This window comes from Pipistrellus kuhlii, unplaced genomic scaffold (genome assembly GCF_014108245.1).
Source record: "Pipistrellus kuhlii isolate mPipKuh1 unplaced genomic scaffold, mPipKuh1.p scaffold_m20_p_19, whole genome shotgun sequence".
Classification (NCBI taxonomy): domain Eukaryota; kingdom Metazoa; phylum Chordata; class Mammalia; order Chiroptera; family Vespertilionidae; genus Pipistrellus; species Pipistrellus kuhlii.
Window position 1 is genome coordinate 21,868,733 of NW_023425504.1, and position 72,089 is coordinate 21,940,821.

Here is a 72,089-nt window from a genome sequence, read left to right on the forward strand (position 1 = left end):
AGAAAGAAGAGGCGAAAGAGGAAAATTGGCAGTTATTAATAGTATGGCGATTGCAGTCACTTCTCTAAGATAAGAAATAAATCTTTTCCTGACTAGGACTTGAAGCATGACCTCCTGGTTCGTAGGTTGACATTCAACCACTGAGCAACACCAGCCGGGCTCGGCTTGATGGTTTTGGTGGTCAAATGCCCATTGGTGAAGGTATGAAATGTAGAGAAGTGACCCTTTATCCATTGTATGCTTTCTTACTAACACCCATGGGCATTTTGAGAATTGGTTTTGCATAGGTTGCTGAAGAAGTTTTTAAAACAATGTGCCACAAAATCCATGTTACAGTTACTGCTTTGGCATATATCCATCAGGGCTCAAGGAGCCAGTATGAATGATCATCAAATTGGTCTCTTCTATCTAGGATCCCATGAAGGCACTCATATCTGTTTCTAGGAACATAAGGTAACAGAAGTTCTAGAGCTAACTAGTTGGTCTCTAGCCTGCTAAAAGCTGCTGCTCTTGGACCCTGCTGGTAAAATGCCAGTTATGTTGACTAACCCAGAAAGCCCTGAATTTTGCATGGCAGTGGTTTTATCATGAGTGGAACATGGTATCAACCCTGCCAAATGAACTCTGCGGTGCAGTGGGGTGATTGTACACATCAGAGCCATTCTGATTGATGGTGGCTTATGGAGTGGGGCTTTTGGAGCTCATTGTGTGAGTCCAAGAGCTGACTGAACCTCTAGTGCCTTCCTATCAACTTCATGGAAGGAAAAGATGAAGGGAGACTGGTGGCTCTTCTGCACTGGAGGTTAGCTTATTTTGTGATTAATAAGGGGAATGGGAGCTCTTTCTGGTATTTTCATTTCTGAGAGAAGCTCAGGTTCCTCAATGAGTTGACTTCCTGGGAGCAGACATTTCCTTTAGAATTGGCTGGGTGGTTTCAAGGAGGAAGGTATTTGCCATCATTCTCTCATCCCCGCTGTGTCTAAGAATGATCAACTACAGAACTCTTCATCAACTGATTGGCATATACACACACACTGGTTGAGGAGGACACCACTATGGCAATATTTGAAAGGGGTTGGAGACATTCTTGTGCAGGTAGGGAAAGCCATCTTTAACACGGTGAGCCTGCAGGAAGCTTTTGCATGTTCTAACATTTTGGTAGAGCCTAACCTGCTCAGCTGTCAATTCACTGGAGTGTCAACTTACGTTCTTTAAAAGAAATGTTTGTGAGTTCTATGTTGCAGCTTACATGGTTCCTAACTTATGCCACTTTGGCTTCTTGCTCAATTAGAGCTAGGGTCTGGAGGACTTTTATCTGTTTTCCATTGCTGTGCAAATTTTTTAGTGTCCTACAATAATGCAGATTATCTCTCAGTTTCCATGAGTCAAGAGTCCAGGCATGGTACAGACAAGTCCTCTTCTCAAAGTCTCACAAGCCTGAAATCAGTGTATTAGCAATAAATAAGTGCTCATCTGAGTTTCCAGGTTTTCTTCCAAACAGATTGTTGTCAGAATTCAATTTTTTGAGGTTGTAGGGTGAGGTCTAGCTGTAGTGTGAGGTGATAGCTGTCAACCAAGAGTTGCCCTCAGCTACTAGAGGCCACCTGTTATTCCTTGCCACATGGTCCTCTCTACAACCTAGCAGTTTGTTCCTTTGAGGCCTACATGAAAGTATGTACTGTAGCTTCAAATCTCTCCAACTTATATATCTGAACTCTAGACACTCTTTTAAAAGATCTCACCTGATTAGGCCAGGCCCACCCACATTCAAGGGCCAGGGATTTATAAGGCATGAACTCTGGAGGTGAGACAACAATCTTAGAAACCATCTTAGAATTTTGACTACCACAGATTTTTTTTCTAAATGAGGCCAATTGCTTTCCATTAGCGTTCTCCATTCTGGGAAGGCAGCAAAGTTGTCAAGCAATCTTCTGAATCCTTGAACCTGAACCAGATATGCTTAAAATTTTCAACACAGGTTTCTCTCTCTCTCTCTCTCTCTCTCTCTCTCTCTCTCTCTCTCTCTCTCTCTCTCTCTCTCTCTCTTTCCCTCCCTCCCTCCCTCTCTTCCTCTCTTTGTCTCTCCCCTAGAATTCTTATTGAACCTTCAAGTCAGACAATCTGAGAAGGACAAAAGCAATTCTGGGGCTTAAGCATCTGGGGTTGACTGAGAGTGAGAGAGCAAACATTTAAATAATAGCTGACAATGCAGATTTATGTATCTGCTGGGCCAGACTTTCTGATGACCCATCATTTACTGGATAAAAACCTACATTATTCCCTCTTTCCTTGCTCAGCTTGCCAGCTTTTTCATAGTACTTAATACAGAGTGATCTTTTACTGAAGTGTGTCTCAAATTGTTTTTAAAAAGGGACTAATTTTCCAACTGATCCCTATTCATCACTTCACCCCTCTTGCCCACTCCTGCATTCATCCATCTATAAAAACACCTAGCAAGCACCTTCTGTATGCCTGGTATCCACGATAGGTGCTGATGATAATCTAGATAAGCAAAATGTGGTCCCTGTTTTCAAGGTGATAATAGCTATGATAGAGACATGTGAAAAGAGCTGAAAGCATGGAGCCTGGGTGGTAACCTTTGATCTGGATCTTAAAGAATTTAAGATCTAGGATTTCAAGGCTGTGGGGATTAAGAGGTGGTATTACAGGTCAAGTGGACAGCCAAAAAGACCAAAGAATGCGAAAGAACATGGTGTATTTAGGGAATGACTGGTGATTCTGGGAGATCAGAACATGAGGGTGGGAGTGGGGGTGGACTGCTGGTAGAATGAAGGAGGGCAGGAAGCACCAGATTGCAGAGGGCCTTGAGAGTTAAGAACTTGGCTTTTATCCTGCAGGCAGTTGGTGAGCTAGTTTAAGCAAGAAAGTTCATGATCAGATTAGTATTTGGGAGAGAACATTGCAACTTTTTTTTTTTTTTTGAGATACCAGTGAGATGACAGTAACTTTGCTGAACATCATAAATAAAAGTGCAATCCAAAAGCTATTGTTAAAGAGCCATGGTACAGTTAAAAAAGCAAATTAGCTTTGAACTTTTATTAGCCACAGTGAGACACACGAAAGAAATATAGTGGTGCCTCTATGAGGAGATACTTGGGAAGCAAATTTGGTTAATAAAGGTTGTGCCAGTGATAGTGGCTGTAAGTAAGAATCAGGGTGTTTGTTCCTGAAACCTCCATAAAGGTCAGGGCCTAGCCCACCAGAGTGGGGTTCCATACCAAGGGGGTCTCGTGGCTAGGACACCTGAGAATGGACTCTATGCAACAAGGACAAGAGAGGCCCAAGAGTACTTGGTTCTGCACAGGTGAATAAGCTTGGGGCAGGGCCCACCTTGCTGGGAGAGAAGGCAGGTCCTGCTAAGTTAGGAGACAAGGAGGTTCCTCTCCCAGGACAAGTCTTCCTCTGCCTGCCATAGCATGCCTCTACTTCTAAGAAATTGCTGACCACAAAGATGGCTTTTATATTACTTCCTCTTCCTTTATTGAATTTGAGCATTCATTCAATAAATATTTATTAACTGCTTGCTATATGCCAAGTACCATTCTAGGTGCTAGGAGATCCAGTGATGAACAAAATACACAAGGTCCCTGCTTTTATAGAGTTTACATTCTGGTAGAGGAGACAAGAAACCAGTAATGAAATTAGTAAAGAACATAATTTTAGGTAGTGGTGAGTGCTGTGATGACGTTAATAAAGGATGATGTGATGAGAGAGACTGGGAGGGGGCTTGAACTAGGATGGTCATGGAGGTCCTCTCTGGGAAGTAACATTTGAACTGAATGAATGTTACAAAAGAGTCAGCTGGCAGCTAATTTGGGGAAGAACTCTCCAGGCAGAGAAAACAACAAATGCAAAGACCCTGGGATTGAAAGGGACGGATGTGCTGGGAGTTAGTAAGAAGGTCAGTAAGGGCAGAAAGTAGGAGGGTAGCAGGATCAGTGGGCAGTGAGGCATTGGCATTGGGTTCAAGGAAAGGAGCTGGGATTTACTCTGAACATGATGGTAAACCACTGCCCCCGGGGGAGGGGAGGGAGTGTGGTGAGCAGGGGGCTGACATGACTGATGTGGGTGCTGTGTGTAGAATAGGGAGGCAAAGATGGATGCAGTGAGACCCATTATTGCAGTAACCCAGCAAGATAACAGCAGTTCAAACATGGCAAAAAATAGTTGCATTTCTGAAATATAACAAAGGAAGAGTCATAGGATTTACTGTTGGATTAAATGTAGCATGGGAAGGAAATAGAGAAATCAATGACTGCTAGGCTTTAGTCTGAGGATCTGGCTAGTAGCATTTCCCGAGATGAGGAAAATGGGGAGAAGACAATGTGAGGGGAACCAAGAAGTTGATATGCAATGTGAGGTGAAGATGGTGGCTAGGCAGTTGATTATAGGAATATGGAGTTCAGGGAAGAGGTCTAGTCTCAATAGAAAGATTTTGGAGTCCAGAATGTAGGTAGTATTTAAAGCCTGAATGAGATAATATAGGATATGGTAGCCACTAGCCACATGTGTTTATAGAGCACTTGAAATGTGGCTAGCCCAAATTGAGATGTACTATATGTTTAAAATGTAACCCAGATTTCAAAAACTTAATAAGGATGTAGTAAAATATTTCACTTCTATTATTTCTATAATGATTATATGTTGAAATGACAATAATTTGGTTCTATTGAGTTAAATAAAATATTAAGAGTAACATCACCTGCTTCCTTTTGCTATTAGAAAATTTAAAATTACAAATGATGTGGCTCATAGTAACATTTTAATACAATGACATGGATCTAGGAAGTGATTGCAGATAAATTAGAGGGAAGGCTCAGGTCAGAACCCTCTGGTGCTACAACATTTTAAATTTAGTGGAGGAGAAAGAACCAGCAAAGGAGATTAAGAAAGAACAGCCAATGAGGAAAATTAGAGGAGTGCTGTTCACGATAAAGGTAAGTGATACAATTATTCAAAAGGAGGGAGTGTCCTGCTGCTGGGATGTCAAATAAGTGTCCATTGAATTTAACAAGGACAGTTTTGGTGAGGTGGTTTGGAAATCATTCGGTTTGGAAGCCTGATTGGAGAGAGCACATGAGAATAAGTGAAGACATAAATATAGTAAGTACAGATAATTATTTAAAGAGATGCAGAGAAATGGAACGGTAACAGTAAAAGGATTTCCCATCGAGGTGAGGTTTGTGTTTGGTTGTAGTTGATGGTTGGTTTGTTTAGAAGGGGAGATAGGTCAGCTGATGATGGTGCTGTCTTCGGGACCCCAGAAGTCAGTTGGGGAAATAAGGCAAGTGTGTCAAAAATTTTATTGAGAAAGTCTAAAATGAGATGATAGTTAAATTGAGTTATTCTATTAGCACTTCTAAGGATTCAGATGCTGCCAAGATGCCCCCTTTCTTTGTTCTCCCTTTAGTCTTCCATATAGGGTGGGGCAAAAGTAGGTTTTTGGTTGTATGAGAAACGGTTTATTCTTGTATAAGTAGTCATTAATTATTGCATTATTTTCCATATGAATAACAGCAAAGCTACTTTCCCCTACCCTACATAGTTTCTCTTTGGTTGTTGTTTCCCTTTCTTTTACTCCTGATAATGGTGGATCAAGGACAATGTTAGTCTGCTGTGGTCCGGTATTTAGGAAAACAAGCTCCTTTTTTCATGTACTTCTCTAAAGCTCAGAAATAGTTTATTTCCCCAGTGTCTGAAAAGTCTTCCTTAACTCTTACTATTTGCAACAGCATGGAGGGACCTGGAGAGCATTGTGCTAAGTGAAATAAGCCAGTCAGAGAAAGATAAGTACCACATGATCTCACTCATATGTGGAATCTAATGAATAAAATGAACTGATGAATTAAATAGATCCAGAGACAGAGAATCATGGAACAGATTAACAATTGTTAGAAGCAAGATGGTGGTGAAGGGTTGGGGGTGGAGAGATTAACCAGGGAATTTATATGCGTGTATGCATAACCCATAGAGACAAACAATAGTATGGTGAAGGCCTGGGAGGGGCAGGGGCGGGGTGGAGGGGGTCAATGGGAAAAAACAAGGAGGACATTTGCAATATTTTCTTTCTTTTTACATTTTTTATTAAATTATTATCTGTGTACATATTTTAACATTGCCTCCCCCTCCCATACATGCCCTCCCTCCCCAGAGTTTTGTGTCCATTGGTTGTACTTATATGCATGTATACAAGTCCTTCGGTTGATCTATTATCTCCCCCAGATCTCCCTACCCTCCCCGCTGTAATTTGACAGTCTGCTTGTTGCTTTACTGTCTCTATATCTATCTTTTGGTTCATCATCTGCATTATTTTCAACAATAAAGATAAATTTTAAAAAAATAAAAAAATAGTTCTGAAAAAATAAAAAGCCTTTCTTAGTGGCAGGGGTGGGGTGCTGCCATATTTATTAAGAAGGTCCAGAAACTCACCAGTGATGGTCCAAGCAACTTTTCTGTTCTTCTTCTGAACTTTTCTGTTCTTCTTCTGAATTACCCTACCCCTTTGCTTCTTCCAGATATCCAGATGGAATGTGTGTGTATGTGTGTGTAAACTAGTGAGCACTGTGTAGGCCTGGGGCTTAGCATCTTCAGGCAGAATTGTGATATTGGCTGATGATAGTGTTTGAGTGACTTGAACAAAGTGTCAACATCAGCCAAAGCTCACCAGGAACACACCTGTTGTTGAACAAGTTGGGTTTATTTTTCATTGCAGGGAGAAATAATGTACACCATAGGACTTTTTTCAGTGAGAGAATCTGAAGCCATCCTGACAATAGGGCCCTGCCAGCTCTCACTGACGTTTGGAAAGCCTTTGCTTTTCAACTCCAAGGCCTCAGTCACTCATGATGGGTGACCTCTCAAGTTCACCTTAACCTCAGAACCTGTGATCACCCCTCTCTACTCCCAGAGGTGTATAAGGGGCTTATGGTTATAAACAGCACAGATGGGCCTCAAGCCCATCCATGAAGCTGCAAGGATAGCCTGGGAGCAGAGAAAATCTGGAGGGGGGCGCCCCAGAACCTACTTAACTCCACTTGATGCCACTTGCCTTTCTACAGCCCTCTTGCTGTGTGTATGGATACAGCATACTTTCTCTGGGTTATGGTGTCCATCATATACCCCTGCCCAAAACTCCCATAAAAATGTCAGCATTGATTTATAAAAGTTTGAATAACAACTGTCATGCTTCCCTAGACCTATCATTCCTAGCTTTTGCTAGAAGGCTAGATTGAGTTCAGAATTCACAGTTGACTCTCAATTGATTATCTGCACTAATGGAAAAGAGCATAAGGAAAGATAATTCTCCCACAACATGGAATCAGTAGAGGTGGAATTTTTCTTTTGGTGGTCACTCTGATTGTTTCCCACTTTTGGCTGTGTAAAACAATGCTTTGATAAGTATCCTTGCATGTATATTTTTGTATACAAGTGTGAGTATATCCACAGGGTAAAGTTCTAGCAGTGATGCTACTGAATCAAAAGGTATGTGTATTATTTTTTATTTTGATGCTGTAAAATTGTTCTTTACAGAGCAATTCACATTCCATGATGTATGAGAGTGTCTATTTTTCACATTCATTCAGCAATGGAACATGGTCAAAATTAAATTTGACAACCTGAAAGGGGAAAATGTTAGCTTGATATATATTTTTTAAATATGATTTTATTGAGAGAGAGAGAGAGAGAGAGAGAGAGAGAGAGAGAGAGAGAGAGAGAGAGAAAGAAAGAAAGAAAGAAAGAAAGAAAGAAAGAAAGAAAGAAAGAAAGAAAAGAAAGAAATATTGATGTGAGAGAAAAACATCAATTGGTTGCCTCCCAATTGGAGCCAGGATTGAACCTGCAACCCAGATATGTGCCCTTGAATGGGAATAGAACCTGAGACCCTTTGGTGCACAGGTCTATGATCTAACCATTGAGCACATTGGCCAGGGCTAGATCAAGTTTTTACATTTATCTTTTTTTTTGGGGGGGGGTGGTTAATAGCTTTATTGAGATATAATTCACATACTATACAATTAATCCACTTAAGGTATAAGAATCAATGCATTTTAATATATTCAAAGATTTGTGTAACCATCATGACAACTGATTTTAGGACATTTTCACCACCACAAAAACAAACAAAAACCCAGTTTGCCCTGGCTAGGTAGCTCAGTTGTATATTACACATTTTGCTGATCTGACAAAAAATAGGTATAATTTTAATTGATTTACAACAAAATAATAATAATTATCTACCTTTTTTGCTCCAAAGTGGCTTTAAAAAATAAGGTACCTATACTTGTATATAAGGATTTCTGGTATCAAGAATTAACCAATCAGACTCAACCCTATATTTTACTTTAGTGATCCTACTATGGATGCATCACTAAGGGAAGTTTCTGCCAAACTGGAAGTTCTGGAGGCCAATGATGAGGGTAAGTAACTCAATAAAATCTTGATAACTAGAACTAGATTTGTTTACTATGTTTAACAACTCTAGAAAAGAAAATCAAATCACAAGCAAACAAATTCATATCAAATTTCTAATATTAGGCTCAGTCCATATTTACTTCTTAGTCTTTTAACCTCTGCATTTTCATTTCCAATCTGATACTCAAAAGTTTGCCTGAGGCCCTGCAGTCTTATTTGGGGATGGTTAATAGGTTCTACTTACTAAGGCAGGGGAAGTATTTCTGTTTAATCGGGGAAAAAAATCAGAGCAGCCCATGATCAGAGAGATTCAACTGAGGTTTTAATATAGTTGGTAACCCAGATTTAACCAAGTATAAATGGGGGATGGAAAGAAAAGATGCCACCATAGGCTTCTGTTAAATAGGATTCAGTTAACACTTTTATTATTGCAAAACTTACTCAGCTATTTATAATTGCCTAAATTATGGCGCAAACTATGAGTGATGGGTGTCCATGAGTGACAGAAAGGGAGGCAAAAGTCACTAAACAATGATAAGTTTTATTTTTATAAAAAAAGAAAAAGAGGAATCTAAGACATGAAATGAGATACTGAACTTAATTAACCGGGGAGTTCCCTTTTTAATTACGCAACCTGTAATGGGAGCGTACTCTTTCACTAGGACTTGTCAGTACGTCACGCCCGGAGGACGTAATTTCATATTATTATTATTTTTTATTTATACTTAATTAAAATAAATTATATATATATATATATATATATATTTATTTATTTATTTATATATAAAGCACAAAGGAAAATACAAAATTACAAAAAAATAGAAAAGAATACCAACAAAAAAATGGAAACATCGAATTAAAAAATTATAAATTTTACAATTATAAAGATTATAAAAAATATATACCGTCTCTCTCAGGGCGCAACATATATTTCCAGGACGTATTCATACGTCCTACCCGTTCCCGATATTGTTTACATTTGATGTATTTATAGGTCCCGCTCGGTTAACAGGTTAAAGACAAAACTGATTTTAACAACTCACTGAGTTGTTCTCAATTTTTGCTGCACTTTCTTAGTAGTGTATGGTGTAGAAGGCCTTGGTATGGAAGCACAGAGAGAGGGGAACCTTTTGAAGGCTTCCTGGAGGCCTGACTTCACTAATGATGTGGGGTGGAGGATACTGGGCATGGTGCATGGATCTTTGAGGAGAGAGTTTGGGTATTCATCTCTGTGTCACCATTGTTTAGTATTGGGCCTCAGAGAGAGTGATTAGACACTTAAAATATATACCAAATGAAATAAATACATGAATGATAGGCCCCCTCACCTAGGCAGCCCAAGCACTAGACCAACTGACCTATCTTTTTGTATATGAGCTAGACATAGGCCTACAAAAGAAGATGGCAATGCAATGCAGCTTGGTGAAGAATGAAGGCAAGGAAATGCCCAAGATTTTTTGTTCTTAATCCTCACCTGAGGATATCCTTCCATTGATTTTTAGAGAGAGTGGAAGGGAGAGAAACATCGATATGAGAGAAACATCGATATGAGAGAGATACATTGGTTGGTTGCTTTCTGCATGCACCCCCACCAGTGCCAGGGATTGAGTTTGCAACCGAGGTAAGTGCTCTTGACCTGATTCAAACCTGGGACCCTTCAGTCTGAGTGACTGTGCTCTATCCACTGAGAAAAACCAGCCGGGGCCCTAAGATTTTTTTTTTTTTTAAAGTCTAAACATTTGGGTACATTTTTAGTATTAGTCATTGCTAGCCAGAGTATAAGGTGGTTATTGGGAGGTTGAAGGGCAGGAAAGCTAGTTAGAAATGTTTTCTTTCCAAGCAGCAGTGCAAGAGAACAAGGTTACCATTATGTGATGCATTTTTAAAGCTAAGTTCAACTTAGATGAGCTGCCTGTGTGCATGGTGGGTAAGCAAATATACAATCTAGCAGCAATGATTCCATCATTGGATTTAATGGTGTTTTCTTCTCTAGGGGGGTAAACCTTACTGCCATGGGCCATTTTCTGGCATGTGACACACTGCAGGCCCTCATTGGATGAGGATTTTGAAAGCTACTGCCTGTTTGAGAATACATAGTCCTTAGGCTTGGATAGGGAAATGAATGGCTCAGTTATAGAAGTCCAGATATCTGTCAGCTCTCAGTTGTCAGCTCACTGACCCACCACTGCTGTACCTTATGGAGCATAAAGTACCCAGTGTATAGGTGACCTACATAAACATTGCTGGATACAAGTGTGAATTTTGACCCAAATCTGCTGTATAGGTCTATCTACCATTACACTTTTAGCAAATCTTAAAACCAACCCTCACAGGACTCAGCTGCTGGCAATTTAAAGGCATCCCTTTACAAAGAAAGCTTGAAAGACCAATTTATACACTTGAATACATGGCAACTATCTCGGATTCCATTAAGGACTCAAAAGTAACATAGCATTTGGACAGTTCCCAGCTCACACCCAGGGCTGGTCTCCATACATGGAGTCTGATGTGGTTCATGATGGGGAGGTCGCCTAATCCAGAGAAGGCTTAAGACTTGGCATCTTGCAGCTTGCCTTGCACTGTGCTACTTGTTAAAGAGATTTTAAAGAGGGCCTGCCTACCTTGATGAGGGGACAGTAGCTAAGATTTAGAACTATATCTTATTCCTTTCACATGATACCCAAAATGTACAAGTACTTGATCTTAATAAATATTTGTGGAATAGATGAATGGACTAATTAGTGTGCAGACTAGAGAACATTCAGATACAAATGCTCTTTTAGTGCTAACACTCAAGTTTTAGGTATGCAGAGAGAAATGTGAAATTGAGAGAAAAGTGAAAGCCTAGTGAGTTAGGCCCAAACACCACACAGAAGCTGGGGCCTGAGCTTCTGCACTTACCAGCAAATCAGATACTTTGTCATACCAAAAAGTTGCCAGGTCCATTCCAGGTCAGAGCACATGCCTGAGTTTCAGGCTTAATCCTCAGTAGGAAGCAGCCTATCGATGTTTCTCTCTCTCCCTCTCCCTTCCTCTCTCTAAAATCAATTAAAAAAACATATTTTTTTTTAAAAAAAGAACAAACCAGCCCTGACTGATTTGGCTCAGGGGATAGAGTGTTGGCCTCCAAACTGAAAGGTCCCAGGTTCGATTCCAGTCAAGAGCATGTACCTTGGTTGCAGGCATTCCTAGTAGGAGATGAAGGAGGCAGCTGATTGATATTTCTACTTCTCTATCCCTCTCCTTTCCTCTCTGTAAAAAATCAATAAAATATATTTTAAAATAAAAAATAAAAAACAGAACAAATCAAATGAATGGTGCTGTGGTCCCTGGTAGTAAAAGCTAAGATCTGCCAGGCACCTGGGATCATAGTCCTTCTTCATATCACGGAGACCCTATTTTCTCTCTTGCCTTCCCTTCCACCATCACACTATGTATCACTTTCATTCCTAACTTCTAGGAAAGAAGAAATCTAAATTTAAAGCCTTCAAGAATTTTTTTGGCAAGAAGAAGAGAAAAGAGCCTGAAGGTATCCAGAGAAGAAGCAGCAGCCTGAAACCAAGCTCGTCCAACAGCAGTATCAACGACTCTTCTCTGAATCTGGTTCAGGAAGTTCAACAACCTACGTTTAGGTAATCTCTGGGGGGACTGGTGTGAGGGGGTTAGAGGGGGATGGGGACAGGGTAAGGGGCAGATTGCTAGACCCAGGTCCCCCTTTGGTAGCCAATGACGGATGAGCCTTTGGTTCCAAGGACTTTTGGCCTCCATGACTGTGGAGGCTGGGTCGATGACCATTGTCAATGCAGCCATTTCCCAGTCCCCTTTCTCTGTGCTCATGTGTAGAATTGTCCTCTGGGCTGCACAGCTTAATGGGTTGGAACATGGTAAATGCAGACCCCATTCCCTAAGAGCTCTCGGTGGAGGGTGCATTGATCAAGGAAACTCTCCCCTGTCATAGCTACAAGAACTTGAGAAATGGGGTCTACCACATGAGCTGTAGGCCTTTGTTTTATAAGGTAATAATAGCCTACATTATTCAGGAAGCTTGGTCTTGTTTGCTTACCTGGCCCTCAGACTGCAGATCTGTGATTACTGGGTGAGGGGAGCTAGATCTCAGAATGCGTGAATAAAGTATCAGTGAAGCCATCTAGCTGAGTTGGGAGTATAAGTGTGAAGTCACTGTATTAATGTAAAAATGAACAAATAAATAAGCAAGCAAACAAAGAACCCAAATCCATTTCTCCCTCTATTCCAGGAGTCTAGGGGAAATGTTACAACTGTTCACAAAGGGATGGGGAAAATTGTTTCTGCCCCTGCCACCCCTATTCAAAGTTTCATCTGTGATGCCCCATTTTCCACATCATATTGTGGAAAATCTGGATACCCAGTACCACCAGCTGTTCCTAGTTCAATTGGATCCCCCTCTATGGAGTTCCACTTGGGCCTGTTCTCCTGACCTTAAACTCTAGACTTATATGAACTCTCCACAGAGCTCACCTGTGCTGCTTCTCATTCTCTTAAGGCTTTGCTTAGTGGTGATGGGACAGTTAGCAAACATGTTATACTGCCCCCTAACAGTTAGCAAATAAATGTCCTTAAGAGGACCTTAATGAGTGCAATGAATATGAAGAATTTCAGATAGCTTTGCTAATGGTAGAGATGGTTTTGGACAGGGGCTGTTTCATACCTCACAAATGATACCATTATAGACCATGGCTTTATAGCTCTAAATAAGACTAAGACAAGCCCTGCTAAAAACAGAAGGGGGTGGGGTTGGGAGGGAGATTTGGGTTGACTCTATGCTGTCTCTACAGATTGGCAAGGGCTGCCTCCACTAAAATTGTATATTTCCCACACCGAAACCAATTTGGTTCAGTGGATAGAGCGTTGGCCTGCAGATTGAAAGGTCCCAGGTTCGATTCCAGTCAAAGGCATGTACCTTGGTTGCTGGCACATCCCCAGTAGGGGGTGTGCAGGAGGCAGCTGATCGATGTTTCTAACTCTCTATCCCTCTCCCTTCCTCTCTGTAAAATTGTATATTTCCCCTTCTTACTTGCCCCTCCCCCTCCAAAATGGTCCATTTAGTCTGCCACATTCTCCACACTAAGGTGTGTGCAGGTGCATCTCTCTGAGGTGGGTGGGGAAAGGAGGGAAGGAGAAAGTAAGAATGAGAAGGAAAGGGAGTGCATATAAGTGCATGAGCGAGCTCATACATGAGTAAGGGCGCTTTTCTAAGGAACTGAGATAGATCTTTATTTTGCAAGGAGCATAAATTAATTGAGTATAACATGGGATGTCTGAGGATCACTCCTGACCCCAGTTTCTTGCTTAAATGTTATGTGAATTTTCTTCAACTATAGTCTACATATTGAAATCCAAGAGTCACTTGCTTGTAAATAATGTTGGGTGAATGATTAACATGTGATTACACAACATCTCCAGCAGTAATTAGTTCTGTTGTCACATGATGTGACTTTCTGCAGCAGTTATAATGCATGCAGATGTTCCACAGATGCTAAGCCACACCTCAGCCTTGTGCATTTGTTAATCGCAGTGACTGGTGAATGCACACATTTACTAGGCCTATTCAGTATAAATTTAAAATTACGGTAATACATATAGAAAACTTTTCTGTGAAATTAAAATTTTTATACATTCATAATTTTAATTACACAAACATGTCTACATAAGAAAAACAGGTAAACTAATTTTTCAATTTTTAACATATGCATTTGGAAAACCTAACTTTGTAATATAACAGACTTTATGCTTTAACGGACATCCCTTTGCTTGAATTAGTCCATTATATTGAGGTTTTACTGTAATTTTTATGAAATCCATTTATCTATTTTTTCTTTTGTCGTTTAATCTTTTTTGTCATACCTAAGACATTGCCAAATTCAGGTCATGAACATATATCCCTATGCTTTCTTCTAAGTGTTTAAGCTGTCATATTTAGGTTTTTGACCAATATTGAGTTAGTTTTTATATACAAGGTGTCCCAAAAATGTATATACATTTTGAATATTATAAAGTCAGTGTTTATGAACATACAGTTCATTAAAAAAATTAAAACTATCTATAGAAATGAATAAGTTCTTTTGTCAATATCTGTTTTCAAACAGATGACTGTTCTGGTCCAGGCACTACTGATAATGAAGCAATGGAATCTCAAGCATCAGGAATCATTTTGTTCAGTATTTGTGTGCACTCAATTCATTGACTGTTGCCAGTTTTATAATGCAAACTGTATTTTTTATGAATCCCTATAAAAAAAGTCTAATGGCACTTTAGGATGAATTTTCTTTGTTCAAAACTTAATATGGCTTTACCCATTATTTAAAATCAGTTAAACCTGAAAAAGAGTGAAAATTAAGTGAGTTATCAGCTGTTCAAATGTGTATACATTTTGGGAGGATACCCTATATATTGTGAGATAAGAGTCCAACTTTATTCTTTTGCACGTGGCTATCCAAGTGTCCCAACTAAGTATTATTTCCCCCACTGAATGGTCTTTACACCCTTTTTTAAAAATTAATAACCAGAGGTGAGTGAGTTTATTTATGGATTCTTAGTTCTATTCCATTGATCTGTGTCTATTCTTAGACCAGTGCTAAACTGTAGCTTTGTAGTCAGTTTTGACAGTGGTAAATGTGAGTCTCAAATTTCTTCTTTTTCAAGGTTGTTTTGGCTATTTTTGTTCTCTTGCATTTCACTGTGAATTTTAAGATCAGCTTGTTCATTTCTGCAAAAAAAAAAAAAAGTTTAAAGGTAGCTGAAATTTCATTTAATATCTCATGAACAACTTTCTGTGTTAGCATTTATGCATCTCCACACTCCTTCTGTGATGTCTTTTATAGGCCATACTAGAGGCCTGGTGCTCGAAATTCGTGCTTGGGGTAGGGGGGGTGGGGAGGGGATGTTTCTTAGCTTCACCCTCTCCAATCTGTGACCCCTCGAGGGATGTCCCTCTCACAACCCAGGACTGCTAGCCACCCAACTGCTCGCCTGTCTGCCTTCCTGATTGCCCCTAACCGTTTCTGCCTGCCAGCCTGATCACCACCTAACCACTCCCTTGCCAGCCTGATTGATGTCTAACTGCTCCCCTTACAACCTGTTTGCCCTCAACTGCCCTCCTCTGCTGGCCTGGTCACTCCTAACTGCCCTCCCCTGCAGGCTTCATTGCCCCCAACTGCCCCCCCTTGCAGGCCTTCTTGTGGTGGCCATTTTGTGTCCACATGGGGGCAGGATCTTTGACCACGTGAAGGCAGCTATCTTAATCTTGTGTGTTGAAATGATGGTCAATCTGCATATTACTCTTTTATTAGATAGGATAGAGGCCTGGTGCATGGGTGGGGACCAGCTGGTTTGCCCTGAAGGGTGTCCCGGCTCAGGGTAAGGGTTCCCTTGGGGCATGGGGCAGCCTGGGCAAGGTTCCTGTGGTGGTTTGCAGGCAAGCCATGCCTCCACCCCTGGCAACCCAAGTGGAAGCCCTGGTATTTGGGATATATTTATCTTTTAAAATTGAAATTTTGTAGCCTGCAGTGGAGGCCTAGACTAGCCAGGGCAGGTGGAAAGCTTGGCTTCCTCTGTTGCCGGGGAAACTCAAGCCTCCCTCCTGGTCTCTGTGAAGGCAGTCATCTTGGTTGGGGTTAACTTGCATACCTGCTCTGATTGGCTGGTGGGCGTGGCTGGTGGGTGTAGCAGAGTGATGGTTAATTTGCATATTACTCTTTCATTAGGTAGGATTATAGATATACATGTGTCTTTGGTTCCTATGGCCCTTGGGCTGCTTTTACAAGACTGTTTCCTTTTTTTCTAGTGTCAGGAGAAGCATGAGCAAATCCTTGTCCCATGAAAGCATCTTCATGTTGGAGTCTGAGCCTGAAAGCCCAGGACGTAAAATATACCCCTCTCCAGAGCTCCAGAGTGTCAGATCTTTGGAGGTAATACTGGACTTGAATATCAATGCCTATTTGGACTGCTCTTCCTCCATTTCTTATTCTTACCCCACCACAAAAAGGAGGGAAGAATTTGGCCCTACTTCTCCGCTGATTATACCCCCATAGGGCTCTTGTAAATATTGAATGAGAGAATGTACTTTATAGGATTTGCTTACCTAGTGCCTGGCACATAGTATTGACTAGTGTTATCATATTCACTCCTTTGACACACCCAAAAATTTAAGTATTATGACAGTGACATCTCACTGTTAATGTGCAAGTATTCCAACCTCCATGTTTTTTCTTTCTTCCACAGAGATCTGTTTCCAGAACTCTGTCTATCACTAGCAGCTTGCATAGATCTGTTTCTGGATCTCTGCTTGGAGTTATGCCCCATTACGTGCAAAGAAGAGGAATCTGGATTGGAGGCTCCAAGATCACTGAGGTAATAGAGTAGAATTGTTCAAAGTATGGCATCTGAGTCAAATAGACATACCTATACTTGAATTCTTGATCTGCTACCCATTGGCTCTGTAACCTTGGACTGATTGCTTAACTTGCATGAATCTTCCTTTCCTCGTTTACAATGGGTATAATATTAATATCTACCTCAAAGGGTTGCTTGTGAGGATTGATAAAGACTCATAGAGGTTTAAGAAATTGCTCAGGATCTCCCAGTTAGTAAGTGATAGACCTGGAAATCTGACCCAGTTATGTTGACTTAAAAACCCATAGTCTTTCCATTAGCACAGTCTCTAAGATGCTCAACTTTTTTGTACCTGTTTCAACAGAGAGAAGGTTACATAATTTAGTCTTCACAAAATGCAGCATTGGAATTCAATCCCCAGTCAGGGTACATAGAATAATCAACTAATGAATGCATAAATAAGTGGAACAACAAATCTATGTCTCTCCCTCCTTCGATCTCTGGGAAGGCCACACAGGGAAGAGACCCTTCTCCACTGGAGAGCTGATTATTCTGTATTTGGAAAAAAGTTACTTGGGTTTATTTTTTATTGATTGATTGATTTGGGACAGGGAGGGAGGGAAAGACAGAGAAAAGGCTATTGGTGTGTGAGCTAAGGCTATTGATCTTTCGTTTGAATAGGTGCTAGAAGTGAAAACAGGGAGGTAGAAGATTCTTTAGCATGTTTTTAAACTTTTGGTTCTTAGTCCTTTAACCATTAAGCAATAAGAAAACACCCATAATTCTGAGGAAAGTATCTAAATTTTAACTTTTTTCCTTTTATACTCCTCCTTAACAGATTCCACCACTGCGAGCACGCCATTCCAACATCGACCTTACACAATCTGACACAATCTCACAGGACTGTGAAGAAATCTTTTCTGATGATGAGTCACCTGAGACCCCAAGAAAGAAGGATTTTCCACCAATGTTGACAATGAAGAAGGTTAGCCCTATCCTAAGCGGCAGGTTGTGTGGGGGTAGTGGTAGGTGGAGCACAAGTCAGAGGCATAGTTTCTTCTTGAGTTTTATTTTCTCCTGCTGTAGCTCAATACTAGGAAGATTTGGGGGAACGAGAGGCCATTCTTGGTGTTTTATTTACATGATGATTTACATTTTCTATCCAATTCTAAAAGCCAAATAATTAGTCTTTAATTTATAAGCAATAGAAGGCAATATCTGAACAAAATTAGTTTCCAGATGTTATCAGTTATTTCAGGAAGAAAACAATGGAGATTTTGATGGAAGTAAAACCTCTACAGATTTAAATTCCAAAATCTTAAGGTTAGAGAATGTAGTATTATTTGAGAGACATATACCCATATGAAAAAAATTCATTTGACATATGAGAGGGCATGCATGTGTATTTCATATATCTAAGTTTGTCAATCAAATAATATTCATCAACAATTGGAATGAATAGATTGTGCCCATATCAACATTTCTATTCTCAAACTAATACATAGTTAATTTAATTTTGTTATTGAACGTGAGAGAGCATTTAAAGTGAAGTAGAATTTTAAACAATTAACATTGGAAACTAAAAAGTAAACAGAAAGGTAATTTATAATGAAGATAATTGGCCAGTCAGCAAAAAACTATGTTTTGATGTTAAAAGATTCTATAGAGAGACGTAGCCTTCAGTTAGATATGCCAACCAAACCAAACCAAACCAAACAAAATACCAATTAGGTTAGGACCAAAGGTAAAGCACAGACTGGCATGGATGCTCACTGATTCATGGATTTAGGCTATGATTATAAGTTGTTGTTTTTTTCCTGCAGAATACAGGAAATCAGATGACTTAGGACATTTAGTCTGAATTGATGGAAGGATTGAATTAGATAATTTTTTAAAAATAGATTTTATTGATATTTTACAGAGAGGAGGAAGGGAGAGAGATAGAGAGCTAGAAACGTCGATGAGAGAGAAACATCGACCAGCTGCATTTTGCACACCCCCTACCGGGGATGTGCCCACAACCAATGTACATGCCCTTGACCAGAATCGAACCTGGGACCATTCAGTCCGCAGACCAACGCTCTACCACTGAGCCAAACTGGTTTCGGCAGATAATTTTTATTGAAGTAAGATTCACATAACAATTTTTTAAAAATAAATCTTTATTGTTCATATTATTACAAATGTTCCTCTCCCCCACCCCCCGCCCCATTGCTCTCCTCCACCAGGTTTCCACCCCACCCTTTGTCCTTTCCCCACCCTCCATTGTCCTCATCCATAGGTGCACAGTTTATGTTCAGTCTCTTCCAACATCCCCCTCTCCCCTTTTCCCCAAGAATCATCAGTTCACTCCCCTTCCATACTTCTGATTCTATTATATTCACCAGTTAATATTGTTCATCAGTTTTTTTTAATTCCCTTGGTTTTTAGATTCACTTGTTGATATTTATGTATTTGTTGTTCATAATTTTTATCTTTATTTACTTTCTCTTCCGAAAGAACCCCCTTCAGCAATTCATATAATTCTGGTTTGGTGGTGATGAACTCCTTTAGTTTTTTTTTTTTTTTTTTTTTTTTTTTTTAATTAGTGAAACTCTTTATCTGGCCTTCAATTCTGAGTGATAGCTTTGCCGGGTAGATTATTTTTGGCTGTAGGTTCTTATTATTCATCACCTTGAATATTTCTTGCCATTCCCATCTGGCCTGCATGGTTTCTGTTGAGAAATCAGCTGACAATCGTATGGGTGCTCCTTTATAGGTAACTACCTGCTTTGCTCTTGCTGCTTTTAATATTCTCTCTTTGTCTTTTGCTCTTGGAATTTTAATTATGATTTGTCTTGGTGTGGTCTTCTTTGGATTCCTTTTGTTTGGAGTTCTGTGCGCTTCCTGGACTTGTAAGTCTAATTCTTTCACCAGGTGGGGGAAGTTTTCTGTCACTATTTCTTTCAATATGTTTTCGGTATCTTGCTCTCTCTCATCTTCTGGGACCCCCATATTTCTGATGTTGGTTCGCTTGAAGTTGTCCCAGAGGTTTCTTATATTATCATCAATTTTCTGGATTCTCTTGCCTTCTTGCTTCTGCGGAGAAGTGTCTTCTGGCTCTTCATGTTCCAAATCTTTGACTTGATTCTTGTGATCTTCCATTCTGTTTTTAGGACTCTGTATAATATTTTTTATTTCAGACAATGTATTCTTTATTTCTTGTTGATCCCTTATTATTTCTTGTTGATCCCTTATTATTTCTTGTTGATTCCTTATTAATTCTAGTTGATCCCTTTTCATATCCTCATAGGTCTTATTGCCCTTTTCTAGAAAATTCTTGAAAATCCTTATAAGCGTAGATTTGAACTCTATATCCAGTCGCTTTTTGTCCTCCATTTCTTTCGTTTGTGATCTGTTTCCTTGTCTCGGCATTTTTGCAGCTTCCCTGAGTTGGTAGCCTTAAAAGTCTCTGTGTTCTGCTTGGATGGTGCAGGGTTTCATGGTGGAGCCTACAGCCTTGGCTTCTGTCAGCCATGCCCTATGCAGCTCCTGAGTGTCAGTATTCCCCAGGGTCCTTTAGTACTCGCTGCAAGCACCTCTGAGAGAAAGGTGCCCTCGATTTTTGCCTGCTACCAAACAGTCTAGGCTCTCCCCTGATGAGCCCGGAATTGGGGTTCAGTTCAGTTGGAAGTGGAGTTGGAGGTGGCGTTCAGAGCAATCTGGAGCTTTTGTCTCCTTCCCGCCAGGGCAATCCAGCGGCACAGCCAACCGCCCGTTCTCTGCCCGCAATGTGAATGCCTCTGGACCTCCTTTTGCCGCTCCCTTGGGGTTCCGCCTTACAGCCCAGCTCCCTATGGATGAGCCTGGGTCCCCGGGGTCTGGCCTAGAACTGGGGTTCAGAGCAGTCGGAAATGGGGCCCAGCACAGTCTGGAGCCTTTGTCTCCTTCCCGCCAGGGCAATCTGGCAGCAGAGTCAACAATCCATCCTCTGTGAGCGATGTGCACACCTCCGGGAGCTCTGTCTTTTTCCACTCCCCTGGGATTCTGCCTCACAGCCCCGGCTCCCTCTGTTTGAGCCTGGGTCCCCAGGGTCTGGCCTAGAACTGGGGTTTAGCGCTGTCAGGTCTGGGGTTCAGCACAGTCTGGAGCTTTTATCTCCTTCCAGCTAGGGAACGCCAGCCAGGCACTCGGCCTCCCTCCTCTCTGGCTCCGTCCTCTCCGTGCGCTGCGTGTCTCCGTACCTTGGGCTTTTACAGCTCCTCCGCGCTTCCTTCTGGTTTTCTCCTTGCTTCTCGTTGTAGAATTTACAGTCAGTTGACTTTCCTGTAGTTCTGAGTAATGTCCGTTTTATATTTTAGTTGTATTTTATTGAAATTGTTGTGTGCGGCTGTAGCTAGGTGTTTACCTTTGCAGCCATATTGGATTCTCCCACATAACAATTTTTCATATTAAAGTTGTATGATCCCTTGGCTTTTTTTTTAATAAAGTGAATAGATTTTAATATATATATATATATATATATATATATATATATATATATATATTATTGATTTTTTACAGAGAAGAAGAAATAGGGATAGAGAGTCAGAAACATCGACGACAGAGAATCATCGATCAGCTGCCTCCTGCACACCCCCCACTAGGGATGTGCCCGCAATCAAGGTACATGCCCTTGACCGGAATTGAACCTGGGATCTTTCAGTCCCCAGGCCAACGCTCTATCCACTGAGCAAAACCGGTTTCGGCTGATGCCTTGGCTTTAAGTATATTCACAACATTGTGCACCTATCACCACTATCTAGTTCCAAAATAGTTTGTTTCCCCCAAAAGGAAGCCCCATACTTATTAAACAGCCACTCATCATTCTTCCCTCCTCTCTGGATGTGTCAATTTTGCATACTTCATATAAATGTAATCATACAGTATGTAGTCTTTTGTGTCTGGCTTGTTTCACTTAGCATAATGTTTTTAAGGTTCATCCATATTATAGCACACTAGAGGCCAGATGCACAAAATTCATGCATGAGGTGGGTCCTTCAGCCCAGCTTGCACCCTCTCCTAATCGGGAACCCCTCAGGGGATATCTGACTGCTGGACTGCTGGCTCCTAACTGCTCACCAGCCTGCCTGCCTGATTGCCCCTGAGCCCTCTTCCTGCCTGATCTCTCCTAACCACTCTGCCTGCCTGCCTGATCACCCCTAATTGCCTCTGCCTCGGTCCCTGTTACTGTGGCTTCTTCCGGAAGGATGTCTGGAAGGTCCTTCGGCTGTCTGGTCTAATTAGCATATTACACTTTTATTATTATTGATATGAATACTTAAGTCCTTTTTATGTCTGGGTAATATTCTACTGTATGGATGTACCATGTTTTGTTTAGCTATTCATCTATATCTGCATACTGGTTATTATAAATATTGCTGCTGTGAACATTCATGTATATGTTTTTGTTTAAACACCTGTTTTCAATTATTTTGGGTATATACCTCAGAGTGGAATTGCTGGGTCATATGGTAAGTCTATGTTCAGCTTTTTGAGGAGCCATTAAACAATTTTCCCTAGCAGCTACCCAGCAGCTATGGATGAGGGTTTCAATATATCTACTTGCTGGACAACTTTTTTCATTTCCCTTTTCTAAAAAAAAAGAAAAAAAATAGAAAAAAAAAGAAAAAAAAAGAAAAAAATAGTCATTCTACTGAGTATGAAGTGGTATCTCATTGTGGTTTGATTTACATTTCTCTAGTGACTAATAATGTTAAATGTTTCTTGATGTGCTTATTGATCATTTGTGTATCTTCTTTAGAGAAATGCCTATTCAAGTTCTTTGCCCATTTTAGATTTTGTTGTTGTTGTTGAGTTGTAAGAATTCTTTATATATTCTGGATAGTAGACTCTTACCAGATATATAATTTGCAAGTATTTCCTCCTATTCTGTGAGTTGTCTTTAAACTCTATTCAAGAGAACAAAATTGGTCAAAATTTTAAACATTTTGATAAGGTTTAATTTATTCCTTTTTTGTCTTTTGGTACTTATGCTTTTGTGTCATATCTAAGAAACCATTGCTAAATCTAATCATGAAGGTTTACCTGGATGTTTTCTTCTAAGACTTTTAGCTCTTATATTTAGGTCTCTAATCCATTTTGAGTTATTTATATATGGTGTAAAATATGGTCTACATAACTTCATTATTTTGCACATGGCTGTCCAGTTATCCCAGCACCATTTGTTGAACAGTCTATTCTTCCTTCAATTTAATGGTCTTGTTACCCTTGGCGCAAATCAATAGATGAATGGGTTTATTTCTGGGCTCTCAGTTCTGTTCCATTCCTTATGGTAGTACTATGCTGTTCTGATTACTGTAGCTTTGTAGTAGTAAGTTTTAACATTTATTTTATTTTTAATTTAAAATTTTTATTGATGAGAGAGATGGGGAGAAAAGAGAGAGAGAGAGAGAGAGAGAGAGAGAGAGAGAGAGAGAGAGAGAGAGAGAGAGAGAGAGAGAGAGAGAGAGACTTGTTGTTCCACTTATTTATGCATTTATTGGTTGATTCTTGTATGTGCTCTAACTGGGGATCAAAACCATAACTTTGTATCATGATGATGCTCTATCCAACTGAGCTATCTGGCCAGGGCCAGGTGTATTGTTGACTGAACTATATTATTTTACTGGGTCTAGAAACATGACAGAAGGAGGAAAATACTAAAATGTGTTTTATTTTTCCAAAGAGCAGCCTTATTCCAATTAACCACAAAGGAGTGTCCAGCACCCCTATCAACCAGTGCTATGGACCTCTTCCCCTAGCCTAAGGCCTAATCCTGATTCCTCCTCCAGAAAGATTCTAGGTTAGTAGGCACCAGGCTTGGCACATCTCACAGATGTTGAGGTGAAAGGACCTTATTTAACTCTAGCTATTAACCAGAAGTTGTCTGTGCCAACCTCCCTCAAAAACACAGGAGAAAGAATGAAAACATTTGACATTGGGTACATAGAAGGTGTGTTGGTTCTCAGCATGCAGGTTGGGAGGAGGTGTGGGGAAGGAAAAGTAGAGAAAGGAATTCCATTTCCTTCCCTCAGTTTTCTTTCAGAAACCTGCCAAAAAAGGATTCATTTTGATTTCCTGACTATCTCATAAAATCCTATGGTTGGCTCCTGTGGTAACTTTTCTAGGATCCTCCTAACCAATATGGCTGAGGGAAAAGGTAGGGCCTTAGAAAGAGCCCTATTTCCCAGAGGGATTTCAGATATTTCTGGTTCCTGCTTTAAGGGAACTGGTGGTTAAGCACCTGATCTTTAAAGGGGCTTCTGCTAACACAAATATCTGGAGATTCTTAGGAACAAGAGGTTCTCTGGGGGTGTATTTTTGAGGAGTGAAAAATGCTATGTCAGGAATCCCAGGGGATACTTTTTTGAAGCTCCTATAGAGAAACCCAACTGGGAGCTCCAGGATCAGATAGTTTGCAGAGGTGGAAGCCAGCCATAATGAGGACAAGGTGGCATGCTCCATATCCACACCATTGGGGGTGGGAGCACTCAGTTTCTCAGGGTGTTCCCATTAGTCTTGTATCCATGAACAGTAATATACAGTAAGTAAAGGTGGTGTGTTGTTTATGTAAACTTCGCTTACAGGCAAGCCCTCTTCCAATCTTATTTTCTTCCCTCCACTGAGCCCTCTTAAAAAAAAAAAAAAAAAAAAAAAATATATATATATATATATATATATATATATATATATATATATATATATAGTTGATTTTTTTACAGAGGGGAATTGAGAGAGATAGTTAGAAACATCAATCAGCTGCCTCCTGCACACTCCCCACTGGGGATGTGCCCGCAACCAAGGTACATGCCCTTGACCGGAATCGAACCTGGGACCTTTCAGTCCACAGGCCATGCTCTATCCACTGAGCCAAACCAGTTTCGGCATCCAATGAACCCTCTTATAGAGAAATGAATGCTGATGGGTTTTACTGACACAGATTGTGCCTTCATCCCAATCAGCCCCTCCTGTTAATAAAATAGGAGCACAGGACAAGAGAACATGCACACCCTGTCACCTTGTAAACTTCATTAAGTGGTTGGACTCCTATCCAAAGGGCAAAGAGGAGCCACTGAATACTTTCTAAACAGAGATGCAACCTGAACTTCTTGTTTCTTGTTTTCACCTACCAGGAAAAAATCAGAAATTGTGTCCCTTGCCACTAATGAGCCTATTGACCTGAAGTGTCAATATTACTGTAGTAAAAAGGGACAATTGTTTATGAAGGATTTCTGCTTTAGGAATTCTTCAGCCAGAGGGATGTCCAACTTTGGAGACCAGTGATAGCGTACAGAATTGACTCGTTTCTTTTCTTCCACTTTCTTCAGAGCTCCTTTGAGCCCCCATCTATACCCATGCGTACACAGTCCTTGACAACAATTGCCACGCTCACCTCTCCCAGCAGCCCCCAGCTATCCGTTAGTTTCAGCACCCCAGCTACCTCCCAGGGCTGTTTGGATTCTTCAGCTGCTCGACACAAGATGGCTTTAAACCCCCGAAAACAAAAGAAGTACCTTCAAGCGACTGTAAGTCCTTCAAGAGGCCTGGGAATAAACTCCTATGTGATTAAGGATGAGTTCCAAACTTTGCAAACTGCACCTAGGGAAGTGGTGTGATTTGGAGGATCCATAGCCTAAATTGGGGTAGTGAAGTCGAGGGCACTGTCCCAGGATTGACACTCCCAGAGAGGTGACCAAACTTAAATCTAGTGATTGAAATGTCCTATGCATGTGGAACTTACATAAAAGAGACTGAAGAAAATAGAAGCAATAACCTAATTTCCTAGAAACTGCTTGTATTAGCATTAGCATCAGGAATTCACTCAACCCTCTTTGTAGAGGATATTCAACCATAGCCCAAAATTATGTTTCTTTTAATTATTAATCAAGTAAGACCTATGTGTTACAAATTGCAGCACTGTTCCACTCATTGGGACAACTCCAAGCATTCAAAACTCATCTATTAACCTAAACCCCCAAAGATCTCTCAGTATCACATTGATGTCACAAATTACTGTTTTATGACTTTCAAGCAGGTAGAGCTACACTTAGTGAGCCAATTCTGTTAAAAACATAGCCACAGATCAGATTCAGAGATCTGACAGTAAGGAAAAGTATCAATTGATAGCAGAGAGGGGCCATTTAGTACAGGGATCAAGAACCTTGCCCACCTTTATAAGTCCCTCAGGGCCACACTGTATCATAATCCAATGTAATAGGTCATGTTCATTATTTGCCCAAGTCATCAAGAAAAGTTAAACCATGTTCCCTCATCTCTGTTTAGGAAGGTAGGGAAGTAATGTCTTTGGGAAAAATTTTTACTAAAAGCTAAGAATTAAAATATGGTAATGTTTATAAGGATATGCAGTTAGCTGGAAGATTGATTCACTTAGGTCAAACACCTAATTTCTCAGTGACTGTGGGATGCTGGAAACCAAATCTTATTCAGCTGGGAAAGAGATGTTGACAGGAAGCCAGGAAGGCTGGTCAACAACCTCAATTGCTTTAAACCTTTAGTTGAGATTATGTTAAGTTGAAGCAGCTGTTAAGCCTCAATAAAAGGGGATGGCAGGGCCAGAGCAGTCGTAGTTCTCCCACTAGAGTTGGACTACCGCCTGGCCCCCCAAGTCGCCAAATTAAATTTCTTTAAGTCTCTTCATTTGTGTGCGGCCCTTCTCCAGAAGCTGAACCCTGAATTGGAACTCTTTCTACGCCGGCTAGGAAAGAGAGTCCTATATCTGGCGCCCAACGCGGGCCGTGAAAGAGACTCCAATAGTGGGCTATAAGTAAAGGGCTGTAAATCAAAGCTGAAAGAGTCTAAGTGATTTCATAGTTTTAGTTTTTTACAGGAAGGAAATTAAAGGACAAATAGTTGCCCAAGGTCAAACACCTTATTGGTGGCAGATCTAAGGCCAGAACGTAATCTTTTGACTTCCAATCCAGTACTCTTTTTACGCCACCATGTTGCTTCTTGATTAGACATCTCAATTTAGCTTTAGAAAAAGAACAAATACAGCTTGAAAGAATAGTAGGCAGGGTAGCAGGTCCCCCTGGGCCTCTGGTGGACCTGAGAGAATTTCCTTGGTTCAGTGTCAAGCAGAGGATGACCAATTTCTATGCACTAAACCCTGTATATGCATTATCATCTTGACACTTCACAAACCTGGGAGATGGGGAATGTTGGTTAAGGGAAACTTAGTGTGACCCTTCTGACTTCCTTCTGCATCGCCTAATTGAGGAAAGACCTGGGTATCACTCTTTTAAAAGGCTAGAACATCTACTTCTTTCTTGTGACTTTCTACCTGATACTCAAATGAATATAAAAGGGTACAGGATCATATATGACAGAGAAACTGCTGCCACTTACTCCCTCCTTTAGAATTTCTTAGGTCTTCAAGTCCCATAGGAGGTTTCCCTTATCTCTAATTTATAGATGTGGACACGGAGATTCAGATAATAACTTGCCCAGGGATCTATAGAGCGCAAATGATGGAGCAGAGATTTGAACCCAGGTCTCTCTGACCACATTTACTCAGAAGTAATTTTGAGCTGCGCCTGAATAGGCATGTCAAGTGGGAACATAAAAAGTTGTATTTTTGTCTTTAGATGCATGTCATAAAGGCTTATGTTAAGCAAATCCTGACACTACTCTGACAGGGCTACAGCTGCACTGTAATTATCTGAAAACCTCGTTTATTCTCAACCAATTTTAACCCCTTCAGTATAAATGCTGAACATCTCTTTCTCTCTTCCTTCCCAACAAAACCCTGATCCTCTTTCTTCTTTTGAGCTGGAAAGACATAATTCATGTTCTCACTAAATTCCTTTGGGATGAAAAAGCCAAACAGGATTTGAATTTGGCTCCCAGGTGTGATGAAGCAAATTTAATAATTTCAATGTTGCCAAGAATATGATTGTTGTCAGGCACAGCACCCCATTTTCAGATTTATTGCCCAGCAGTGTGTTTCAGTGGTTTCCGGGGTATTTTAGAAAGTTCTCTGTAGCATATCTCTCAGAGATTATAAGCTTCAAATGTAGGTGAATCACTTCTAATAGATAAAATGATCACCAGGTGATGAATGCCATTGGAAATAATTTTCATTGTTAATGGTATTGTTGTGTTCCCATCAGAGCCATTTGGATATCAGAGATATTTTTTTTTCTGATCCCCGCTTCCCCATTTGGCAACCATGCAGGGATGGGTGAGCACTTTAGTCTGATTTGAGCTCTTTCTTCTCTCTTTTAGATGAAGTCAAAGCAGGAGGATCCAGGCCTTCCACTGGTTTCTGGAGAGAACACCAAACCAAAAGCAGTTACCCAAAAGAAGCTCAAAGACATTGCAGGTTGGCACACTTCACCCTCACCCAGAATCATGTACTATGAGCTTAATTGCACAGTGCTATGTGATGGGAGTTACCCAGGCCAGCTGTCCATGGTCCTCAGAGAGCTTTCAATTTAAGATGCATACTAATATGGTTCAGGTTTCTCCATCTACTGCTTAACTAATACAATTGTCACTTGCAGGGGATTTAGGTAAAGGCTCATACTGATCCCTCTTTTGTCTAAATGAATTTACAACCAGAGGTGTTTTGTGTTTGTGCGTTTCTTCAATCCTCTCTAACTCTACATGCTGAATTTCTTAGTGAGCCCAGATATTTGAGAGCAGCCAATAATTTCCCTTCAGCATTCCCCCTCAGCAACAGAACCAGATAATAATTACAGAATTGGCCTAAAACTAGTTTTTAAAAATATATTTTTATTGATTTCAGAGAGGAAAGGAGGGAGAGAGAGATAGAAACATCAATAATAAGAGAGAATCACTGATTGACTACCTTCTGCACTCCTCACACTGGGAATCGAACCTGCAACCCAGGCATGTGTCCTGAATGGGAATGGAGCTACGACCTCCTGGTTTATAGATTGATGCTCAACCACTGAACTGTGCCAGCCAGGCCCAAAACTAGTGTTTTAAAGTTGCTTTTCTCTTCCTGTAGAGCAGTGGTTCTCATCATGGGGTACATGCCCCACAGGGGGGCAATTTGATTTTAAAGGGGGCAATTTGATTTTTAAGAGGGGAAATTTGAGAATGAGTTATTAACAGTGAACATTTTCATTTCTTATGGTTCTAGGGGCTTCATATACAGTATATAAATATATATTGTGACATATTTATGCATTTCAGTTCTATATTATATGTTTTGAAACTTTATTTGCTATTTTTTCGTATCACTTCATATTATTATTATTTTAAACAATTTCTTAATGATTTCTTCCTCAGTACTTCAACTATTCTTTTGTTCTTTTATTTTTCTCTTTCGTGGATGTCATGTTCTTTGGAAGCTTGTTTAGACCAAATTAATGGCCTTATAGACTTCCTCCACATGAATAGAAGTTCACTTTTTGAATAATAAAAATTATATGTCATGGGGAGGGGCATCAGGATTTTAGAGATGCCTAGGTGGGGCATGGCCAAATAAAGGTTGGGAACCACTGCTGTAGAGAGAAAAGGTCTTGCATTAACAGTGAGATCAGTTTCCATATCCATGGGCTAAGAGGGCTAGGGCAGCTGCAGACAGATGTCTTTTATAGCTGACACCCATCAAATCCCCAAATAATACCATGGGAGTGAAAATCTCTCTGTGTGTATATGTGGATGTTGGCTCCAGCTGATGGCAGCCTAATTTCAAGCAATACTTGATAAAACAAAACCTCAGTTCCATAAATTAAGTCAAAAAATTATTTCATGTTTTTCCACAAAAGAGTTCAAAGATAGGATATTCCTAAACAAAATTTTTTATGAAAACTAACAAAATTGTTCTGCAGAGAGAAACAGAGAGAAAGAAATTAGTAATTCATTTTTACTTTCCTTTTATTGTTTTTTTCATATTTACTTTTAATATTTGTCCTTTTATGCACAGAGGATAGAACTGACTCAGTGTCCATGGGGGCAGATACTGATTGTATTTCCACATAATGGGAATAGTTTGGAGTGCATCCAGCTACCCTCAGTGCTGTATGCTGGTGGAGCTAGGGATGCAGTATATGATGGGGGATGGAAGACAGTGAGGGCCCTTCCACATGGGTATCAAGCTGAGTTCCTTAGTAAAAAAAATACAGTGAGGAGTTCAGCTGGTGTAGTTCGGTGGTTAAGCATTGACCCAGGAACCAAGAGGTCACAGGTTCGATTCTCAGTCAGTGCACATGCCCAGATTGCAGGCTCAATTCCCAGTAGGGGGTGTGCAGGAGGTAGCAGATTGATGATGTTTCTCATCTAGTTGATGTTTCTATCTCTTTATCTCTCTCTCTAAAAATCAATAAAAACATATTTTAAAAGAATAGAGAGAGGAGAGATCTGTACAACTGTTGCATTGTGCTTGACCTGAAGCCTGTGGACTAATGCAATTAAGGCTTGCAAGAATTTTTTTTGCATGTATATTACGTCAGATTAATTTAATACAAGGGAGTAGCCCTGACTGGTGTGGCTCAGTTGGTAGGCGAGTTGTTCTATCCATTGAAAGGTCCTGGGTTCCATTCCCGGTCAGGACATATGCCTAGATTGGAGGTTTGATTTCCGGCCCTGGTCAGGGTGCATGCTGGAGGCAACCAATCAATGTCTCTTTATTCTCTCTCTCTCTCTCTCTCTCTTTCTCTCTCTCTCTCTCTGAAAAAAAATCAATGAAAATGTCCTCAGGTGAGGATTTACAAACAAAAACCAAGAGAGTAGGAAACAGAAGAAAAGGGAGCTATAAATTTACCTCCGGATAACCCCTGCTCACAGCTTTCCAAATAAATAAATAAATAATAATAATAATAATAATAATAATAATAATAAAAATAAAAATAAAGCATTACCTACTATTATATGAAAATTAAGTAGAAAATACAAATACTAATTAGGAAGTAAAATTTCCCCTTGCCTTGCCTCAGTTGGTTTCCTAAAAGATAATCATTGCCGCAGGTTCAAAACTTGTTTTTTGATGTGTCTCACTCCTAATAGTGGGCAAGACTCTTGATATAATGGTAATGAGCCAACCTTTGAATCAGTTCATAAAATTGGGATTTTACTTCACTTTTAGTGACCAGTTGCTCTAGCTTCTGAATAGTTACTTCTTAATGCTAGAAAATTCAATACCAAATAGGTACCCATTAGGCCAAGGCAAATTGTTCTTATTTTAGGAAGTCAAAAGCACACATATTTTTATTTTTTCTTATTTCTATCTGGTACAGGTCCCTCAAGTCAGGAACAGAGCATCAAAACTGAGATTTATAAGACAACAGACCAGGCTGCAAATGCAGATGCTGCTGAGAGTCAGGGCTACTCATGGTCGGCAGCATATGGAAAACGACGTGGAAAAAAAGAAGCAAGTGTTTCAGAAAAGAATGAGTGTGGATCCAAAGGAAGGAGCTTTAAACAGCCTAGTCGAGGGCGTGGCTTAGGTAATAGAGCTGGGTACCCATCTGCTGATAAGATTGCCAGGGATAGCCCTTTCTGCCGCTTTTCCTTGGAGACACAAGTCATGAAGCAGCCCAGAGCTCCACAAGTAGAAAATATTACTCCTCGGGAGTTGCTTTCAGATGAAAATGACACGAGAAGGAGACTGACTGGTTTAGATTTTAAAACCAGAAAAGCATCAATGTCATATATCAGACCTAATGACAGGAAAGGGTCCATGGCTAGTGGTCCATCACAATACCTTGAAGATGAGGCTTCTGGAACTAAGAAGTCAGATAACATAACTTCTCTTTCATCAATGGTAGAAAACTCTTCAAAAAGCCAAGAAGATACCATATTCTCAGTGACAGGGGAGCCTCAGGTGCATATGGATCCCACTCATATTCAGTCAGAAGAGGAAGAAGCTTCCAGCATTGATTCAAAAAGTGACCAATTTGAAATGAAGTCAGCTCAGGATAGCTCAACTATCTGCAAGGAAAAGCCTTCTGGAAATGTCATCCAGGCCTTTCCAACACGTGTTTCGGATAAGGCAAGTGCTTTGACAGAGGGAGGAATTTCTGTAGAGAGGATGCCTCCCAGAAGCCTTTCCCAATCTTTGGGGAAGCCGGAAGCTGAAGGAGCCTTCTTAGATTCAGACAGTATTTCAGAGGTGGAAAGTGGTTCTGATCAACAGCTGACTCCTGGATACGTTTCCCAGTCTCTGGGGAAGCCCAAAGATGAAGAATTGCTCTCAGATTTAGAGAGTGCTTCTTCAGAGAAGGGCAGTGGTTCTGAACAGGAGCCGGATCCCAAATATTCGTTTCAGCCCGTGAAGTCCAAAGATGATCAAGAAGCCTTCCCAGATTCAAACAGTGTTGTTGGGAACTTGTGCAATTCTCATGAGCAGCTGGCTGCCAGGTGTGCTTCCCAGACTTTGGAGGAGCCTGAGGACAAAGTGCCCACAGAATCAAATAGTAATTCTGCAAAATACAGTAATCCTAAGGATTTGAGCAGTTCCGAGGGAGATATGCCTTCCAAACGTCCTTCTCTGGTGTTGGAGATGCCCACAGCCCAAAAGGAAATCTTGGTTTCAAAGAAGACACTTCAGGAGTCAGTTGTATCTATGGAGCAGACTCCTCCCAGAAACCTTCCTCAGCCCTCTGTGAAGCCATCTGTTCAGCAGCAACTCTCCTCAGATTCGGGGAATGCTTTTTCAGAATGGGTGTCAACACCTCCCATGAACTTTTTCCATTCCTGGCTGAGCCCTGAATCTGAGGAACAAGCCTCTGCAGGTCAAGCAAGTATTGCTCCTGAGTGGGGCATTTTTATGGAGCCACTGCCTCCCAGAAAGCATTCAAGGCGCCTGATGAAGCATAAAATTGATCAACCAATCTCCTCAAGTCCAGAAATTGCTATTATTGAAGGGACCACTTCTACGGAGCTAAAGCCTTCAAGAAATAATTCTCAGCTTTCAGTGAAACCAATAGCTGAACAAGAAATCTCTGCAGGTCCAGAGAGCACAGCTGTTAAGGGGAGCATTTCTATGGAGCCTCCTTCTAACATTTTAGCCCAGCCCAGGATGAACCCAGCAATTGAACAAAGTGTGTTCCTAAGTTCAGAGGGTGCTGGTAGGATCATTTTAATGGAATCAAAATTCCCTGATTGCTTAACAAATCCTCAAGACAAGCATGTCTTCTTAGAGAACACTGCTTGTAATAAGGACATATTTGTGGAACCCCTGTATCCAAACTTCCCTGGTCATCCACAGACTATTTCCAGTGACCCAGGGAGTGCGTTCACAGGGTGGAGTAATCCTGTGGTGCCTCCCAGACACACAAAGGGCTCCTGGGTGATCACCAGCTTTGAACAACAACCATCTGCAAGTCCAGGGAGCACTGCTGTGGAGTGGGGAAATCCTAGAGAGCCACTACCTCCCAAAATGCCTTCTCAGTCCCTAAGAAGACCAGTTGCTGAGCAAGAAGTCTCAGGTTTGATAAGTGCTCCTAAAGAATGGAGTGGTCTTGTGCAGCAGAAGCCTTCTCCATATATTTTGCAGCCCTGGGCGAGCCCTAAATTTGAGCAAAAAACCTATGTAGGTTCAGAGACTCTGCCTCCCAGAAAGCCTTCACAGCATCAGATGAAATCAGTAGTCAACCAACCAATCTCTGCAGGTCCAAAGAGTGTTGCCATTGAGGGAGACAGTTCTACAGAGCAGCTGCCTCCCAGACATTGGTCCATTGTGAGACATAAAATCCAGAAAATGATGCCAACTTCTGAGAATGCTGCTGTTGGGTGCATTTCTGAGAGGCCACTGCCTATCGAATATCCCACCCACTTCTCAAAGCCTAACATTCAAGAAATATCCTTACATACAGAGAACCCTGCTGTTGAAGGAAGCATGTCTAAGAAGTCACTGCATACCAAGTGTCCTTCTCAGTCATTTGTGAAATTTATGGCACAGCATGTCTTTTCAGAGAGCCCTAATGTGGAGGAGCAGGTTTATGTGGATCCTCTGTCTTCTAATCAACCTTCCAAATATTTGTTGAGATCTACAGTTGAGCACCAAGCTTTCTCAGGTTGTGAGAGTGCTGATATCGAGGGAGGCATTTCTTCAAAGCTGCTGCCTATGAAATTCCCTTCTCATTCCTTGGGTTGGCCTGAAGACCCATATTCAGAAAATGCTCCTGTTAAGTGTAGCTATCCTCAAGAGCAGCTGCTTCCTGGATACCTTTCCCAGGCATGGGGGAAGCTTAAGTATGAGCAAGAAGTATCCTCAGTTTCTGAGAGCTCTCTTAAAGAATGGAAGAGTTCTGAAGAGCAGCTGCCTTCCAAATGCCCTATCCAAGCTGAGGATGGGGCTGAATTCCAGCCACAGATTTCTTCAACAGGCTCAGTGAGTGTACCAGTAGAGAGGAGTAGTGCTGAGAATCGTCTGCCTGCCAGACACCCTTTCCAGGCTTTTACAGAACCTCAATATAAGCACCAAGTTTATTCAAGTTCCACGAGTGCTGCTGCCAAGGGAGCCATTTCTGAGAGCAATCCTAGCAGCTGGTCCCTCCCAAGAGGTCCAGCTTCTCCAAGCAAAACTAGGGGACACAGCCAAGACTCTGAAGATCTCTTCAAGGACATCTCAACTCCTGCTACCAAATCTGTGAAGTTCACCCTTGCTCCTGCATGGCCACCAATCACTTCTGGGGACACTTACTCTAAGGAGGATGTTCTTGAGAGTAGTGATCAAAATAACGACTATTCAAATTTATCCACCAGTGAGGCTGATGTTGAAAACCTCTTTGGAGTTCGACTGAAAAGGATCCCTTCCTCACAGAAGTACAAGAGTAATGAACAAAACAATTCTACCACGCTTCCTTCACTCCCCTTGGGCCCAGTTTCATCTTACACAGATAGAGAACCACAAATCAGAAGTGCTTCCCAGGGGCTGCTGGGCATCACCAAGAACCTTACCACAACATCTGATGTTGCAGAGAAGCAAAAGAGCAAGCCTAAATCTGACAGCATGCTCAAGAAGAAACCTGATTACAAGATCCCAGGTGAGACTATCTTTCCAGATGACAGTTAGGTACCAAATAGAAGGAAGAACTGTAAATCAAAGTCTTGAATGGGGAGAAATCTGTTATAGCCTTGCCTGCTCAGTTTTTTCTTTGATAGGGTTGTCTTGTTGATTTGGGGGCAGTGCTCCATTCTAGATTAAGGGATTCTCTAATGGACTCATGACCATCATCCCATTCCCGCTCTCCCACCCTCTGTACACTTTACATTTGGATGAAATATTATGATTTTCCCAAAACACTTTTACATGTATTATGCTTCCCCCAACATCATGTGGATTTTTAAAGACAGCTCATTAATAGAGCATTATATTCAGACTCTCAGCTTGAAATCTTAATTTACTGTAAATGGTTGTACTTCCAGAGCTTCTTCCCTAACCTGAAATGTCTAAGAATCCAGAACTAGGTGATCTTTTGAGCACTAATCTCTCACAAAGTCTTTGCATCTTCAGACTCATCATCACATAGTCTTGTATATGCCTATAACCACACCCATGTACCCTCACACTTGCATAAGGAACTATGAATTAACAAATACTGTAAGCATTTCCTTGGAATTAGAGGAATGACATTAATGGCTAATGGCCTGAACCTCTGGCCTCCTAGGAATTTTTCCAGCCCACCTGGCCACCTTTGTCCTATCATGATTTAGAGATAGGCAGAGGGATGGACAAGGAAGGAAAAGGTACCAGTAAGAGAACAGTATGTAAACTTAGAAGTACAGCTTCTTATCTATCCAAAGAACTCCGGCCTTACTAGGTTGTGGGAGGGTACAAAAGAAGGGGGTTCTTCTTTATGTGATATCTATTTATTTTCATTGAGCAATTCACAAGGATCCCATTGGGACATTATTATGGGTAGGACCCAGCCTGGATAGGCACTCAAGACTCTGTCTGCCTTGCTTCAGTTCTAACTCCTTTAATTCCCTTCTCAGGAAAGGCTCCTGGTAAACAGTCAGGTTCTGCCACCTCAGAGCCACCTTGGATAACCATGGTCAAGCAGAAGCAGAAGAATTTCCCTACCCAGGTTCCTACAAAAGAGCTGAAAACCAAGAATAAAGCTGGAGCAAAGGCTGGTACTAAAGTGCCTAGAAATGAGGTAGGACCTGGGGCAGCCCACAAAACACTCCCAAAGGTTACATTGGAATCTTTTTCAGGCATGCAGCTTCCCACTTCTTTGGTTGCATTAATCAAGACTCTGCAAAGGAAAAGACTTGCTTTGTACTCAAACAAATGTGCTCCACTTTGTGCTTTTAAAGAGTGTATGAAAGTAATGCATGTGAAAAGATTCTATAAATCAAATCCTGTCCTAAACATTCTAAAGCAGATTCCATGAAATTGGTTGAGAAATAAGGAGTAAGTCATAAAAAATCCTTATGATGGGATGGAAGCTTTTTTTTTTTTTTTTATCAATGGGGTGAAAGATGAAGAACTATCCTTACAGATATTTTAGACACACACACACACACACACACACACACACACACACACACACACACACATTAATTTAGATCAGTATGGAGAGGTTCATTTGAAAAACTTAAACTGTACAATTTTGAAAAGACCTATGGTTATATTGTTTTCTAGTAATGCAAGGAGTGCAAGTCAGATGTCAACAAGTTTTGCTCAATAGAAATTCTATAGAACTCACTTCAGTTAATTGATAAAACTTTATTATAACCACCACATTCTGCTACCTTGCTGTCAAGTGCTAGGGAAAAGGTAGTTCTCAAGATTAATAATTCTCATGTCATCCTGTTTATACTATTTGTATGAGTAAGACAACCTTTTTTTCTAGATATGAAAAGTAGTAAACTTGAACCAGCTTAGATTTTGTGAACCTAAATTCTGAACCAAGGGGGCTCTCACTGCTATTTCTTTCCTTGTCTTTTTCTATATCTATCACTCCACATCTTCCCATTTTATTAATTTTGACCTCATAATACCCAGGACAGGGCTTATATCTTGTGATCATCTGAATAAGTAATTTGCTGTTTTCATGTTAGGCCTTACAAGCTTCCTGTTTTTATTTTTGTATTAAAGGGAGCTGACCTTGCAAAACGAAGCCAACAAAGAGAGATTTCTACTTCCAATACCAATAGACAGCAGAAGACAGCACAGATTAAGATACATGTCTCTACCAAAGCAGGTAAAAACACACACCTAACCCGCCCCCCCCCCCAAACATCCCTGGCAGAATTCTGTGAAACTCTTGGATTTTCAAGCTCTGACAATATATATCTTCCCACCCCCAACTTCAAATCAGCTTCATGAGTCTCTCATGGCTCTTTCATTAGATACAGATATTAATTTGTTTTAGGAAAATCCAACCATTATCGCTGTTATAAGCCCAGTGTGTAACTTTGAGAGTAGCTTCCATTTTTTTTACCCTACTGAGGAAACTGTGTAGGTACAAAATTATGATCATGTACTAAAATGTTCCTGAGGCTAGTATTTAAGAGGAAAGAACCAAGTTACCTTTCAGTTCATAGCAAAGCAGTGTGTTCTCATTTTCTCTGTTTACAATGAAACTATTAGGAATATTCCATTATAAAGACTCAATGGTATTGAATTTTTAAAGGGTTGTTTTAGCCCCTCTATCTTCTAAGCAGAGGTATGAGAAGTGGGGAAATGTTGAAAGTGAGGGAAAAAAAGTTATGCTGGAATAGAATAGAGTGTGATTTTATCAGCAGAGTTATATGCCAGAGGGTTGTTGTTTGTTTGTTTTTTCAGCAGGAGCAGGGGCATATGAATTTATATTGAATCATATTTGTCCTTTCCCTTAGTCCCCCTCATGAAGAATTAGACTAGGAATTTGGTAACCCATTGTCTGGCCAGAAAATAGTAGCACCTGACCTGCTCATAGATATTAATAGTCTCATGGGCACTATACTCCTGCCAAGTGGTTCTCAACTCACTGTTTTAGAATCACCTGGTAAGCTTTAAAAAAAAAATTACAGATGTTCCTGGCCCCATTTACAGAAATCCTAATTCAGTTAGTTCAGGAAATGACATAAACTTTGGTATTTTTATTTATTTATTTTTAAAGAATAGTTTATTGATTTTCAGAGAGAGAGAGAGAGAGAAACATCAACATCAGAATGCAGCATCAATCAGCTGCCTCCTGCATGCCCCTACCAGGGATTAAGCCAGCAACCTAAGCATGTGCCCTGACCAAGAATTGAACTGGCAACCCTTTGGTGCACAGAACGATGTCCAATTAACTGAACCACACTGGCCAGGGCTGGGCCTTTGTATATTTGAAAAGCTCTAGGAAATTCTAATGTGTGGCCAGAGTTGAGAACTATTGATTGAGTCTAAGCCACTAAGTTAATCAACCATAAAACAGGATGAAGAAAGGAGTAGAATTGGGGAATAGGGAAGTAAGTCTGCTTGGTTAGAGTAGTTGGTAAAGTGTTATTTAGCATAGACTTTTACCAGGTGGAGCTACTTTGTCATCATTTATGTTACACAACATCATGGATTAGCGAAAGAAAAATAATACTAGAAATTAAAAAAACTGAAGATACCATATAATATGATTTCTCTCTAATCTCAATTCAAAAGTATAAGCCAATACAGTAATAACCACCCAGACATTGGCAGTTACAGCTGTAAAGTAAGCATTTTCTCTCAGACCTTCCCTTGTCCACATCCCTGTGCCATAGCCATATTGATTTTACCCTTTTGCCATACCACCCATGGCATTGTCCATGCATTAAGTTTTAGAAAACAGAATAAATATGAAATAAGGAAAATTTTATTGTATTCTTTAAACATAGCTCAGTACCTCTGGGTCTTCTTACTGCTTGTGTGTTATTTGCAGTGGTTCCAATAGGATATGAAAATGAGAAGATAATTCAAATGCCTGCCATGAGAAAAGAAACCAGACAATCTTCAGCTCACCCAACCATGTTCAAAGAGCCAGATGAGCCAATCTGGTTCTCCATGGCCAAGAAGAAAGCCAAAGCATGGAGCCAAATAACAGAAACCATGCAATAAGTAGCTCCTGGGTGGAGTATCAGCATTTCAAATGATAATTGCCAAGAGCTTTATTAATGCTATGCACTGAATTACTTAGAAATGTAACAATTTTTTGATAAGCAAAAAAGCCTTAAAACGGGAATTAAAACTAATAATTATGCGAGGGAAACAAATGCCACAATGCCTAATGTTTAGTACAGTCATTGCCAGCATCTGAAAACCCAGCATTTCCTCTATAAAAACTATGTAAAACGTAGAATTTTGAAATCTTTAACGTTGGGCAATGTGCTTTAAAAGGGCAAAAGTAAAAACATTTTGTTGGAACAACTAAGATAGGGGTCATTTCCCTTGATCAAATAAATTAATTCTAATGGAAATGTCCAGATGATTTGGCTCAAGGATTGGCTTTTAGGTTTCTGAGCCTAATTAAATGCTTTAGTTTTTGGTTGCTGCTCCAACTTTGCAAAGGCCCCTAGAAAAGGTGGTGGAAGTGAAAATCCTGGTCTCCAAGAAAAATTTTGCAAAGCCAATCTCTTTAAAACACCTTCTTTGTATACCTGGGAAATCCCAATGCCTGCAATTTATTCAGAGCTCTCTCTTTACATATTCACCATATCAGTCTGTCACAGGTCTGACAGCCTTGAGTATCTTCCTGTGAGGCAGAATATTGCTTGGACATTATCATGCTCCTCTGGATGGTTAGTTCACCAGTCTTTGTCTGCTTTCCCCAACACCACTGTGACCCTCTCCAGTTGCTCAGAAGTGTACTAGATATACATATCCTGTTTTTATTGTTGTCAATCCTCACCCAAGGATATTTTCCATTGATTTTTTTAGAGTGAAAGGGGTGGGGGAGAGAAAGAGATATTGGTGGTTGCCTCCTGGATATGCCCCTACCAGATAAGGGATGGAGCCTGCAACTGAGGTACATGCCCTTGACCGGAATTCAATCTGAGACCTTTCAGTCCACAGGCAGACACTCTATCCACTGAGCCAAAGTGGCTAGGGCCATATCCTGTTTTATAAGCCCTGAAGACCCTGTTGAAATTCCAAGTTCTGTAGATGCCAAAACATATACTTTTAGCCAAAAAGCCTTCCATGAAAGAAGCCTGGGGCCACTTGAGAGATGCCTTACCCCCTGGCTCCAAATTTAAGGTAGAGACCTCTGCATAGCCTCAGAAAACTTTCCCTCAGAAAACTCTGTTTCACAAGATTTTAGCCCAAAGCAAGACTGCCATATAACAGTTAACTTTCTGGTAACTGGAAGTCTTGAGTGATTAAATCAGCCTCTTCCTGCCCTCTTTCCTAAAGACACACATCTCAAAAGTTTGATGGCCCTCACCTCCCCAGTGAGCCACTCACTCACTCTCCCCTTCTACTCTATTCCCCAAATATACCAAATACTAAGGGAGAGCCCCATGTGAATGCCTGCACAGTAGCTAACTCATTTTCTTAGGAGACCCAGAAGTGTCTTAGTATAACTTTCATTGTGTCTGCCTCTACCACCTTGGGGCTACTTTGCATAAACAGAAATGCAGGGATAGAGACAACTGCACCTTTAAGTTCTGAATGGGGTGTCACTTCATGGAAAAGAGATTCAGGTGGGCAGTGAGATGCTAGAGCTAATTTAAACACTTTCAGTGCTTGGTTTTGCTGATGGTATAGTGTGACATTGTATAATCATATGCTGGATTTTGCATTTTCTCTATAAAACTTCTATTTTTCTGGTACTATATCTTTACCCTTTTGATAATGTTAGGTTTTTTATTGATTTGGTTTGATTTCCTTTGTATTCCCATAGTGAATAGTTCATTAAGATAGATGCCCTTTACCCAGGTAATCATGCAGATAAGTTGCTATACCTCCCTTCCCCCTTTTCTCAGGGTGGACCACTATTAGGTTATTCTTACTCTAAGAACATTCCATTAACAATTTCTTTTCCACAGGTAATAACAAAACTGTTTTAAAGTAGATATTAAGTTTTTTTTAATGCCTACATGCACATTTTGATAAGTTTTAAATTTTTAGCATTCTTGATTTTGGCTATATGCAAAGCAAATAAAGTAAATAAAGCTTGTTCTGTTGTCATCTTTGTATGTCACATGGGAAGGAAAATCAAGTAAAATACTGACTGTTCAGACCAGAGGGTTATCAGAGAGGCAAAATTATCTTAAGAAGTTGTGTATGGCATAACCAACTTGTGCCTGACCAAGCTGATGGCCTCTAGTTGGCTATTTGTACATGGGAGTGTAGTGTTGAAGAGGTTCTCATCTGTGTAAACACCTGGGGAGCAAAGAGACTGGTAAGAGAAAGAATGCTAATGGGGATGAGTGTGTATGGGTGCGGGCCAAGATGGTGGTACTGCAGCCTGCTCAAGGGACTGGGATCAAGTCCTAAAGCAATATGTGCTATTGGAACGAGCTACTATCAAAAGTAAAGGGCCCTGCTGTGCTCAGGTAACAACTTGTTACATGGAGCAATCAAGGGAAAGGGGTTATAGATCAGCTTTTGAATCTGGCCCTCCTGAAGCATTTGTAAAATTTGTGAGGTTCAGTAAAAGAGTTCAATTAGGGATCCACATACCCATATGCATAAAAATATTTAAAAGAACAAATAAACCATTAAGTAAAGTAAGTTGTATCTTCTTTATGACAAATGTACCTTCATAACCACCTGAAAAGATAGGTTGAGATTTTGAATTCTTAGACTCCTGTAAGTCCTGCTCCAATGGTGTAGGAAGAGTTGTACCCCTTCTCAATCACCTAGACTAGACCAGACCCACCCTCAGTTCTGAGTATATACTACCACCCCTTAGGCCTGGGAGCACAGGCCTCAGTAATGTAGTCAGTCCTCCCAGAGACAGCCCCAAGAGAAACACACAGGCCCTGGCAACAGACTTGAAACTATAAAGGCGTGCCAGGTACCTGGAACATGGGGTAGCAGGGGCACACCCCTTCTTCCATGGGTTAGGCTCCTGGCCCTGTAAGGATGGGCATGGTTAGAAGAGGACAAAAGTGAGGACTCTAAAGCATAGAGCTCAGGACAGAAATTCCTCTTGCCTGGGTCTAAGAACAAGACTATACTATCAATTTATACAATGTAAGCACTGAAAAATCAAAAACAATTTGAAGGTGTTTAAATCACTCTATATGGAAAAATGTCTATTGGCCTGCTCTTTCATTTTAGGTAATGATGACAAAGGGCCTGTGTGCCTTTGTTTCACCATGTGGTTCCAGCCATAAGGACAATAGGGGGGTGGAAGCATGAGTGGGGAGGGGGTGGGGGATTGGAATGAGAGGTTGAGGACAAATATGTGATACCTTAATAAAGAAATTTTTTAAAGGAATACATAATACATTTTAAAACATTGACACATACAAAAAGCGATTATGGGCATGTGAAGTTTGCTTTACTTTAATAGGCATTAGTAGAACACCTACTAAGTGAAAAGCTCAGGAGCCTTTGGAAAAGAAAGATAAACCCTTTTATGGTCCCAACCATTCAGAATTTCAGAGTCCAGGTGATCAGGGGTTGGGGGGCAGGGGAAGTAGATACACATACAGATATATATGCATACACACACACACACACACACACACACACACACACACACACTCAATGCACAAATAAATATTAGGACATGAATGTTCATATTAGCACTATTCATAATAGCCAAAAGTTGAAACAGCACAAATGTCCATCAATAGAAGAATGGATAAACAAATTGAGGTACATGCATATAATAGAATATTATCCTATCTAATAAAAAAGTAATATGCAGATTGACCATCATTCCAACACACAAGATGGCTGTCCCCACGTGGTCAAAGATGGCTGCCCCCATGTGGACACAAGATGGCCACCACAAGATGGCCAGCAGGGGAGGGCAGTTGGGAGGGACCAGGTCTGCAAGGGAGGTCAGTTGTGGCTGATCAGGCAAGTAGGGGAGGGCAGTTGGGAGGCACTAGGCCTGCAAGGAGGGCAGTTGAAGACCATCAACCTTGCAGGGGAGGGGTGTTAGAGGTGACCAGGCCAGCAGAGGAGGGAAGTTGGGGGAAAATGGGCTGGCAGGGAAGCAGTTAGACATCAATCAGGCTGGCAGGCAGAAGTGGTTAGGGGCAATCAGGAAGGCAGGCAGGTGAGCAGTTGGGAGCCAGCAGTCCTGGATTGTGATAGGGATGTCCACTGGGATAGGGCCTAAACATGCAGTAGGACATCCCTTGAGGGGTCCAAGATTGGAGAGAGTGCAGCCTGGGCTGAGAGACACCTCCTACCCCATGCACAAATTTCATGCACCAGGCATCTAGTTAAACTGTAAAAAGGAATGAAGTACTGATACATGCTACCATGTGGATGAATCCTGAAAACATTATGCTAAGTGAAAGAAGCCAGACCCAAAAGGCCAGATATATGATTTCATTCATATAATATGTCCAAGAATAGGTAAATTCATGGAGGTGGAAAGCAGATTGGTGGTTGCCAGGGGATGGGGGGTGGGGAGATGGAGAATGACTAATGGAAACAGGGTTTTGGGGTGATTAAAATATTTTGGAACTAAAGAGTTGATGGATGCACAGAATTGTAATTAACATTGAATTTTTCACTTTTAAATGGCTAATTTTATGTAAATTTCACCTCAATTAAAGAATAACAATATAAGTTAGAATATGAGATGTGATATCACAGAATATATGAGAGAAGGTATCAGTGCAATTAAGAGAGCACTTAGGAAGCCTTAACTAAATGCAAAAATGAGGCTGTCTAATTTCAACCTGCAAGAGCCTCTCTGCCCTTTCTCTGATCCTTTGGTCAAATAGGACTCCACCTTTTCCCCCTTAAACAGAGCTCACAGATTAAATACATTCTTTCCCTTTCCTCTTTTTATTTTCCTTTTTTTTTTTTTACAGAGAGGAAGAGAGAGGGATAGAGAGTTAGAAACATTGATGAGAGAGAATCATCAATCAGCTGCCTCTTGTGCACCCCCTTACTGGGGATGTGCCCGCAACCAAGGTACATGCCCTTGACCGAAATCGAACCTGGAACCTTTCAGTCTACAGGCTTACTCTCTATCCATTGAGCCAAACTGGTTTTGGCTATTTTCCTAATTTTTATTAGGAAATATTTCAGACTTACACAAAGATATAGGGAATAATACTATCAACATCTATGTAGGTACCACACAGCTTGATATGTAACCTTACATTTTTTATTTAATAAATATTGTTCAGATTATTACAATTGTTTCTCCTCCCCCCCATAGCTCCCCTCCAAACAGTCCCCACACCACCCTCTGCCTTTACCCCCCCCCCCATCCTCACCCATAGGTGTATGGTTTTTGTCCAGTCTCTTCCTGTACCCCCCACTCAGACACCTTTTTGCCCCTGACAATTATCAATCCCCTCCCATTTTATGTCCCTGATTCTATTATATTCACCAGTTTATTCTGTTCCTCAGATTTTTAATTCACTTGACTTTTAGATTCACTTGTTGATAGATATATATTTGTTGTTCATGATTTTTATCTTTACTTTTTCCTTTTTTCCTCTTTTTAAAAAACACCTTTTAGCATTTCATATAATATCAGTTTGGTGGTGTTGAACTCCTTTAGCTTTTTCTGATCTGTGAAGCTTTTTATATGCCCTTCAATTTTGAATGATAATTTTGCTGGGTAGAATAATCTTGGTTGTAGGTTCTTGCTATTCATCACCTTGAATATTTCTTGCCACTACCTTCTGGCCTGCACAGTTTCTGTTGAGAAATCAGCTGATAATCATATGGGTGCTCCCTTGTAGGTAATTAACTGTTTTTCTCTTGCTGCTTATAAGATTATCTCTTTGTCTTTTGCTCTTGGCATTTTAATTATGATGTTTCTTGGTGTGGTCCTCTTTGGGTTCCTTTTGTTTGGGGTTCTGTGCACTTCCTGGACTTGTAAGTCTATTTCTTTCACCAGGTGGTGGAAGTCATTATTTCTTCAAATAGGTTTTCAGTGTCTTGCTCTCTCTCCTCTTCTGGCACCCCCACAAATCTGATGTTGGTATGCTTGCAGTTGTCCCAGAGGCTTCTTATACTACCATGTTTCCCCGAAAATAAAACATCCTCCTAAAATAAGACCTACTTACAGGTTTCCTTCTGAGTAAAATATAAGGCATCCCCCCGAAAATAAGCCCCCCCCCCCCCAGGCTCTGTCTCAGAATGAAAATTAATTTACCGTAAACTGGTAGCTTGGGCCACCCCGACTGGCGTCTAACAACCAGTGACGTAACGCGGAGTCCTGATGTCACTGCTGTGTGGAGGCTGAGCAGAGGTCAGAGTGAGTGGTGAGCGCGGGGGGGTGGGGTAAGAGAGGAAGAGACTTTCGCAGATGTGTGTAGAAGAACAGGAAGATTAGAGTGGACAGGATGCGGTGAAGGTGGTGAGTGCTGGTCTGTCTCTGGTGACACTACCTGATGCTCGCGGCAGCCCTCATGATGACTGAAGGTTCTCAGTCAGTGGCAGACCCTGCTCCAGCCCAGATCCAGGCCCCAGCAAGCCAAGTGACAGTCCCCAGGCAAGCCCCAGGGAGTAAATGTCTGATAAAGGGGTTGGGGGGATGTCTGGTGAAGATGTTCAGTGGCACAAGGGTGGGGGAGAGGAGTCACTTAAAATGACACAGGAAGATCAAAAGGGGTTACTAAAATGGTAATCCCCCCTCTGATTCTCCTGTGCCATTTTGATTCCCCCCTCTGATCCCTCTGTGTCATTTTAAGTGATCCCCCTCCCCCCACCTTGATACTCCAATTCCTTTTTTCACCCCTAGAAATGAGCGCAAAAAGAAAAAGCTACTCCATGGAGTACAAGAAAGGAATCATGGAAGACTTCTGGGGCCAAAATCTTACTGCTTTCTGCAAAGAGAAGATGTTGAGTATCCGATTGGTCCGAAATCGAGTATGAGTATGGTAACCTCATTGAACAAATGGACAAGGGAAATGCTAAAAAGCACAAATGTGGATCAGGTCGGCAAACATTATTTTCCGAGCTGGAAGACCTGATCTGTGAATGGGTTGTTGACAGGAGAGCAAAGGCTTTGGTTGTGAATAGGGCTCAGATTCAAGAATTTGCCCTTGCAATGGCACCACAGTTTGACATAGCCCCCGAAGACTTCAAAGCATCACAACATTGGCTGGATAATTTCCTTCAGTGAAGTGAACTGTCTTTAAGAAGATCTACAACATTGTTTAGGTTGGAAGATACTCAAGTTATTAAGCAAGCATTTGCATTCAAGTCCTTTATTGATGATGCTGACTTCTCTAAATACAATCTTTCCAACATGATTGCTATGGATGAAACTGCAGTGTTTATGGGCCAATCATCTCAAACAACAATTGAACAGCAGGGTGCCTCCTTAGTGTACATTCCCTCCACTGCTTACAAAAGTGCACGTGTTTCCTGTATTTTGGCAATTCGTCTGGATGGCACTAAAATCCCATCTTTAATCATTTCTAAGGGCAAGAAGGAAAAGATTGAACGTGTTTTGGGCGTTTTTATTCTTGAAACTGAAAAAGCCTGGGCCACACAAGCAGTTATAAGTAAGTGGGTTGATTTAATGCTGCTGCTTGTTATGTGAGGGAGCCAAAGAGGTCTGCTAGTCTGGGATGCAGCCAGCACTCACCATGCTAAAGACATGAAGACATTTCTTCACGAAAGAAAAATAGATCAGATAAAGATTCCTGCAGGAATGACTGTCTATCTCCAGACTCTTGATATTGCAATAAACAAGCCATTCAAAGACAATTTGCACATGGAAATTAATGATTACATTGAAAATATAATGGAGAGAAATCATTGTGGAAACTTTGTGAAACCTAAACTGCAAGAAGTTGTAACTTGAGTGAAGAATTCATGGGAGAAAATCACTGACAGTTGCATTGCAAATGCACTGTGAGCAGGCTACCTTAAGAAGAAGTACTCATTTAAAGACAGTGCTATTGCTAAACATGAGAGATTTGGTCCACTGATTCTGAAAGACATGGAGTCACAAGAAATTCACCAGGAAATTTAGGAATTGGATTGTTATAATGATGTTCCAGAAGATGATGACATGATTGTCATTGAATAAATGAGTAAATTCTTGATACTGTAGGATTCACAGTTTGTCTGGTTTGTGTTGACAACTACCGTACTACCGTACCATATACAGGTAATAAATTTCCTTTATTTTCATTTAACAATAAATGTGTACCGTATCCTTCTTCATGGAAAAATAAGACATCCCCTGAAAATAAGACCTAGCGCATCTTTGGGACCAAAAATTAATATAAGACACTGTCTTATTTTTGGGGAAACAGGGTATCTTCAACTTTCTGGATTCTCTTCTCTTCTTGCTTCTCTGGAGGAGTGTTGTCTCTTTGTATTCCAAATCTTTGACTTGATTCTTGTGTTCCTCTAGTCTGCTGTTGGGTCTCTGTATAATATTTTTTATTTCAGTCAGTGTATGTTTAATTTCTAGTTGGTTCTTTCCATATCCTCAAGGGTCTCTTTCATATCCTTGAGGGTCTCGCTAAATTTATCAGCCTTTTCTAGGAAATTCTTGAAAAACCTTATAACTGTGGTTTTGAACTCTGTGTCCAGCATATGTTCTTCTGCATTTCTTTCGTTTATGATTTGTTTCCTTATTTCCTCATTTTCGCTGCTTCCCTGAGTTGGTATGGTAGCTTTGTTTTCTGGGTGTCCTATATGGTTCAATGGGTCAGCCTCCCAGTTACTTGATGTGGACACTCTTGGTGCACCCCTTTGTGGACTGTGTGTATAGCCTTGTTGTAGTTAAGTCTTGATTGTTGTTGGTGTCACTGGGAGGAATTGACCTCCAGGCCAATTGGCTGTGGGGACCTGCTGAATCTTTAATGGAAGAATTGCTGTGCCTGAGACATATTTATGGGGCAGGACTTGTTCCAGTAAGGCTTTGGTATTCACTGAATCTGCCTCTTGAATGTATCCCTTATGAGAGTAGTTGAAATCTGGTGTTGTCTCACACCAACCACTAGATACACTAGTTTCTGGATCTCCAATGGGGTGCAGGTCAGCTGCTGTCTGAGGTCACCCAGCAAGAGCTACAGGAAGAACTATAGTTTTCTCCTCTTTACTTGGGACTTGGTGGTTTTGGAGAAGTCTGACTGGAGCTGCAGTTTATTTCATTAACCTGCCACAGTGCAGGCCATTTATATGCAAAAGCTGATGTGTGTGGGGCAGGGCCTCAGGATGGGGTGGGGTCTCAGAGTGGGGCAGGGTCTCAGGGTGTCACTAAGCTGGAGTGTGGCAAGTAACCTTACATTTCTTAAGTTAAAGCCCACTGTGGAACCCTCCTTAATAAGATCCTTTCCTTTTCTTTCTCCAAGAGGTAACCATAATTCTAAATGAAGTCTTTTATCTTTCCCACACATGCTGGTACACAGTTCCTATGAGCATGCTTTTTACTTCAGAAAATTATATCCGCAATCAATATATGGTGATTAGTTTGCATGTTTTTAGACTTCATGTATGTGGTATTATGTTTGTATCCTTCTTGAACCAGCTTTCCCCCCTTATGCATTTTTCTGCTGCCATCACCTGCTCTCAGCCCCCCTATCTTTCAGCTCCTGTAAGTTCTGCTCTCCACAGTCCAGCCCTTACCGTCCTGTTCAGTTTACCTGCAACAGTTCCAAGTCAGTTAGTTAAGGCTGGTCCTACCTTGGGTGAGGCTCAGCCTCTTCCCCTGTGGCTTTAATAGTGCTTCTCAAACCTTTAAACTAGTCCTTCCCAAGCCTGCACTTCATCAGAATCCCCTGCAGAGCCTGCTAAACACAGGCTGCTGGGCTACCCTTAGAGTTTCTGATTGACTAGGTCTTGGGTGGAGCCTAAGAATTCCTCGGTGATGCTCATGGTGCTGTTTTGGGGACCAAACAACGAGAACCACTGCTCCAAAAATATGTCTGGGCCCAGGCTCAGCAGTGTCATCTGGTCTCCTGGCATGCTGGGCCATCTATGAGGTTTCCTTCAAAACTGTTCTAGAGCCCCTCTGTCTAGCAGACATATAATGCAAGTCACATGTGTAATTTAAAGTTTTCTAGTAGCTGCATCAAAAGAAAAACAGGCAAATTCACTTTAATAGTATATTTTAACTCAATATATTATCATTTAAACAGGTAATCAGTATGCAGTTTATTAGTGAGAATGGTAACACCTTTTATAGTTAAGCACATTTCAAATCAGACAGAGCAGCTCTAAAAGCTTGACATCATCTCTCTTTCAAAAATTGTTTTCACCTTGACATTTTAATTTATTTTGGGCTGCCATAAAATAATTTAAAACAGGCTTACAAAATGTGGAAAGTGATATCTTTTGAAACAAAGAGATAAGAGACATATGAGTTGGGATTATTCATCTAAATAAACTCTGCCTGCATTTCAATTTATTAATTGAAACAAATGTATTTTTAACTAAAACAAATGCTGCCAAATTTAGCTATAAGAAATAAAACTTAGATATCAATGGATAGCACTGTTTGGGTGATGAACTTTAGAATAATATCACTGTTTCATACAATTAACATGGATTTATAAAAATTAAAAACTTAAAAAGAGGAAACAATAAATTATTTCTTCTTTATCTTCTTTCTAGTTCTCCAAACTGCAGGATGAAAAGAGAGAAAATGAACACTTACAAGGCATTAACCAACTCCACTGACTTTCTAAATCTAAGAAAATAGCCCTATGTGTACCTGCTGCATTTGTGTGCTATATCTCAATAAGGAGAGAAGAACAACATGCTTCCCTCTTGCAACCTGCCTTGCAGATCATTTGGTTCTGTCCAAGAGATCTATTGAGAAATTTGGTCCATACTAAGATGCCTTGATAGTTGGTTCTGTCCAGAATGCCCATGCTTAAGAAACATCCTGGATTCAAAAAGCCCATAATGTTTATATACACTTCTGATTTATAGGATTAATACATAAAAATACTATCATGTTTTATTGGTCCAATAATTGTATTCTGGGCAAATTGCCAATAGTAATCCTTCTTGCCTCAGTAGCCTAACTCCTAATGCACATGGAGTTAGGTCGATCACTCAGGGCTCCAATCTTGCAGAAAAGCAGAATTTAAATATCAAGGACTTTTTGGCATAGATCAAATGTCTCTGTGGACTTTTGGACAGGGCCAAATATCTGCTAATTGTAACCTGCACCTTTAGATATAGGGAACTCCTATAACCCATGGCTTCAATTGTGATCATACCAACTTGTCTCCCTTTTGCCTGACACCATAAATGTCTTTTCTTTTCCCTAGAGGCCAAACTGGGATTTAAATAAATCTCTCCACCTTAAAAGCCTGTGCTCACTCCACAAGTGACACTCCCTTAACCACCCAAGCCCTTAGTTTTCCATATCTCCCGTATGAGAGGCTATCTATATATCTAAGAGCCTAAGCAACCATTGCGACTGGTCAAGTAAACGACCAGTCGCTATGATGTGCACAGACCACCAGGGGGCAGACGCTCAACACAGGAGCTGTCCTCTGGTGGTCAGTGTGCTCCCACAGCCAACCTCCCACGGTCCCTCCCTCAGCCAGCTGGCCTGATCTGGACTGGGAAAGATGGCCTTGATCGCCCTATTGTCCACCAGGCCGAGGGACCCCACCCATGCACAAATTTGTGCATCGGGCCTCTAGTAATAAAATATACAGCTATAAATATGCCAAAAAAGAGAGAAAAATTTAATCATTTAAATAATACACAAAGATAAACCTTGAGACTTAATTACCAATTCAGTGATAAACAGTAATCATACAATGACTAAGTTTCTTTTCTTTTGACTGTCACACAAAATGCAAAAATCTACAACCAAAGGTTTAGGTATTAATCATTAAATGTGGTCCTACTTGAAATTAACTTTTTGCTGTTTGTAAGTAGTCCTTGTCTCCTAGTTTGTATAGGAGACCGATTTCTTTTTTAACTTTATTTTTGTTCTTGACATGATTACAGATGTCCTCATTTACCACCCCTCTTTGCCCACCTCCACCCAGTCCCTGCCCCCACATCCCTCTGGCCATCACCATATATTTGCTGTGTCTATGGGTTAGGCATATATGTTCATTGGCTAATCTCTTCACCTTCTTTCATCTAGTCTTCTCCACCACCCTCTCTTTGACAGCTGTCAGTTTGTTCCATGTATCTATGCCTCTGCTTCTATTTTGTTTATCAATTTGTTTTGTTCATTAGAGTCCACATATAACTGAGATCATATGGTATTTGTCTTTAACTGGTTTAGTTCATTTAGCATAATAATCAGAATGTATTTCTATGGCCAAGCAATGAAGGCCCAACCACACAGCCCAGCTACTTAAGCTGCTGTATCTAGTAACTGTTTTCTAAACAAATATTGGCCTTAGGTACTGATATATTTACCATTCGTTAGTCTTTACAGGTAGTAGACAGAAGCCTTCATGAGAACAAATGAGTAGCCATGAAGTTTAGTTCAGTAATAATGTGTTTTATATTACTAGTTGTATGAGTAGTCTATTAACGTTCTAAGTAGATAAAATTGAATTTTAAAGCTAGTTTTAAACAAATGTTTTTTTCTTAATTAATTTACTGGGAGAATTGCTGTCAGTAACAGGTAAACGCCAGAAATGGTTGTATGATATTCAAAGCTACACACAGATACCTGGATTTTCTGGACCTGCTCTCTGCTGGATCCATATTCTTTTCAGGTTCCTGTTTTTTGTTCCCCTCCTCGTTGTCTTCCTTACTTTCAGCACCCTGGGCCTCTTCTTCAGTTGTTTCTTTAGTGAAGAATAAGACAGGCTTTGGGATCAGACATTCACAGAAGAAAATCCCAACTCATAATGAATGGGGACACATATAAACCCTCAGGAGAAGTAGGAGGATGGAAGTAACTAGGAAAAGACTAGCAAGGCACCTTCCTACTAGTTGCTGCAACACTCCCATGGCCCTTACATCTCTGCGGCTTGATCGTTTTCACAGTGACATTATTTCTCTTTTTCTAGTAAACATGAGCTGTTGATGACTTCTGGTCTTTCAGAGAAAAAGGGATCAGGGTAACCAGGGTCTAGGATATTCTGTATGTTCTAATCAGAACTGTCTTGGGAAAATACTTTTGCCTCAGGGACAAATTGTATGGTGAAGCACATTAGTTCCTCAACCCCCTGAATATTTCATTTTTACAAAGTCCTCGGGATCAGTTCTTAATGTTTGGGGATCAACTTTCTAAGAATCTTGACACTTTCAGAAGCCAAGAACCAAACACCAGGTATGCCATTTGCTTGTTCTTTTCCTTCAGGCCCCCCGCCCGTGTCCTCCCCGACTCCCTCCTGAACACCTGCCCCTGGGACAGGCGGACATTGGTCTGTGGGCAGTGAACTGCACGGTCTTAGCAGAGGTCGGGAGAGGACAACGTACTTTCCCCCTCAAGGCGGAGAAGGCCATAATGGAGCTGGGCTTCTCCTCGGCCTGCAGGGTGTTGAGGGCCCCCACCCAGCGGAGAGAGCATGACAGGCCAGTGTGCCAGCTGTGCCACCGCTGCTCATAGGCGGCCCCCCTTTCCCCCCACCCCCTGCCAGGGGCCTCCCTGCTCCCGGGGCCTCACCACCAGACCCTATCCGCTCTGCTCCGCCAGATCCTCACCCTGGGGGGCTTCGGCCTCCTGCGTGGGCTCCTCCTGTGCCTCCTCTGCCATCTCCCCAGGCGCAGACTCCTCCTCCACCTTGGCCTCCACTTTGTCCTCAGGATCTGGGGCAGGGAACCCCTCTCCAGAACCTACGGCTCTGTTGCTGAAGTCCTCAGGCAGCACAGCTGCAGCACCCTCTCCAGAGGCATCTGGCATGCGAATCTGGGCCGCCTGACCTGGCAGGTGATGTCTGGGCAGGATGATACTGCGGCCTCCGTGGGGACGCACGAGGATGTGGTCATTGTGGTACAGGCGGCGCAGCATTGTGCGCACCAGATCAGGGAACACAATGTGGAAACCAGCCAAAGGTAACTGGTTGGGGTCCATCACCATGTTCTGGCCTGGCACCAAGTTCTCCTCCTGCTCCTCCTCTTCCTCCTCCTCTTCCTCCTCCTCCTCTTCTTCCTCCTCTCCCTCCTCCCCCTCCTCTCCCTCCTCTTTCTCCTCAGCTGGGCCAATGTCAGAATCCTCCTCACTGGTGCTGCTTTCAGGGTCTCCCACTGCCCCGGCCTCCTCCCCCAGGCTCTCCATGGCCTCTGCGACTTCTTCGGCCACTATGGCGGCAGCGGCGTCATCCCCGTCCCCCTGGGGCCCGGAGCTGAGGATCAGGGCATCCTGCTCTCCATCTTCCCTGACCCAGGCTCCCACCACGCCCACGGGGCTCTCCTGGCCACCTGGGGCCTGGCTTCCGTCATCGCTGTCAGACATGCCAGCGGACAGTACCTCAACCGGCAGCGATAGGGCTGTGGCGTCGCTGGTCAAGATGGCTGCCAGGGAGAGGAGGCCGCTGACAGGAGGATCATGGGAGGGGGCGGGGCAGTGGAGGAGCTGTCTGTCAAGTGGGCAACGGCCTCTGATAGGCAGGGGTGGATGGCCGGAAACACCCACCAAGGCTTCCCCACGCCACGGGGGTGGGGCCAGATGAGTCAACAAAGGGCCGTGTCTGCTTCTTACAAGCTTCATGTTCATTGGCTGGGAAGTGAGGATTGACATGCTGTTTGTCCAATGAATGACTTTGAGGCCTTAGGGTCCTGAGCTACCTGCAGGTCCACACAAGTCCTGCCCTTTCAATTTTGCTATTGTCTGAAATCTATAGTAGTCCAATATGGAGGTACCCTGGGTGCAGTAATTTTCAAGGGTGTCATAGGAATTTTAAAAACGTGGAATACCTGACTAGTTAGGGGCACTGACTTTTTTACATTAAAAAGATGACAATGGGAGATATCTGTAATAATACCAACAATAAAAATATATTTAAAAAATTGATAATGCCAACACACTAGCTGTCAGTGTGAATGAATCAAAATTGTACTTCCCCTTCCCCCCCAGATCAGTCATAAATATATTTTTTGGTGTGCCACAGAATTTAAGTAATTACTTTATGTGTGTCATGAGATGAAACTGGTTGAAAATCACTGCTGTAAAGGGCAGAGAATAAAAATTTTGGGTTTGGTAACTCAGAAGTACATTTGAAACTACTATGTAGATACTCATGTAACAAGAGAGAAAACAAATGTCCACAACTATTTTATTCTTGAAACTAAAAGTATAATGCTAATTGCATACAATTTTTATAATAAAGGTCTATTAATAAGAAGAGTGTACGTCTTTTGGGAGAATAACATTTTGCTTAATTGTGGTTCAAAGTTAGTGATCTCTATAAAAATTGATTGTGTATGCTCATCTGTTGAACTGTAATGAGGTTTTACACAATTTATCTTTTTAAAATATGCTGAGTGTTTTTAAAGGGTTTAAAATGCATGTTCAATTAGCATACAAGGTTTTCTCATTTATATAATAGATGCATTTTCATCTGCTTGAGTACAGAAAAGGGTTAGAATCTGAATCAATTTATGACTTCAGAGATGTGCTATTTCAAAAATGTATTCTATAGAATTTACTTAAATGCTTCTACCACCGATGCTTTAAATAAGCAAAGCAGATGATATCATTCCTTGAAATTGTTTTTAAACACTAGCATTTTAACTGAAATACAGGTAAAAATCTAAAAATTCCTGGTACAGTGCCTGCATATAGTCTTAGTTAATATGGGAATTGAATGTACAATGAAAAAATTATCATTTTCTTTATCCTTGGAGCAGAGGGAGGGAGAGAAAGGAGGAGTGGAAATATGGTTTCAGTACTTAAGAGCTGAATAGAAGAACATTAAATCTTTCATATTGCCAACAACTGCACAATGAAGAACAACTTTGTATCTCATCAATTTTATAATTCATTCTCAATTCAAAAGTTAGGTTCCTCTCTATGTATGTCAATTAATTCAAACCCCATATCCTCCAAAATACAAAGAGAATTTTAATGGTATTTCTTAAGTAGAAGATCAAACACCAAAGGGAATCCCTCCTTCTGACATCTGCTGATATGATTTCACCAAAGTAGAAAGCTAACACTTAAATATGAAATATCTTAGCCAAGTAAGAAACTGCAGCTGTTAGGGGTACTACCTCACTATATGTATTACATATTAAATCAAACCCAGCATTAAATATGCTTGCACAATTATGCTGTGAATTAGATAGCAGTGATGATGCTAGTGAAAAAGGGCTATTATTAATCCTAGAAGAATAAGGGGAAGAATGTGAAAACAAGTAGAAAGTCAATAGAGAGTTGGTCATTTTCTGATTAGGAAAGGTAATTTTAAACATAGAAATATAAAAAGGAAAATATTACCTTATTCCCTCTATAAGTAAATGATATGAAACATTTATTTTATATAACAGAGAAGAACAGAGCTAAGTAATTCAATTCTAATGCAGCATTATAAATATCCTGTTCCCTTACTCACCGTTGATGGCCTGTCTCACAGCTTGCCTGCATTGAAACTACCCTACACAAAGTCCTTTGTCAGGTTAGGCCAGTTTCCAGGGCACTGGCTCCTCATCTCACTCAGGATTATGACAAAGATGTAAATTTTGGTGCAGTTACCCAAGCCTCAGTGTTTCAAGGTATAGATTTTTTAGCTGATGCTGTACCATTACTACAGGGCCAAAGAGAAGAACAGTGATTATTGAACAGAGTTTGGGCAGTCCCAAATTAACAAAAGATAGTGTGATATTTGCAAAGTCCATTGCCTTAAGTCTTAAGGCTTAAGAGATAAATATAAAAATATTGGTGCTAAACCTGTTCAAGATGTTGCCAATAATGCAAATGAAGAGGCTGGGAATGGCATTACCACTACTAGTGTACTGCCACACTATCTTGCCAAGGAAGGCGTTGAGAATATCAGTGAATGTGCTGATCCAATGGATATCAGGAGATATGTGATGTTAGCTGTTGATGCTGTAATTTCTAAACTTTAAAAACAGTTGAAACCTGTGACAACCCCTGAAGAAATAGCTCAGGTTGCTACAAAATTTCTGCAAATAGAGACAAAAAATTGGCGACATCAGCCGAAACTGGTTTGGCTCAGTGGTAGAGCATCAGTCTGCTGACTGAAAGGTCCCGGGTTCGATTCCGGTCAAGGGCATGTACTTTGGCTGTGGGCACATCCCTGGGGGGGGGGGGGGATGTGCAGGAGGCGGCTGGTCGACGTTTCTGGCTCTCTATCTCTCTCCCTTCCTCTCTGTAAAAAAATCAATAAAATATATTAAAAAAAAAAGAAATTGGTGACATCATTTCTGATGTGATGAAAAAGGTTGGAAGAAAGGGTGTCATCACAGTAAAGGATGGTAAAACACTAAATGATTAGTTAGAAATTATTGATGGCATGAAGTTTGATTTGGGTTATATTTCTCCATAGTTTATTAATACAGCAAAAGGTCAGAAATGTGAATTCCAAGATGCCTATGTTATATTGAGGGAGAAGAAAATTTCTAGTATTGAGACCATTATACCTGCTCTTGAAACTCCCAATGCTCACCAGGAGCCCTTAGTCATAACTGCTGAAAATGTAGATGGAGAAGCTCTAAGGACACTTGCTTTGAATAGATTAACAATTGGCCTTCAGGTTGTAGCAGTCAAAGCTCCAGGTTTAGGTGACAGTAGAACCAGCTTAAAGACATGGCTATTGATATCTGTGGTGCAGTGTTTGGAGAATAAGGATTGACTAGAAATCTTGAAAATGTTCAGCTTCACGACTTAGGAAAAGTTGGAGAGGTCATTGTGACCAAAGGTGATGCCTTGCTCTTGAAAGGAAAAGGCTCAACTAGGGAAAAACATATTCAAGAAATCACTGATCAGTTAAATATCACAACTAATGAATATGAAAAAGGAAAACCTAAATTAATGTCTGGCAAAACTCTCAGATGGAGTAGCTGGGCTGAAGGTTGGTGGGACAAATGATGTTGAAGTGAATGAAAAGAAATAGTAACAGATGCTTATCTTCAATGCTATATGAGCTGCTGTTGAGTATGGCATTGTTCCTAGAGGGGGTTGTGCCTTGCTTTGGTGCATTCTGGCCTTGGACTCATTAATTCCAGCTAATGAAGATTTAAAAAATTGACATAGAAGTTATTTATAAAGCATTCAAAAATTCTGCAATGACGATTGCTAAGAATGTAGGTGTCAAGGGATCACTGATAGTTGAGAAAATTATGCAAAGTTGCTCAGAAGTTAGTTATAATACTATGCTTGGAGATTGTGAATTTGGTGGAACAGGAATAATTGATCCAACTAAGGTAGTAAGAACTGCTTTATTGGATGCTGCTGGAGTGGCCTCTTTGTTAACAGCAGAAGCTGTATTGACAGAAATTCCTAAAGAAGAGAAAGACCCTGGAATGCATGAGAATGATAGAATGCATGAGAGTGGGAGGTGGTATGAGAAGTGGCATGTTCTAATCCTAGAATAGTGCTTTACCATCATTAATGAGAACTGTGAAAGGAAGCTGAACACAGTGCTCTGCACAAAAAACTTCAGAGAAGTAGGTTGAAGGAAATGATTGAAGACAAGGCTGGCTGATGTTTAAGAAAATTGCTATAACCATCAGTTACTTCTTTCAGTTGACAATGTACAATGGTTTACTGTTGTCATTGTCCATGCTTACAGATAATTTATTTTGTATTTTTTGTTTTATTTATTTAATCATTTTTCATTTTCAATTACAGTTGGTATACATCATTACATTAGTTTTAGGTATGCACCCCAGTGACCGGACATTACATAATTTAATACTTAATCATCCCAATAAACCCTACAACCATCCACCACCACACCTAGTTATTAGAATATTATTGACTACATTTTTTATGCTGTACTATATATCCCCATAACAACCAATTTGTACTTCTTCATCTCTTCACCTTTTGCACCCATCTTCCCAATCCCCCTCCCATGTGGCAACCAACAAAAAGTCCTCTGTATCTATGAGTCTATTCTGCTTGTTAATTTTGTTTTTAAATTCAATTGTTGACAGATATTTATTGCTAAGTATTTATTGCCATCTTATTGTCATATTTTTATTTTCTTTTGATCTACTTAAATAAGACTGTTTAATATTTCATATAATAACTGGTTTGGTGGTGGTTAACTTGAGATTTTTTCATATATGTGAAGCTCTTTGTCTGCCCTTCAATTCTAAATGATACTTTGTAGGGTAATCTTCATTGTAGGTCCTTGCCTTTCATCATTATGAATATTTCTTGCCACTCCTTTTGTCCAGCAAAGTTTGAAAAAGAAGCTTACCGTCTTATGGTAGCTTCCTTGTAGGTAACTACTTTTCTCTTACTGCTTTTAAGATTCTCTGTTTGTTTTGGCCCTTTTGCATTTCAATTATGATGTGTCTTAGTGTGGGCCTCTTGAGTTCATCTTGTTTGGGACTGTCTATGCTTCCTGGATGTGTATGTCTGTTTCCTTTACTAAGTTAGGGAAGGTTTCTGTCATTATTTTTTCAAATATGTTTTCAATTTCTTGCCCACTCTCTCTCCTTCTCACCCCCATGATGCAAATATTGGTATGCTTAAAGTTGTCCCAGGGTTTCCTTACACTTTTCTCAATTTTAAAAATTCTTCTTTCTTTTTGCTGGTCTGATTAGCTATTTTGTTTGTTTGTTTGTTTGTTTATATTTCAAATTACTGATTTGATTTTTAGTATCATCTAATCTGTGCTGTGCCAGCACAGCCAAGGGTAGGCAAGCCTGAGGGAGGGTCAGTGAAGGATGAAGAAAATACAAGCAAAGAGAATAAGCTGGGTCTTGGTGGATCTTCTGTGCCTGGCTGAGGCCACAGAACAGATCCAGACTGCAAGCTGATGGTTTATTTTACAGTCAGAAGGTAATTTAGAATGTTCTTGTAAGTTTCTTCCCACAGCCCATTAGCTACCCAGGAAAGATCTAGGGAGCAGTCACAAGATCAAGTTTAACCCTGTAACTGCTCCCTACACTATTCTACTGTTGATTCACAGTAAATTGTTCTTTATTTCAGTTAATGTACCCTCCATTTTATGACTGGTTCTTTTTTATGCTATTGAAGTTCTCACTAAGTTCCTTGAGCATCCTAATAACCAATGTTTTGAACTTGCATCTATTAGATTGGTTGTCTTCATTCTGTTTCATTTTTTTCTGAAGTTTTGTTCTGTTCTTTCATTTGGGCCATGCTTCTTTGTCTCCTAGTTTGGCCACCTCCCTGTGTTTGTTTCTCTGTACTAGATAGAGCTGCTACATCTTCCAGGCTTGTTAGTGTGGCATAATATAGTAGACATCCTGTAGGGTCCAGTAGTACAGCCTCCTCAATCACCACAGATGGATACTCAAGGTGCACACCTGTGTGGTCTGTATACCCTCTTATTGTAGCAACTTGATTGTTTCTGGCATGTCAATGGGAGGATTTACCCAGGCCAAGGTCAGTCCCTGCCTGTGTTCTGCCAAGGACCACCAAATATAAGCTACAAAGTGATCTGAAGATGGATGCTTCTTGTGCTGTGCTTGGAGGTAGCCAGGTGAGGCCAAGCTGTGAAACATGGTTGATTGTTGCCAGTGCTGGGCCTGGAGCCACTTAGCAAGAGGTATGGGGCTTGCTGAGGCCAGATGCTGCTTGTTTGAGAGATTTTAGGAAAATCTGAAACATGAGCCAAGACAGGCCATTCCTATGGTAAAGCCCCTGGAAACAGCTTGGGTGGGCCCCAAAGGTGGGTGAGGCAGGATCTCAGGGAATAACCATGTTGGGGTAAACAGGGTAATCTAGATTGATGGAGTCTCATATGGCCCCCATCTGCTGGCTCTGTAGGGGAAGGGCTCATCAAAGAACAGTGGCTTCTGCCTGAACTTCTGTCTGGGAGAAAGCTGCCCCTCCAGCTCTCACCCTATTGCCAAACAATTCAGTTCCTCCCCATATGTCTCTGGTGCCTTTCAAGCTGCTGTCCCCACACTGTAGCTAAGAGCAAGTGAGTCCAAGTAAATCTGTACAGGGACCCTTTAAGAGAAACTGCCTGGGACTGCAGTAGCCTCGGCCTCTCTCAGCCTCAATTCCCATTGGTTTTTAGAGTCAGAAGTTATGGGAACTTCTCTTCCTGAGACTGGAACCCTGGGCTGGGGGGCCTGGTGTGGGACTGGGACCCCTGACTCCTCAGAGGGGACCTCCACAGTTGAGATATCCTTCCTGATTTTTATCCAACACATGTCGATGTGGAACCAGCCTGTTCCATGCCCCCAGCCTTCCTACCAGTCTTTTTATTTTTTAAAATATATATTTTATTGATTTTTTACAGAGAGGAAGAGAGAGTTAGAAACATGGATGAGAGAGAAACATCAATCAGATGCCTCCTGCACACCCCCTACTGGGGATGTGCCCACAACCAAGGTACATGCCCTTGACTGGAATCGAACCTGGGACCCTTGAGTCCACAGGCAGATGCTCTATCCATTGTGCCAAACAGCCTAAGGCCCTCCTACCACTCTTTTTTTTCTTAATTTTTTTAAATTAAGGTATTATATATGTACATATCTTACCATTGCCTCCTACCGGTCTTGATGTGGCTCCTTTAATTCCCTAGTTGTAGGCCTTCCATTCAGTTTTATTTCAGGTGGTCTGGATTATGATTATTCTGTAGTTTAGTTGTAATTTTAATATGGTTGTGAGAAGAAGCAAGTACTGTTTTTACCTACACTACCATCTTGACCAGAAATGTTATTTTATATTTTTGAATAAAAATACATTTGTACATTCCTGAAAAGTGCAGAGTTATAAACCAATGAACTGTTTTTAGTTTAAATTAGTGAGTCATTTTTACTACTATTCTGTTAAAATCAAGATTTTAGTGCTTGCCATCACCTTATGAGAAGTTAAGAAGCAGCCTTTCCACGGAGAGTAAGAAGAATAATTGTGTACAAAATAGAAAAATATCCAATTTTGTGTAATGAAATTTGTTTAAAGTTAAAAAACAACAACACAACTATCCCTTCACTACGGTGTAAGATTTACACACTGCTATACAAGGATATGTTATTTAAAATGTAGTAAGATTGCTGCTGCCCTGTCAAGTAATTATAGTCCCTACCCAGTTCCTACTACAATGCTGGTGGTTCCAGTAATTTTATTAAGATAAATCATTTTTAAATATAAAGCATTTAAAAAGACAAATCAAAATGTCTCAATTACTTTGTATTCAAATCAAATTTTATCTATTTAAATGTTATATTTGCCTTCCAATAATAACCCTTTATTTTACTCAAACTTAGCAATAAAATTTCCATTCTGAAGTATCTTCTTTGCCTAATTAATTCAAAGGAAAACACCAAAATAATTAGTAAATAAAAATATAGGGTTTAATATACCCTTTCTAAAAATATATTTTTTTACTGATTTTCAGAGAGAAAGGGAGAGAGAGTTGGGAACATCAATGATGAGAGAGAATCATTGTTCTGCTGCCACCTGCATACCCCCTACAAGGAAATCGAGCCCACAACCTGGGATGTGCCCTGTTTGGGAATTGAATTATAACCTCCTGATTCATAGGTTGATGCTCAACCACTGAGCCCCACTGGTCAGGCTAACATACCCTTTTTATTTGTTTTTAAATAAGGTTTTATTAAGGTTTAAATGTGTTTAAAGTTTGTAATTCCTAGTAGAAAAACATTATCTGAATGAATACTCTAATTGAAAACCACTATAAAATATTACAGTTTTATGTAGGTCAGAAGGGTAAGGATTCTTTTCAAAGCTTTCTTCATGAGAAGATCAGAGGTACAATGGTCTGTATTTTGCAACATCCATTTGGGAAATTTAAGTTGCTTTTCCTTTAGCAAGAATTTTATTTGTCAGAAGGGCATTACACTTGACCTCCAAATTTGGCTGACAAGTTACTGATGAGATTAACAACATTTGGGTTACTCTGATATTTTGACATATTTGTCAGGTTCTGGGCCACACCATGAAAGACCACCATAACTTCTGGATCCTGCATGGATTCAGTAACCTCTGGATCACAAAGAATTTCATTGAGTTCAGGCATTCCTACTATTCAGACATGCCCCTTCCCAATCCAGGAATTTTTCCAGAAAAAATTACCAGGCATTCTTCAAGCAAAGCCAGCTGGAAATGAGCCATACAGAGCTCCTGATTGTCCTCTGGCTTCTTCTTCCCTCTTGGCTCTCTCATTTTGTTAGGAGTCTTCTTAACCCTTTCCATTCTTTCTTTGACCTCTCACCCTTCAAGTTTCCACTCATACTTCCTCTAATGTTCTGCAATTTTCTGGGCCCTTGGTTGAACTTCTTTCATCATTGCACTAACATCTTCATCATAATCCAACTTACACACAAGTCCATCAATATGATGGACTGCTTCTTCCCAGTGTTCCAGAAGTCTGTGTGCTTTGCCTCCCCACTTGTAAGGCTGAGCTAAATCAAAATTTATTTCAATAACTGTCGGTCTCCAATGGCAGCATTTGGCTTCTGTAATTTGATGAAGACCCTGGCTCTCTTGCATACAGAATGGCCAAGTGAGGATTCAGCTTGATGACATCTGTGAACAAGTCAATGGCTTTCTGTAGTTCACTATTACATAGGGCCTTGGTTGGCAAACTACGGTTCGCAAGCCACATGTGGCTCTTTGGCCCCTTGAGTGTGGCTCTTCCACAAAATACCACATCCTGGGCAAGTCTATTTTGAAGACGTGGTATTAAAAGAAGTTTAAGTTTTAAAAAAATTGGCTCTCAAAAGAAATTTCAATCGTTGTACTGTTGATATTTGGCTCTGTTGACTAATGAGTTTGCAGACCACTAAGTCTTAGGGCATCAATGACAGCCACTTTTTTATCATTTGCCTGATACATCATGTCCTCAGTTATCTCTACACTCTCATCTTTCATTTAAAAAAATATTTTATTATTTTTTTACAGAGAGGAATGGAGAAGGATAGAGAGTTAGAAACATCGATGAGAGAGAATCATTGATCAGCTGCCTCCTGCACACCCTCTACTAGGGATGTGCCCACAACCAAGAGTATGTGTACCTGCCTTTGACCAGAATCAAACCCGGGACCCCTCAGTCCACAGGCCAACACTCTATCCACTGAGCCAAACCAGTCAGGTTCATCTCTCATTTCTTGAGAGGCGTCAGAATCTAGTTCAACCACACCTTCATTGTCATTTTTGAGATCATTTTTCTCACTTGATGTTTCCTCTGATTTTATGTTTTCTGCTACCTTCTTACTGTTTTTTTTTTTCCTTCTTAAGATTTTCCTCTGGTTTAGTTTTATGATTAATAGGTAGTATTTTACACCTCTCACGATGGTCACCCACTCCCTCAAGAAAACATTTTCTCAGTTTGCAGAATGCTTAGATCCTGCTTACACATTACACCAAGGCCCAAAGCTCCCTCACTTTGCATGGGTCTATGGTCATGAAGCTGAGGAAGGCTGCAGGTGAGACTGAGGCTTTAACTTGTTTCCAGGCTGCAGCCCTAGCTCAGTGTGACCATGTAGAAGGGGCTTACATACTTTATCTTGAAAATATATCTTTCACACAGATATTGGCAAATATTGATATCAACACATGAGCTAGGTATTTTCAAGCATATGTTTTTATAATTTTATTTTTCAATTAAAATTTACATTCAATATTATTTTTTATTAGTTTAAGTGCACTGCATAGTGGTTAGATCATGTAAAATATATTTTACAAAGTGTTCTTCCTGATATTTCCACTACACACATGACACCATACATAGTTATTACAATATTATTGACTATACTAGAGGCTCAGTGCATGAAATTCGTGCATGGGGAGGGGGCGGGTAATCCCTCAGTCCAGCTTGTACCCTCTCCAATCTGGGACCCCTCGGGGGATGTCTGACTGCCACAGGGATCAGGCCTAAACTGGCAGTTGGACATCCTTCTTACAATCCAGGACTGCTGGCTCCCAACTGCTTGCCTACCTGCCAGCCTCATCACCCCCTAACCACTCTCCTGCCAGCCTGATTGCCCCCAATTGCCCTCCCCTGCAGGCCTGGTTACCCCTAACTGCCCTCACCTGCAGGCTCAGTTGCCCCCAACTGATCTCCCTTGCTGACCTGGTCCCCCCAACTACCCTCCCCTGCAGGCCTGGTCTCCCCTAACTTCCCTCCCCTACTGGCTCAGTCACCCCTAACTTCCCTCCCTTGCAGGCCTGTCCCCCCCAACTGCCCTTCCTTGCAGGCCTTGTCCCCCCAAATGCCCTTTCCTGCAGGCCTAGTAACCCACAACTGACCTCCCCTGCAGCCCTGGTTGCCTCTAACTGTCCTCCCCTGCTGGCCTGGTTGCCCCCAACTACCCTCCCTGGCCAGCCATTTTTTGGCGGCCATCTTTGATCACATGGGGTGGCCATCTTGGGCAAGGGTGTGAGGGTCAATTTGAATATTACCTCTTTATTATATAGGAGGATTCCCTATGCTATATTTTATATTCTCTTGACTGTTTTATAACTATCAATCTGTACTTCTTTTTTTATATATATTTTATTTATTTTGTACAGAGAGGAAGTGAGAGAGATGGAGAGTTAGAAACATAAATGAGAGAGAGTCATCGATCAGCTGCCTCTTGCACACCCCACACTGGGGATATCCCCGCAAACAACGTACATGCCCTTGATAGGAATCGAACCTGGGACCCCTCAGTCCACAGACCGACGCTCTACCGCTGAGCCAAACTGGTTTCGGCCAATCTGTACTTCTTAATCCCTTTTCCTATTTCATCCAGTCCCCAACCCCCTCCCTCCTGGCAACCATGAGTCTGTTCTCTGTATTTATGAGTCTATTTCTGTTCTGTTTGTTTATTTTGTTCTTTAGATTCAACATGTAAATGAAATCATATATTTGTCTTTCACTGACTGAGTTTTTTAACTTAGCATAAGCATATGATTTTAAATGAGCATATTCATCTCTTAGAAGACATTTATAGAATTCTGCTAGATTTTTCTCTTGATATTTACCTTTTAGCATGTCATCATATTATAGATTAATCACTTTCAATTGAAGTTTATGTGAAAGCTGTTCAATTGCACAGTAAGGTGAGTGTGAAATATGGAAATTTCCTTTGCTCTTTCATAAAGGTATGAAAAAAAGATGCTGGAACTATTGTCTGAGCTTGGATATATATCCACTGCAACTATGGGTGGAAATAGAGATCTTGCTCCTTATTTTAATATTTCACAGCATGAGAATCATATAAAGCAGCCCAATAGTACATTAATTTGAATGATTTTAGTTGTCACTGAAATGACTATCACAGTATAAATTTTGTATATAAGCACTCTTTGCCTTGGAATTGTGGGTTGAATTAAGAAATATTATCAAACTTACAATAAAAATTTATTTCAGCCAAAACCGGTTTGGCTCAATGGATAGAGTGTCGGCTTGGGGACTGAAAGGTCCCGGGTTCGATTCCGGTCAAGGGCATGCACTTTGGTTGCGGGCATATCCCCAGTAGGGAGTGTGCAAGATGCAGCTGTTCGATGACTCTCTCTCATCAATGTTTCTAACTCTCTATCTCTGTCCCTTCCTCCCTGTACAAAATCAATAAAATATATTTTAAAAAATTTATTTCCAAAGTCATTCAGTTATATATGATAATATGTGAAGGAGATCTTGTCAATTAAAATAATTCAGCCTCTACCTTGAGCTAAAAAAATCACATACACACACATATACACACACAGCTTTGCCACTGTAAAGCAATAGAATTGCTCTGTGATAGAGCAAGTAAGAATATTCAGTTTTTATTTCTGACAAAAGTTCACAGAACTGTGGTAGTTAAGTTCATGAAAGTGAATGAAGTTCCCCATTGATACTATTGGTTGGATAACACATGAGAGATTCAAATGTTGTCTGCAATGCAACTGCTAATAAATAATACAATTAATAATCATAATAGTTATGATTATTACATTTTCACAAGTTTTGTATATTTGTTCACCTTACATTTTCACAAGTTTTATATATTTGTTCACCAACTTTTTTCTGCTCCACACATATTTTTACTACCAACAGTTTTAACACTTTTAAAAAATAAATCTTTATTGTTCATATTATTACAAATGTTCCTCTTTTTTCCCCTCCACTGCTCCCCTCCACAAGGTTCCCACCCTACCCTCTGCCCTTTCCCCACCCCCATTGTCCTCATCCATAGGTGCACAGTTTATGTTCAGTCTCCTCCTGCACCCCCCCACTCCCCTTTTCCCCAAGAATAGTCAGTTCACTCCCCTTCCATACCTCTGATTCTATTATATTCAACAGTTAATATTATTCATCAGGTTTTTTAATTCCCTTGGTTTTTAGATTCACTTATTGATAGTTATGTATTTGTTGTTCATAATTTTTATCTTTATTTTCTTCCTCTTCCTAAAGAACCCCCTTCAGCAATTCATATAATTCTGGTTTGGCGGTGATGAACTCCTTTAGCTTTTTTTTTTTTTTTTTTTTTTTTTTTAGTGAAGCTCTTTATCTGGCCTTCGATTCTGAGTTATATCTTTGCTGGGTAGAGTATTTTTGGCTGTAGGTTCTTGCTATTCATCACCTTGAATATTTCTTGCCATTCCCATCTGGCCTGCATGGTTTCTGTTGAGAAATCAGCTGACAATTGTATAGGTGCTCCTTTATGGGTAACTACCTGCTTTTCTCTTGCTGCTTTTAATATTCTCTCTTTGTCTTTTGCTCTTGGAATTTTAATTATGATTTGTCTTGGTGTGGTCCTCTTTGGATTCCTTTTGTTTGGGGTTCTGTGCACTTCCTGGACTTGTAAGTCTAATACTTTCACAAGGTGGGGGAAGTTTTCTGTCACTATTTCTTCCCTTATGTTTTTGGTATCTTGCTCTCTGTCATCTTCTGGGAACCCCATAATTCTGATGTTGGTTTGCTTGAAGTTGTCCCAGAGGTTTCTTACATTATCTTCAACTTTCTGGACTCTCTTGTGTTCTTGCTTCTGTGGATGAGTGTCTTCTGGCTCTTTATATTCCAAATCTTTGACTTGATTCTTGCGATCTTCCATTCTGTTTTTAGGACTCTGTATAATATTTTTTTTATTTCAGACAATGTATTCTAGTTGATCCCTTATTATTTCTAGTTGATCCCTTTTCATATCCTCATAGTTCTCATTTATTTTTTCAGCCTTTTCTAGGAAATTCTTGAAAAACCTTATAAGTGTGGTTTTGAACTCTGTATCCAATCTATTTTGTCTTCCATTTTTTTGTTTGTGATCTGTTTCCTTATCTCGGCATTTTCGCAGCTTCCCTGAGTTGGTTGCCTTAAAAGTCTGTGTGTTCAGCTTGGATGGGGTGGAGTTTCAGGGTGGAGCCTACAGCCTTGGCTTTCTCAGCCCTGCCCTATGAGGTTCCTGAGTCTCAGTGTTCTTCAGGGTCCTTTGGTACTTGCTGCAAGCACCTCTGAGAGAAAGGTGCCCTTGAGTTTCACCCACTACCAAACAGTCTAGGCTCTCCCCCAATGAGCCCGGAACTGGGGTTCGGTTCAGTTGGAAGTGGGGATTAGAGCAGTCTGGAACTTTTGTCTCCTTCCCACTAGGCCAATCCAGTGGCACAGTCAACCACCCATTCTCTGCGTGCAATGTGTGTGACTCTGGGACTGCCTTTTGCAGCTCCCCTGAGGTTTCGCCTTACAGCCCAGGCTCCCTTCTTATGTGTCTGGGTCCACAGGGTCTCTCCCAGAACTGGAGTTCAGTGCTGTTGGAACTGGGGTTCAGCACAGTCCGTAGCTTTTATCTCCTTCCCACTAGGGAACACCAACCAGGCATTCTAGCCACCCCCTCCTCTCAGGCTCCCTTCTCTCCGCGCGTGCAACGTGTCTCCGTACCTTAGGCTTTTACAACTACTCCAATTTTCCTTCTGGTTTTCTCTTTCCTTCTGGTTGTAGAATTTCCAATCAGTAGACTTTCCTGTAGTTCTGGGCAATGTCCATTTTGTATTTTAGTTGAATTTTATTGAAATTGTTGTGTGAGGCTGCAGTTAGGTGTTTACCTATGCCGCCATCTTGGTTTTAGAGTTTTAATACTTCTTAGCAGATATCAATTCAGGTTATACTAAGTTATTTTCCAATTTCTTCAAAAATATTCTCCCCGGAGTAGTTCCATGCAGACTATTCATAGATACTAATTCCTCAGTCACTCTAAACTCATTACCAACCTCTCAGTTCTTGTCTCCTCATTCCTGTTACCATCAAATTCCTGTGTTAACAACTATGAAATTTTTGTCATGATTTTCTAGGCAGTACAAGTATCACCAGAACAATCTCAGGCAAGTCTTGAGACTCAAAGCTCTCCCAAAGAAAATAAAAGTTCTTATTGAATGTCTCAAATCTCTTGAAGTAAGCTCATAGCTCTGCCAAGAAAAAGCTCATTAGGAAGCTGCCAATGAAAAACTATGGCTATGACTTAAATGACACACTAGACCAGATGTATTTAATTGATATCTTCAGAGCATTTCATCCCAAAGCATCATAATATATATTCTTTTTAAGTGCATATGGAACATTTTCTAGGATAGATTACATGTTAGGACACAAAACAAGTCTCAATAAATTTAAGATGATTGAATTTATTTCAAGCCTATAGTTTGACCATAATGGTATGAAACTAGAAATCAATCTCAAGGAAAAAAAAACCCTGAAAAACACTCAGACACTTGGAGGCTAAGTAACATGTTACTAAACAATGAATGAATAGGTTAACAATGAGATCAAGGAAGAAATAAAAAGATACCTTGTAACAAATGAAAATGAGAACCCAGAAACCCAAAATCTATTGGACACAAAAACATTCCTAAGAAGAAAATTCATAGCATTATAGATCTACTTCAAGAAACAAGAAAATTCTCAAATAAACAGTCTAACTTTACACTTAAATGTAGTAGATAAGAAAAAATAAACAAAGCTCAAGAAGAGTAGAACAGAGCAAATAATAAAGACCACAGAAGAAATAAATGAAATAGAGTCTAAAAAACAATACCAAAGACCAATGAAACTAAGACTTGGTTCTTTGAAAAAATAAACAAGAATGATGAACCTTTAACCAGAGTCATCAAGAAAAAAAGAGTCTTAAAAATTGCAATGGAGTAAGTGGAAACTACACTGACACTCTTCCAGGACCAAACTGGAAATACAACTAAAATACTCCTTGTTATACCATATAAGACCCTGTGTGATCTGGCCTCTGTCTGCCACTGGTATCATAGTTTCTAGAACACATGATATTCTTTCCTATCCATAGTATTCCATGTGCTTGGAGTCAGCCATAGGAAGAGTTGTATCAGTATCCTTAGCCCCCTACTTCTATGTAAGATTGTGTGAATTATTTTCAACACAATAGTAAAGTGGGCTGAAATCTAACCCACAATCTGCTGTCAAAGCTTACACCCTGGTATGAGGCTATAATTTTCTGGAGAAAGAAATCTCTTACCAGTGAGCACTTAGTACAAGTCAAAAGGGATATGTATGTTGAGAGGGGAGTCATTTTTTCTTTCAGAACAAAGGCACTCTGGGGACTAAAAGAGGCCCTACTTCAACTCTTCCCATAGCTGACTTCTCATTCTCTGAGTCTCAACTTCAATTTCACCTTCTCAAATAGGTCTTCTCTGACCTTAGTCATTTTCTATCTCAACACCAGTCTATTTCCTTCATGGAACTTATCACCATCTCTAAATATAGATTTGCTTGTCTGTCTTTTTCACTGTACGTTCCATGATAACAGAGATCTTGTTTGTCTTGTGGGATGCTGAATTTCCAGCACCTAATACACAACCACCCTCTGAGAAGTGACACTTGATGATAAAGAAAAAAAAAACCCTGAGAAGAGAATGCAAAAATAAAGAGAAGGATCTAGCTTAGCACCTTGCCCAGGTGCCTCTTGCCATCCTGATTGGCATCACAAAAAGTCTTCATTTCATAAAGAAAGTCCAAATTCAGCCAGCCATTCTCAAATACAGCATCACATCAGAATTCCCTGAGAATTAAAAAAAAAATAAAAAATGATAGTCACTCCTCCTCATCAGGTCAAGGTTACATTTCAGTCTGGGGCTCTGGCAGACATTCTCAGTGTACTATCTAGAATCTGCCATTGGGTGGAGCAGTGTGATTGTGTTTTACAATAGAAACCAGTCTTTGCTACAGAAAGATAAATTACAAGTTTTGATGATTTTACTAGAGGCCCAATACACTAAATTCATGCAACAGTAGGCCTTCCTTCCCCTGGCTGCTGGCACCAGCTTCCCTTGGGCACCTGGGACCTGGCTTCCCTCACAGCCCTGGCTTTGTCCGGAAGGTCTTCCGGAAGGATATCCGGTCTAATGAACATATTACACTTTATTTTATTTTATTATATTGATACATAGTTGTTTTGCCAATTCTGACCTCAGATCTTATTATTCTAGGAGGATTGGATAGGCAGTGCCTCAAATAAAATTCTAGTCCTGATTTCTTTTCCTTATTCTTCCAGGCACTCAATAAAAGGACACCTACCTGAAGTTTCCCTCACTTTTCCTAACCCACTTCTACAAAGCTCTGCCACCATCCTCTCATCATCAGCCCTCCTCTTTATTCTTTTCCACATATAACAGTGTGTACACTTAAGGTATATAACAGGGATCCTTTGACAAATATATATTATAAAATAATTATATAATAAGGTTAGTTAACATCTCCATCATGTCACATAATTACCATTTTTTTGTGGTGATGATATTTAAAATCTACTCTTTTGTCAACTTTCAAGACAGAGAGAAACATCAATATGGGAGAGACATGTTGATTGGTTGCCTTTTGCACACACCCCCAACCAGAGCTGGGAATCAAGCCTGAAACTGAGGTAAATACCCTTGACCATAATCAAATCTGGACCCTTCAGTCCACAGGCCAGCGCTCTGAAACAAACCGGATAGGGCTGCCTTTCCATTTTTAAAAATTGTTTCCTTAGCTGTTCAGAAGCATTAAAAATTTGGTGTAGTCCCTTTGTTAATTTTTGTTTTTATTGATTGTGCTTTGGTGTCACATACAAAAAATCATTACAAACACCAATGAGAAGGAACTTTCCCCCTATGTTTTCTTCTAGGAGTTTTACCTTTTCAGGTAATTTTGAGTTAACTTTTTTGAGTGATGTAAGATAGGTGTGTAATCTCATTCTCTTGCATGTAAATATCCAGTTTTCCCAAAACTTTTAATTTTTTAATATATTTTTTATTGATTTCAGAGAGGAAGAGATCTCTTGGCCTTCCTTCTGTCCTTCTTCAAAAAGTGTCTATTTAGGTCCTTTGTCCATTTTTTATTGGATTGTTTATCTTCCTTTTGTTAAGTTGTATGAGTTCCCTATAAATGTTGGAGATTAAACCCTTATTGGTGATGACATTAGCAAATATGTTTTCCCATGCAATGGACTTTCTTGTTGTTTTGTTGATGGTTTGTTTTGCTGTGCAAAAGCTTTTTATTTTGATGTAGTCCCATTTGTTTATTTTCTCTTTAGTTTTCATTGCCCTAGGAGCAGTATTGGTGAAGAAGTTCCTTTGGCATATGTCTGAGATTTCTCTGCCTGTGGATTCCTCTAGTATTTTTATGGTTTCCTGTCTATGTTTAAGTCCTGTATCCATTTTGAGTTTATTTTTGTGTATGGTGTAAGTTGGTGATCTAGTTTCATTTTTTTGCATGCATCTGTCCAATTTTCCCAACATCATTTGTTGAAAAGACTGTCTTGACTCTATTGTATGTTCATGCCTCCTTTGTTAAATATTAATTGGGTGTAGTGGTTTGGGTTGATTTCTGGGTTCTCTTTTCTATTTCACTTGACTATATGTCTGTTCTTGTGCCAGTACCAGGCTGTTTTGAGAATAGTGGCTTTGTAATACAGCTTGATATCTGGTATTGAGATCCCTTCTACTTTGTTCTTCTTTCTCAGGATTGCTGCAGTTACTCAGGGTCTTTTTCATTCCAGAGGAATTTTTGGAAAGTTTGTTGTAGGTCTGCGAAATATGCCATTGGTATTTTAATGGGGATTGCAATGAATCTATAGATTGCTTTGGGTAGTATGGACATTTTGATGATATTAATTCTACTAATCCATAAACATGGTATGTTCTTCCATCTGTTTATGTCTTCCTCTATCTCTTTTTTCAGTGTCCTGCAGTTTTTCACATATAGGTCTTTTACCTCCTTAGTTAAGTTTATTCCTAGATATC

General features: G+C 40.5%; 2 protein-coding genes and 2 pseudogenes across 2 annotated transcripts; 2 read left to right on the forward strand and 2 right to left on the reverse strand.

Annotated features, from left to right (window-relative positions):
• The first annotated feature begins 8,377 nt into the window (after window positions 1–8,377).
• KIAA1210 (KIAA1210 ortholog) lies at window positions 8,378–39,323 on the forward strand. Its single transcript, XM_036443225.2, has 11 exons — window positions 8,378–8,438; window positions 11,894–12,065; window positions 16,256–16,379; window positions 16,693–16,821; window positions 17,642–17,788; window positions 25,152–25,349; window positions 28,069–28,165; window positions 31,050–34,802; window positions 35,755–35,918; window positions 36,863–36,968; window positions 38,646–39,323. Exons 1-11 carry the CDS (start codon window positions 8,378–8,380, stop codon window positions 38,819–38,821), a joined length of 5,127 nt encoding a protein of 1,708 aa, XP_036299118.1. The 3' UTR covers window positions 38,822–39,323.
• Window positions 39,324–51,155: 11,832 nt separating this feature from the next.
• LOC118721970 (cancer/testis antigen 47A) lies at window positions 51,156–53,498 on the reverse strand. The gene is made up of 3 exons (XM_045583454.1): window positions 52,929–53,498; window positions 52,457–52,898; window positions 51,156–51,594 (listed from the first exon to the last, which is right to left on the reverse strand). Exons 1-3 carry the CDS (start codon window positions 53,490–53,492, stop codon window positions 51,419–51,421), a joined length of 1,182 nt encoding a protein of 393 aa, XP_045439410.1. The 5' UTR covers window positions 53,493–53,498; the 3' UTR covers window positions 51,156–51,418.
• Window positions 53,499–53,604: 106 nt separating this feature from the next.
• LOC118721971 lies at window positions 53,605–57,307 on the forward strand (annotated as a pseudogene).
• A 4,219-nt stretch (window positions 57,308–61,526) lies between these two features.
• On the reverse strand, window positions 61,527–62,723 carry LOC118721973 (annotated as a pseudogene).
• Window positions 62,724–72,089: the final 9,366 nt, after the last annotated feature.

Excerpts from the sequence above, each read along its gene's own strand:
- LOC118721970 (XM_045583454.1), bottom strand. The coding sequence starts at position 53,492 with ATGTCAATCCTCACTTCCCAGCCAATGAACATGAAGCTTGTAAGAAGC. Across the intron at positions 52,899-52,928 it reads CTGAGGAGAAAGAGGAGGGA|GAGGAGGAGGAGGAAGAGGA; the intron begins GAGGAGGGGGAG and ends GAGGAGGAAGAA. Across the intron at positions 51,595-52,456 it reads GGAGGCCGAAGCCCCCCAGG|AAACAACTGAAGAAGAGGCC; the intron begins GTGAGGATCTGG and ends TCTTCACTAAAG.
- KIAA1210 (XM_036443225.2), top strand. The coding sequence starts at position 8,378 with ATGGATGCATCACTAAGGGAAGTTTCTGCCAAACTGGAAGTTCTGGAG. Across the intron at positions 16,822-17,641 it reads GAGGCTCCAAGATCACTGAG|ATTCCACCACTGCGAGCACG; the intron begins GTAATAGAGTAG and ends CCTCCTTAACAG. Across the intron at positions 35,919-36,862 it reads CTAAAGTGCCTAGAAATGAG|GGAGCTGACCTTGCAAAACG; the intron begins GTAGGACCTGGG and ends TTTGTATTAAAG.